This window comes from Rhinolophus hipposideros (assembly GCF_964194185.1).
Source record: "Rhinolophus hipposideros genome assembly, chromosome: 19".
Classification (NCBI taxonomy): Eukaryota; Metazoa; Chordata; class Mammalia; order Chiroptera; family Rhinolophidae; genus Rhinolophus; species Rhinolophus hipposideros.
The window spans coordinates 31,308,302-31,380,390 of NC_138065.1; the positions used below are offsets into that span (position 1 = coordinate 31,308,302).

At 42.5% G+C, this 72,089-nt stretch overlaps 3 protein-coding genes across 3 annotated transcripts; 2 read left to right on the top strand and 1 right to left on the bottom strand.

Moving 5' to 3' along the window:
- Positions 1 to 787: 787 nt before the first annotated feature.
- Positions 788 to 28,696, top strand: LOC308487009 (uncharacterized protein). Its single transcript, XM_081024617.1, has 6 exons — positions 788 to 850; positions 16,506 to 16,766; positions 25,815 to 25,863; positions 26,155 to 26,261; positions 26,711 to 26,763; positions 27,034 to 28,696. Exons 2-6 carry the CDS (start codon positions 16,520 to 16,522, stop codon positions 27,190 to 27,192), a joined length of 615 nt encoding a protein of 204 aa, XP_080880743.1. The 5' UTR covers positions 788 to 850; positions 16,506 to 16,519; the 3' UTR covers positions 27,193 to 28,696.
- Positions 28,697 to 50,267: 21,571 nt separating this feature from the next.
- Positions 50,268 to 55,382, top strand: RHEX (regulator of hemoglobinization and erythroid cell expansion; the record flags this gene model as incomplete). Its single annotated transcript, XM_081025416.1, has 4 exons — positions 50,268 to 50,364; positions 51,494 to 51,637; positions 54,569 to 54,639; positions 55,182 to 55,382. The coding sequence occupies 4 exons, from the start codon at positions 50,268 to 50,270 to the stop codon at positions 55,380 to 55,382; spliced, it is 513 nt and encodes a 170-aa protein (XP_080881542.1).
- Positions 55,383 to 62,769: 7,387 nt separating this feature from the next.
- Positions 62,770 to 65,232, bottom strand: AVPR1B (arginine vasopressin receptor 1B; the record flags this gene model as incomplete). Its single annotated transcript, XM_081026189.1, has 3 exons — positions 62,770 to 62,940; positions 63,463 to 63,746; positions 64,287 to 65,232. The coding sequence occupies 3 exons, from the start codon at positions 65,230 to 65,232 to the stop codon at positions 62,770 to 62,772; spliced, it is 1,401 nt and encodes a 466-aa protein (XP_080882315.1).
- Positions 65,233 to 72,089: the final 6,857 nt, after the last annotated feature.

Here is a 72,089-nt window from a genome sequence, read left to right on the forward strand (position 1 = left end):
CCCCACTACATTGTGAGCTCTGTGAGCAGAGCTGTGGTGGTTTGGCTCACTGCTGTGTCCCCAGCACCACTGTGCCTGGCTCAGAGTAGCCACTCAATACACACTGTTGAATGAACGAAAACAAACTAATTTAATCCCTGTACCCCTCACTCCATAAACAAAGAAGATGGCTCTAAAATTTACAAGAAAAAAAATAGTGCAGGTCTCCTATATCTCCCACTATTTCCCATACATAAGGTTGCATGAAAGTTGTCTGCTGAGGATGATTTTAAAAGCACCTCTGTTCTACCTGGTGACAACTTGCTTGAAATTCCAGTGTTGTTCAGTCCTTCCCTAGAGTAAGGCATTACCCTCTTAGCACCGTGCCTAGCACTTAGTCAGCACTCCATACGTTTTAGCCATTAGTTGATTATTATTTTGTCTTTAAAAATGCAACTATCCCTGGGAAAGATGACCCACTGGATCATTAACACCTTAGTACAAATTAGTTTGTCAGCAGGAATAGCTAAGGAAGGACCTTAGGCTGGGCACAGGGGTGTGTTGCAGAAAGGGAGAGTTTCCAAAAAATGCCAGGGAATCTAAAGCAAATCTCAGTTTGTGGTTTTGCTGAGGCCCACGCCTACACAGTATGAAGATTGCTCTGCAAGCAGCATCAACCATTGGCTTTTCACTTAGGGGTTGATGAGAGTCTCCTTCTGAGCCCAGCCAGGCAGTGGAGGAAATGAAGAGGCTCTCAAGGGAGGGGCAAGGGAAAGAGGACGGGGTAGGGCGGAGTGCAGCCTGCTGGGAGAGCAGCTGCTTCTACGACATGGATGGCTCCTCTCGCGGCTGCTGCTCGCCCAGGAGACAGGTAACCGGTTCTGGTAGGGCTGAGAGTTCACTTTCAGTTTCTTTCCTACTGGTCTGGAATCTGGGCTCACCCAGCATAAAGTGGGTACTGTGCAGCCTGAAAGGATGGGAGAACAAGGTACCCCCCCTTCCCTTAAACTGTTCCCTAGAGTGCTGTATATCCCAACCCCAAATTACAGGCACAATCTGACAACGGTTTATGTGGACAATGAGAAGGTATATTGTCCTTGTGGTTGGGGTATGTCTAAGGCTTATGGGAAAAGGAGTGAGCTGTAGGTTTAGTGCTTCATGATAAACCATTTGGGAACCTACAGGCAAATGTATATTGTTGGCTAAAATTTCCCCCATCTGTCCTAGATCCCAAGCTAGACAGTGAGCACCTTGAGGGCATGATCCATACTTTAGTCTAGACTCTTTGGTCTCCCCAAACCCAGCACAGTGGTTGGCACGTGGGGATTTGTCTATACCTGCATGGCCTAATACAAGGAACACCTGAAATGCGGCTAGTTTGAATTGAGATGTGCTAAGGTAAAAAATTCATAGTGATTTCAAAGACTTAGTAGGAAAAAAGAATGAAAAGTAGCTCATTGATAATTTTTATATCAGTACAAGTTGAAATAATCCAAATATGTTTTGGATATGTTGGGTTAAATAAAATGTATTAAGATTAATGTCACCTGTTTCTTCTTAAAATGTTGCTACTGGAACATTTTAAATGACACATGTGGCTTGCATTATACTTCTATTGGACACATGTGGTCTATTATATACACTGCCCTGGCCTCCATTCTCCTACTCTTTCTCACTTTCCTCAGCTCTCTGGTCAGACTAGAAATACCCTTCTCCCAGGGCATCTGAAGCCATCAGAATCTTTTAATGGCCAGAGTAGGATCTCTTGTGTAGTTTATATTTGTTGAATCACTGATTACACCTTTAGCAAAGTTGTTGCTCATGCCATGTAATGTACAATCACATCCTTTCTTCTAGGATAAAGGACTTCAGGTGGCAGCAAGCAGGAGGGGGACCAACTTGACCTAAGCATAAGGGCCACCGGCTTTGTAAATGTTATCTCCTTTAAATTGGGTATTATTTACTTTTTCAGATAAAGAAACTGAGGCTCAGAGAGCTCCGATAACTTGCCCAAGATCAGCCTCCTAGGAAGAGGCTCAGGGGCAGAACGTGAACCTTGGTGTGCCTGGCTAAGCAGCAAGTTTTCCCCACACCAGTGGCCCGTGGCTTCATGTTTACACCATTTGAAATGAAACTGCAGGGGTTCCTCCACTTATTTGTAGGTCCTATTACGTCTGCACACGGAAGGGGCTCCTTAAGGAGACCCCGGATGGTTTATTCCTTATCACAGTTTTCTAGATTGTGTAAGGAACGGGTCCAGGGCTGGGTGTCAGAACACCTGTGTGCTTCCTAGTACTGAGCGGCCCCTAACTAAGTGGTCCAGGACAAGAAGCTTTCTCCTCTGAAAAACACAGAGGACCTTTGCAACGTGTGCTCCTAAGTCTGCTGGCTGGGGAAATGGAATGAGGCTGCCCTTGTTGCTTAATCCCTAATCAGCTACACCTGGAATTAGAGGAATTTTTTTTCTAAATATGATTTTTCTTTTTTAATACTCTGAGAACCTGTTTCCTCACGTCCAAATTTCTGTTGAATGTGCTGAAAACTAAATTCCAGACAAGGGAGTCCATGTTATGTGGATGGGCAGGAAATCTCAAATTCATTTTCAAGGATTAGGAGGCTTTTGATGACCCCACAAGGGTGGGCGTTTTCCAGCCCGACTTCATAGGGTGTCTGTCTTGAGAATTTTTGGTATCTTTGCTCCAATGACTAGAAATCCTCATTATCTGTTTAGCAGATCGGAGGGGAATGCCAAGTTTTTTTTATAAACCTACTTATTAATCCTCCCTGAAAAGTTGTTTTATAAGAGCAGCATCCAAGCTGGGGTGCCCTGAGAAGAGCTCTCTTCAGGACACTGACGGCCTCTTCCCTTTTCAAAGCTGAATGTAAAGAGACATAAAGTGCAGCCTGGGGGCTCTTCCAGCTGCAGCTCGGATAATCTATGTGCAGTTAAGTTCCCTAAGCAACCATCCCCTCAGCTCAGGCCTTACTCAAACCTCTTCATTCAATGCCCACTGATTGCTGCTAAGAAGGCCAATGAAGATTAATTTTCCAAATGATTTGTCATTTCTTGTTCTCAATCTCTGCACGGTAAATTTAAGTGTCCTGCAGTATAGTTAGTTCTAAATGAATTTCAGGGTGAATAATGATTTTTATCTGCCCAATTTGGCAGAGCCTTAAATTAATTCACTGCTAGTCTTTGAGGGCTTGATATTAAAAACAATGCGTCAGGGAATACATCCTTTCTCTAAATCCCTTTGAACCTTGGTTCTGGGGTTCAAGCTGAGGTGGGGAAAATAGACAGAAAGAACTGTTAGTAAGGATTTGAAAACCTATTTCTTTCTTAAGGGTGCTTATTAGCATAGCAGTGAGTGCCGGTCTATTGTTCAATGCGTACCAACTAGTCAGGACCCTTGCCTAACAATGTATATCTGTAAATCAAAGAAGGGAAACATTTTATATGAACAAAAGTCCTATTAAGGTATTTCTGGAAAACAAATAAAAAACAAACAAGCTCTTAAAGATCTTTTGACTTGTTGACAGTCGAGATTGTCGAGGCATATATGTTACCTTCAAATCAATTTGTTTTCCTGTGAAAATCCATGAAAAAACCATGGGAGGGTAACCTAACATTCCTGGCAGCAGTTTTGATATGAAAAACAAGATAAAGATGTTTTTCTCTTTGCTAAAGCTTTATATACCCCAAAAGACCATGACCTTCAGAAATGGGGGCTATGTCTGAAAAAACAAAGGCAAAAATGACCTGAATCTGAACAAGGCTATAAGGACATGTCATTACCTCAGGGAACAGAGTGGCATTTCAGAAACTGCTGAGGCACATTTATATGTGCTTTTAACTGGGTCAAGAGCATTTCAAAGCAGGGAGCACACAGTTGGCACTCAATAAATGCAGAATAAACAGGATGTGGGAGGAGCCAGCTCTCTGCTGACCTGCTATTTTTGTTGGCCCTAAAGCATCTGAAAGGGCTTTGCCTACCATGAAGCTTAGAGGAAAATAGTGGGACACACACATGCCTACTCAATGGTCAACAGAACGATGGGAGAGAAAGCCAGATGTCCCGTCCTGAGGCCAAAGCGCCTCCCTGTTTGGATCTCAGGCTCCTGATGGAGCTGGGTTGGCAGTGCTGCCCTGGGCTGTGCCAGCAAGGGCAGGGAATGAAGACGAGGGAGGGAGTGGAGAAGGGAGGATGGAGAAAGGACAGCTCCTGTGAGGGGGGCTGCAGGGCCTACGCAGAAAGCCTCCGACAGCATGATTGGATGCTGGATGCCAACATCTGGGTGATCCAGCAAGTCCTTCCTATGAGTGGCTCAAAAAGAAGATATAAAAAGACCAAGGAATGCTGGCTGGAATGTCCTGTGTGTGGTGGAGGAGCCTGGAGGGTGGAGGGCGGGAGGATACGGGAACCTGGAGTCCTTCCTCCAGGCAGCAGATTCTTCCTGAGCCACCAAAGATGCTCTGCTTCCACGGGCTCCTTTTCTTTATAGCAGCCTCTTACTTTACAACATATATTTATTTAACATCTGCTCTGCACAGGGCTTTGAATTTCAAAACGAGCTAAATATAAAGTGACGCTAATGAGCCTCAGGTGCTGGATGCACTAAGTGAAGGTGACATTTACTGAAATGTGCTTTGGAATAGAATCCCGGGAAAGTGGAGACGCCTAACCCTTGCTCATCACATATCAAAATAGATTCACGGCGGAAAAACAGGTTCATTGCAAAGCTGCTTCACTGACCTACATTAAAAGAAGCAAATGGTACTGGAAAGAGATCAGAGTGGCAAGATAAATTACAAGCTTTGTTAGATGCAAGAAAGAGATGCCCTGTAAATAGAAGGGAAACTAGTGGTGGTAAAAAGTCTTACTGTCATGAGTTTTTTTTTTTTCTTTTCCAGGCCCTGGGTTCATAAGCAGCTTCAATTGTGCCCAGGCTGCCTTTTGACAATTCCACTGCCTCTGAACACTTCTTTTCAGAAACAATTCTCACTTTCCAAAGCTTCTGTTATGTCAGTACCAGAACTCTTTGAGTTCTCAACCCAGTCCCCTCCCTCTGGCTGCTCTCCTAATTCCAGTTCTCTTCTTTGAATATTGCTTTTCCCCTTTCATCATCAACCTTGTGAGGGCCTGCTGCCCCAGGGGAGGCCAGCTCTCTCTCCACACTGCTCTCTTCTGTCTTTTCTCTCTTCTCCTCTTTCAACACGATGTATGCTCACTGCAGAAAAATTAGGTAACACAGACAAGAAAGAAGAATATAAAAATTTACTTTGTATGAGGAATGTCACCACTCAGGGATAATTATTCTCACCACTCAGGGATAATTATTATTAATATTTTAGGTATTTACCTTTCCTTAATGTGGACATGGAAAGATGGCCATAATCTATTGCTAAGTGGGGGAAGAAAGAATACACAGCACACACATGTACACACAATGTATTTATTTTAATGGTGTATATTTGACATTCTTTTGTGCTACCTGCCTTTTATTGACTTGGCAATATGGTGTGAACATTTATCCCTGTCAATATATTGGTTTCCCAAGATCACTTTACTGGGTAAATTGCATTCCACATTATGGATATCCCACAATTGGCACAACAACCCACCATTACTCTGTATTAAGGATGTTTCTCAACTGCCTGTTTTAAAGGTCTTGTCAGGGACTTGTCTTACAACCGAATCTTTACACACACGTCCTTGGCTATTTCCTCAGGATAAATTCCTCCAAGTGGAGTTGCTGAGTCAAAGAAGGATGGACATTTTCAGGGCTTTTTGATACACATCACAAAATTGTCCTTCACAAAGGTTGTGACAGAGAATATCCATCCCCAGAACACTTGCCAGGGGCTGAATATCTTCATTCTTTCTTTGTTAAAAAATGGTTTCATTATTTATTTGTTTGTTTGCTTGTTTATTTAATATGTATATTTAGATTGAGGTAACATTGGTTAATCACACTATATAAATTTCATGTATATGACTTTATAATTCTATATTTGTGTACTCTATTGCATGCTCATGTCCAAAAGCCTAGTTTTATTTGTTACCATATATTTGACACTTTTTACTCTCTTCACCTTCCCCACACAACCCATTCCCTCTGGTAACCATCATTCTGTTGTCTGTATCTATGAGTTTTGTTTTGTTTGTTCGTTTGTTACTGTTTTGTTTTATATTCCACATATTGGTGAAATCATATGGTTTTTGTCCTTTTCCATCTGACTTATTTCACTTAGTGTAACACCCTCAAGATCCATTCATGTTGTCAAAAATGGCAATATTTTCATCTTTTTTATTACTGAGTAATATTCCATTGTTCATATATATACCTCATCTTCTTTATCCATTCATCCATTGATGGATACTTAGGTTGTTTCCATACCGTGGCTATTGTAAGTAATGCTGTAACAAACATAGAGGTACATACTCGTATATCTTCTTGAATTAGTGTATTCATATTCTTCAGATAAATATTTATATTCTCCAGTAGAGGAACTGCTTGATCATATGCTAGTTCTATTCTTAGTTTTTTGAGGAAACTCCATACTGTTTTCCATAATGGCTGTACCAACTTACAATTCCACGAATAGTGCATGAGGGTTCCCTTTTCTCCATTTCCTCACCAGTACTTGTTATTTGTTATCTTTTTTATAGCAGCCATTCTAACAGGTGTGAGGTGATATCTCAATGTGGTTTTGAGTTGTATTTCCCTAATAATTAGCAATTTTGAACATCTTTTCATGTAACAGTTGGTTATCTGTATGTCTTCCTTAGGAAAATGTCTATTCAGATCCTTTGCCCATTTTTTAATTGGGTTGTTTGTGTTTTCGTTGTTGAGTTGTATGAGTTCTTTATATATATTTTGGATATTAAGCCATTATCAGAAATATCATTTGCAAATTGTCTTCTCCCATTCGGTTGGTTGTCTTTTAGTTTCATTGATGGTTTCCTTTGCTGTGCAGAACTTTTTAGTTTGACGTATTCCCATTTATTAAAAAAAAATGGTTTTAAATTGTTTTAATTTAATTTCTATTAATTTCTATTAATTATTAGTGAGATGGAACTCATTTTATAGATGTATGCATCTGACCATTTGCATGTGTCTTTGTCCGAGCATTTCTTGAGCAACAGTTAGGTGCCAGAGATTGGGTTTATAGCAGTGTGCAGTGATTGAGGAGACATGGCTCCTCTCTGGAGGGACTGCAGTCCAGTAGGAAAGCCAGACAAGTTTACAGAAGATTACAGCAGTGTGTGACATGTGCTATGGTCAAATGTGCTGCGTGGGGGCATCACGCAGCCTAGTGACCTTGAAAAGTAGGGGTCGAAGAAGGAAGGTTTCCTGAAGGGCTTAGTTCCAGTGGAAGAGTAAGAGGCAGGGAAAGGTGTCCTGAGGCCTATACATAGACAAGAATGAGCACAGATTTGGGGAAACTTTAAGAAGTTTAATTTGGTGATAGCATTAAGTATAGAGGAACTGCTAAGAGATGAGCCTGGAAAAGTGGGCAGGGCCCAGGTAGTAAGCTTTTTATGCCTGTGTAAGGCCTTTGGACAATATCCTGAGCATGGCTGGGAGACACTGGCTGCTGTCAGGCAGATTCATGCACAATAATAATATATGTGAGGGAACATGCTTCTAGGAGAGAAGTAGATGCTTCGTTGGCTGCCCTCTACCCCAGTCCTTTTTCACAAATCACTAGAAGATGCAGTTATTACTGGTTTCTATGGCACTTTTGTAGGTCCTCAAGTAAAAGCTTTCAAGTTAGTAGATTATGTACTTCTCAATAATAACAAAGCAAAAACATAAATTGATTCTATATAAATTATATACATAAAATTATTGAATACAAAATAGTATAAAGTTAGTGTTTTTGTCGCAATCATTAGGAATGCAAAATCTCTGGGATATAGCAATTTGTCATAAGATAGTTTCAGTCGCAAAATAATTTTCATGAAAACAAAACTTTGTGTGATACTTTTAATGCTTGCTTCTTCCAATATCTCATTTTCTATAGAAATAAATGGTCACTAGATTTGATAGTCTTTCTGTTACTTTGTGAATATTAAGTGTTTTTTAAAATTAATTTTAAATGTGAGAAACTACATTTTCCACTGGTGGCTGATACTGTCAAGGTTGATATATTCTGAGAGCTGCAATGGTTTTAGTAAAATGTGTCCAATATATTATTGCTGCAAATATATTGAGGCACTTTGTGTGAGTCAACTGCATTTGAGAAAGCTGCTTAAAGATTTTAGATCCTCATACATTACATTTTCTACCATGTTCTTCAATTTCAGTTAGATATTTTTAATGATTGTAAAAGTTCATGTCTATCATAAATTTTCAAATTATACGCGTTATCTAGAATATTTAAAAAGCCACGAGATTCTTTGAGTATTATAAACCTTTTCTTAAAAGAGATATTGCTGTTTCCAATACAGAAAAAAATGTGATTCTGATATAGACCTTTGGATTATAAAAGGGCTAGTTATGGAATTCACAATTAAAATGAGTCTTCTCTTTCCTATTTCTAGTGCTTTCTATTTTGGAGAAGTTGGGATCAATGTCAAGAGACTGAAGTTTGCTTAGCATCAATAATACATATTTCATGAACTTTGTTTTATGAACTGTGTTAAAACTTTATTTTCCCCCCAAGTTTCTTAAATCCAGTAGTGTTTTCAAAGACATTATGTACATTAACTTTCGATGTTTGCTTATTTTGACATTTGTGTTGTCAAAAATGTGTCATATGTTGTCATAAATTTTATGCCAAATTGGTGCTGAGCAAATATATTTTAAAAAATATATTTTAAAAGGATAGCTTTGGCTTGTGTTCCAGAATCTCTGTCTTTACTATTATCGACGATTTCTAAAAGAATGTTTCATATTGCCTCTAATTGAGTTTTTCATGTCACAGTGGTTTCAAATCGACTTTTCCAAATATGAGTCTCCTCAAATTTATATTTATGAGTAATTCTGTTTTCAATACTCTCTAGCATTTTACTGAAGTCAAACAGTCCTTGGATGATATAACAGAATTTGGTGATTTCTAAAGAACTTTTTGCTATATTACTCACTACTAAGTTTAAAGATTGGGCAGCCTTAGAATCTTTTGGGGGATCTTATGGTGAAATCCACTAAGTTTACCCTAAAAATTTTTTATTATTGTCATATCCCTGCTCCCTCAAATTATTATTACCTAAATTCAGTGATTTTTGTTGGTTCTCTACTAAAAATCTGTATAGTTTTTCTCCAGCTGTGTCATTTACTTTTGAAAAAAATATTTTTAATGTTTTCACAGAGGCATATTTTGCATTTTGAAAATTTACATATGTAAATATAACTTCCATGCCTTACATCAGGAGATGTGCCTCGATTATTTACTGTGTAATATTTAGCATTTCTTACAATGTTCAAAATGATTTCAGTCAATAAATCTTCTATATTTTAATTACTTGATTTTTTTTTTGGCATCTACTAAATAATGTATAATGTTATTTGGTGTTTGTATCCTGGATATATGTTCTCCTATAATGGTATTATTAATCTATGATATCTGCAAATGAAGAAAATTCTTATAATGCTCATACATCTTGGATGATCCTCTGAATGCTAGATAATGTCTTGTTAAAAATAGAATTGTGTTTATTATGTGTTTGACAAGAGCATGCCAATATTTTCCTCATCATATAGAATCTGTTTGCAGCATTAATAATTAAATATATTTCAAATCCAATTTGAAATTTACATACATAGTATGACTATTGACGTTTATTTCAAATTCCTCATGTTTACAACAAAAAGGGTGCTAAATGCTCCCAATCTTTGTATTCTTTTTTATTTTCCAGTTGATTTTTCATTCCCAAAGAGCTGGCAAAATGTAGAATCCTTTGAAGTATAATAATGTAACCAGAATATAGTTATTTTCCCGACACAATTTGGAAAAATTTGTGTCTGTTATATATCCAAAAACATCGAACCTGTATTATCTTTTGTAAAGTAAACATTTCTTACTCGAGGTGGACAATTTTCACCAAGAGTGTGCCCTTGTTTCATATTTAAATTATATGGCTCTGTGTTTGGATTCTTTGCATTTTTTCCCCTAATTTTTCTTGAAATCCATCAGTCATGGTGGAACTAAATAGAACTGAAAGGTAAATTCACATTCCACTTACATTTCTGTGACACATTTACTGAAACCAATGGTTTTGAACTTTTATTTTTTATTTTTTGGCATTCCATCTTTTTCTCCCCATATTCAACAATACAAATAGTTTTATTTCATTTCTTCTGTAGTCATATTTTCATTTCCTGTTTTTGTTGATATGTTTTTTCTTTCCAATACCTTGGGAGAAATAATATATGAGCGCAGTATTTAATTTTAGAATTTGTAATTTTAAAAAATAATATGTAGCAAGCTGTGAAATTTAACTACAGTTAATTTTTGTCCTGAAGAAATTTCCAGTAACCAACCCATAAACAATAGCTATGCTTTAATCAGCAGTTCATTATATAGAAGTCTCTAATGTATGAACATAAAATAATTACTTTGTGTGTATGTAATGATAAACATTAATTGCTACAAAAGTGGAATATGTTGCAACGAAAATCTGGTAGATTAAAATTAGGAACTCTGAGCTACCATTCAGGCAGACAACAGGAATTATAATGCAAAATTTCAAATTTAGTCAATACACAAATATTCATAGAGGATTTCAAAAATGTAGCTAAAAATCAAAACAACACGTTGAAAAGCACCTCCTTGTTTGGAAGCACTAATTACTGTAGATGTTTTAAATCAGCAAGGTCCTTATCAAACTCATTCTGCTGCAATTTATGAAACAAGTAAATGTCAACACTGTTAGAAAAAGTCTTCTATCCTTCTATCCATTTATCATAATAAACAAATTTTGTTAGGTAAGATATTTTATTTTTGTCTGCCAGAAAATTATTGTAATGAGACTATAACTCACCTACCTTTGGAGTCAGTAGTTAAATAAAACTGTGGCTAAAATTCAAAAACATAATGAAGTATAAGATGCGGGTTATTTCCTTGAGCAATAAACAACCTGAACAACTGTCCTGGGCTACTTTAAACATTTGTGTGGCCGTTACAGTTAATAAAGTGCTCCCATGTACATAGAAACAACCTGTGTAGGAAATGGAGGAAAGGCTAAGGGATTGTGAGAACTGCATTTGGATGCTGGTGATGATATTTGCTATGACCTTGGCCAATTCACTCACCACTCCCTAAGAATTCTGTTACCTCATCTACAAATGGGATAAGTACACCTAATCCTTCCAGCTGCTACCTGGCGGCCACAGAAGAAGTCCCCAGTTCTGAGTAGTAAGTGAAATTATGAGATGTGCTTGAGGTTTTCTTTTCACAGTTGATAAAATGTGCTTTCTTAAAAAAACACACAACCAATGTATTATATTTTGCAAATCAAGTGAAGTATATGTACAGGGCTGGTACGGGGCAGTAGTTCTGATGAATTTGGATGAGTTCCTATTGAGTCACCTGTGGACGGTTGCTATTTCACATGTTTACTGGTGACCTTCTGTGGGAGCCCAAGGGGCTGACATTCTGATTTTCTTAGGAAACCAAATGTGAAGGCAATTATTTGAGGCTTGCAAAGAAGCCACTGTGCAAACGGAAAACATAAGGTGATCTTTAAAGCAACCCCCAACCAATAAATGGCTCTGTTATAAACCTCAAGAGGCACAAGCGTTTCTATTTTGAGAAATGAAATTTTGCAAAACAATCAGAAACACATTTAAAGTCCCAGAAATGGTGAGAATATTTACTTCAGAGGAAATTAGGAGGAAATTTGCTTGAACATCGTCCTCCCCTCTGTTCCTGATGGCCCTGCTTGATTACAGCAGCACATCTGTGGCCAGCCTGGAAAAAAAGGCTGTGTCCAACCTTTTATCCGTTCAGCAAGCGTTTACTGGCGGCCTGCTATGTCCCAGGCATTCGCCCCCGTGCTTGGAAGATGAGTCAGATCAGATCTGGTCTCAGTCCACACAGGGCTCTTGAAGTCTAGTTTGTTAACTGTCTTGCTTACACCCTGTTTTCCCAAGATTCTGTCCCGTCTTCCTTCCACCAATCAAGCTTTCCTTTATTTTTAGGTGCCCAGTGCTCCTTCTATTATCAATGATTTCAGATGTTCATTCAGGGAGAAGTGACTACATGTTTCAACTGCTGTACCTGGTATCTTAGTCTCAGCCATGCCCATAGGAATTCTTCCCATTGTGCAGGACCAGCACAAGTGCCACTTCCTACAGGCAGCCTTCCCTCATCATCCAAATTAGAAATGACTGGTCCTTCCTCACTAATCTGATAGCCCCTTGTTTATACCTCATTTTAGCACTTATCATACACCTGCTTTTTGTTACAGCTGTTGAGGCCAATGGATATCTTCCCTTATAGACTGGGGTGGGAGGGTGAGGGGATAGCACTCTCTGAGCCCAGGCCCATGTCCAGATCTTCTCTACCCCTGCAGCCTGCCTTACCCTGCTGGGTACATATCAGGCGCGCGAGTGTGCGCACACCTGCACACACACACACACACACACACACACACACACACACACTCAAACACACATTTTGGCTGGATTGGATTTTTTTTTTTTCAAGTTTAGCTGCCCAAAATTAGCTTGATCAAACTTCTCTGTTGGTGGCACTCTGCCATCCTGGGTCTGTGCATGACTCTTTTGCTCTATTTATTGAATATTTTTGTGTCTCCTTTCTTCTCTATGCCCATTCCCCTTCACCCAACCTCTTCACACTTGCCATAGACACACTCTCCTGTTTTATTAAAGTGCAACCTCCTAATCCATCTAAACAACCATAAGGTTATTTACACATTTGTGTGACCTTGAATGATACTTGGCATTGTTTTGGGTTGAATTTGCCTTTGGCTAAGGGAATGAAGGACCTCATTGAAATTTCAGGCACCAGCAGCCAGTGAGGAAGTGTTTTTGGCAGCGTGGGTGACTCCTGGAATCATAGTGGGAGGAGACAGTCTGGCACAGGCTTCTACTTCCTCTTTAGGCTCCCCTGGCCTCAGAGCTTTGCTGACCCCTCTGTCCTCTGAGCTCTGTCCCCTCTGGCAGAGCTGTCTAAACAGCTGCCACATTGCCAGCCAGGAGGCCCCAGAGAGACTCTCTCTGACAAGAGATTATCTGTCCTCCTTGACGTATATTGCTGTATGAGAACAGTTATTTGTGTCTCTCTTGCGTCTTTTGGCTTACACCCCGTGATGGATCACACTTTGGTGAAATGCCCCTTTTCTTCCTTCTAGTGAAGAAACACCATAAGTCCTTAGACCAGTGGTTCTCAAACTTTTTGGTCCCAGGACCCCTTTACACTCTTAAAAATTATTAAGGAGCCCAAAGAGCTGTTGCTTATGAGGTCTGACAATTAAGTTCGCAAACTTGTTGCAACAATGTTGCTAAACTTTTTTGATATCAGAGGGCTTATTCATTATGAATTTGTACCAACTGAACAAACTGTTAACCAAGTTTACTATTTGGAAGTGCTGAAAAGGCTACATGAAAAAGTTAGACGACCTGAACTTTTCGCCAACAATTCATGGCTCTTACATCACGACAATGCACCAGCTTACACGGCACTGTCTGTGAGGGAGTTTTTAACCAGTAAACAAATAACTGTATTGGAACACCCTCCCTACTCACCTGATCTGGCCCCCAGTGACTTCTTTCTTTATCCAAAGATAAAGGAAATAGTGAAAGGAAGACATTTGGATGACATTCAGGACATCAGGGTAATACGACGACAACGACAGCTCTGATGGCCATTCCAGAAAAAGAGTTCCAAAATTGTTCTGAAGGGTGGACTAGGTGCTGGCGTTGGTGCATAGCTTCCCAAGGGGAGTCCTTCGAAGGTGACCGTACTGATATTCAGCATGAGGTATGTAGCACTTCTTCTAGGATGAGTTCGTGAACTTAATTGTCACATCTCGTATATAGGTTATAGTTATTTGTGTTTGCCATATTAGAAATTAAAACTGAGAATATTTAGAAATAAAATAATACTAGAACCGTTGCACATTAACATGTTTTTATGAAAAATAAACATTTTCCGAAACATAAAAAATGTGGTGAGAAAAGAGGCATTTTACATTTTTGCCAATTGTTAATATTTGGCTTGATAGAAGAAAGCTAGATTCTCCGATCTGCTTTTGTATTCAGTTTGTTGCTATATCACATGTCATGTAATCTTTGAAAAACTGTACTGTGTACTTGAGCAAGACTGAGAGGGAAACAGGCAACCAGCCTCTCAGTACTATTATGAAAATTGTTTTGACGTCATCAACCCTCTGCAAGGATCTCTGACACCCCCAGGGGACCCCCAGACCACGCTTTGAGAGCTGCCTGCCATCCTAGACCTCCAGTTTCTTGATGGCAAGTCCATCCCCTGTTCATCCTTTTAACCTGGGTTTGAAGTGGGTATGGTTGGGACTTAGTAAGTCTTGTTTGAAATATTTGGAAATATCCGTGTCACTGAGGGTCATCACACCTATCACAGTCACCCAGGGAAACACTCCACTGATTCTAGTGCTGCTAGTGCTGATGACATTTGGATTCCGAAGGAGGACAACTTCTAGAGGTCCTGGCAGTTCTGTTGAATACTTTCAGTGGTCTCAGATCTTTGTCCTTTGAGGACCATTTTGATTTTTGGAAACAGCCGAAAGCCAGTTAGTGTGACATATAGTTAATAATAATGGGTAATCAATTGGGTAACATTACATTTTGTATTTTTAAAAAGTGACATCAACTTCTTAAAATTTGGATTGCAAAACTACTTTGATAACTATTCCTCTGATTCTACACACCTTCACATATGTGCAAAATGTACACATTTAATAATTGCACCATTGTTTGAAGAGCAAAAAATTGGAAACAATCTAAATGTCTATTACTAAGAAACAAATTAAATAAACCGTAGGTATCCATAGAATAGAACACTCGGCAGCTGAAAAAAAGAATGAGAAAGTTCTGTAAATATTAATAATAAATTAACTCCAAGATATATTAAGTGAAAAAGCAAGAGGCAGAGTAATCTGTATAGCATCTGTAGGAAAAAAAGCTATATTGTGTGTGTGTGTTTATAAGTCCGTGTGTACATGTATTTACTCATATATATATAAGGCATACAATAAATTGGAAATGCTTGCTGCCTCCAGGGAGGGGAACTTGCAGGCTGTGGTAAAGGGTGGAAAAGCAGTTTTTCAAAGACTATCCTTTTGTACCTTTTCAATTCTAAACCACATGGATGTTACCTAATAAAACAAAAACTTTTAGAAGCCCCAAACTGAAAAAAAATGATGTCCTGTCCTCCTTCCAAAATTGAAAATAAAAAGAATTCCTAATACTTAGAAAGGCTATCCTCTGAAAAAAAGTTCTTAGTATTCCTTGAGCAATATTATGATTATTAGGAGAAATGTACAATGTATAAGGTGACATGTACAAAGGAGACAGTAGAAGGGGCAATGTGATGCATTTGTATAAAGAATTAGACATTTTTGTAGTTGTGCCTTATTCCTCTTCTCATTCATGCCTCATTTCACAAATAAGGAAACTGAGTCCAGGCAGGCTAAGTGATTCATCCACGTCACCTGGGCTCTTGGTTCCAACTCATCTTGTTGGGGGGTTTCCCCACTGCTCCTGGATGTGCCTTTGGGGGAATGTGGTGGTGGGTGAGGAGACAGAGCATGACAGATCCTCTTTCATATGGTCTTAAACACGCTTCTCTCCTCAGCTCAAGCAGGCGCTGGAACCTGAGGCAGCAGAGAAGGCTTGCGGATCCCAACCTTCCCCACATTCTTCCCCAGGCCACACACATCCAGCAAGGCACCTCCTCCAGGCTCTTCCAGAACATTGATCTTGGTGTTTGGTTGGCACAGCTCCTCTTTTTCCAAACTTGGCATTACCTAGTTCAAGCCTCACCTACTTTATGACACAATTTGGTTGGTTCAGTGACATTGGCTATTTCAAATCAACTCGTTCAGAAGTTAAAGATTTGCCATCGGCTAAGTGATTCAAATCTGTGGTGGAGGCTCGCCATGATTCTGACAGAGGTTGAGTGGCCCCTGTCAGGGTGCTATAAAGGATTCATTCATTCATTCATTCATTCATTCATTCAGCACATACATATTGAACCTATTCATTGTGTGAGGTATTGTTCTAGGCACTGGGGACAGAGTGATGACCAAAACAGATAAAATGTCTGTTCTTGTGGAGCTTACATTCTTGTGACGAGAGTCTGACAATCATCAAGTAAATAAGTAAATGATCAAGGTAAATTCATATACTAATACTAATAGATCAGAGGGTGATGTTACAGAGAAGCTGGGGGCCTGACTTTGGACCATGTGCTTGGGGAAGCCTATCTGAAGATGCTTCCTTAAGAAGAGTGCTATCTCAATACCTTTTGAGGCCCTCCCCTCCAGTGGAGAGATTCTAACATTCTTCCCATCTAACAGGTTCCCGTTGAGGAATGAAAGAGATGGAGGAGAAGAGGGGTGCCAGCTCCCTGGGGTCCTGTGTCTGCCAGTTGATGCTAAATACCTCTGAGAGAGTCTGCTTCCAGCTAAAGGGGACCACGTGTCCCAGAAACCTCAGTACCTGGGACAAGAACTCCCTGAGTGGACCCCTTGTCGAAATGAATTGGACGAACTGTAGGTTCCAGGACTCCAGAGCCAGCAATGCCTTCCTGGACAACCGCACACCACTGCTTTGTTTAGGTAAGACCAATTGAAAATAGGCAAAGTAGCTATTACTTATTGTTAAATAACAGTCTGAGCATTTAGGTCTTGAACAACCCCAAGACGTAGGTATTCATGCTAGGTGCATCTCACGGATGAAGAAAACAAGGCTCAGAATGGTTAAATAACTGTCCAAAGATTACAAGTTAGGAGATGCCTCAGACCTACATCACCAGACTCTAAATCTCAGGCTCTTTCATGATATTCCCCTCCACCTTGTTCCCCTTATACCCAACCAACCCTTCCTTCCCAGGACATGTCCTAGTCTTTCTTACCCTGGATGGACACTCTCATGCTGTCTGTCCTTCTTTCTGTAAACAGGTGTGTCCTACCCTAGGCAGCCTCTGCCAGGTGGGCCACAAACTCTCCTCTCATTGCTCTGGACTCATGTGTGACATCTCACTCCAACCCACCCTGCTCCACCACATACCAAGCCCTGGGACTTGGCACCTCATCTTGGGTGTCAGTGCTGTAGGCATGGGGAAGATCTGGTTTCCAAGTTCCCTCCCTACTCCTTGCCCAGCATGTGGGTAGGAGTGTCAAAGAGAAACTTGGTAAGGTCAGCCATCTTACTCAGAAGAGGGACGGAAAAAAGGTAGAGAGGAAGTGAGCTGTTTAAGGTTTCTGACACAATTCCATCTGGCCTTAGTGCCCCAGGAGGCTGTAATTCTTGATGCTTTCACACCTGGATGCTGTTTATCATCAGTGGATATTAGATTGCCCTAGTGATCCTGTATGTTCCCTCCATCTAACCTTCACAGAAATCTCTGCACTTGGGTGTCTGAGTAGCCAGCTCCCCAATATTTGGAGGTGTTGCCTATGAGGGGTGAATCATGCAGTTCCACTTCATGGGGGAAGACATAGGAAGAGACCTGAGTACAGGAAAAGAGAGCTTGGGATTGGAATTGCAAACATGGACTCAAATCCTGGATCCAGCCCTTAGCTGGGGCACGTGGCTTACCTTGAGTTTCCTCACCTGTACAGCAGGAGAGTTTGGCTAAATATGTTTTCAGATTCCTTCTAACTCTGAAAATCCAGGGACAGACTGTGGCTGAAAAGGGGTCTTGGGGTCTCCATCCCTTGATACAGGAGAAATTTTTTCACAGTATGAATAACAGTACCCCCCCACCCCCACCACCACCATAGCATGGACAGGCTCTCACAACTGCCACCTCCACCGAGTTCTAGCCCAACTAGCTGATGTCTTGACCCTTTCCCACTATCTTACATGCCCTTCCCAGGGTACTGAACACCTGCATCATCTTGGTTGTCTTTTTTCTGGATATCCTGTCATACATGGTAACCTTTAACCCTTTGTAAGAATGGCAGAACTCAAGAATGAAATGATCACACAAAGACAGCAAAGTGCATAAACGTACAATTTTTTTTCTTTCTGTTTTCTTCTTTTTTTTTTATTAGTTTCAGGTGCACAAGACAAAGTAATATTTAGATGTTTATCATTTATATCCCTCACACTGTGTGCACCCCCCTCCCCCATCCACTATCCCTCTGACATCGCACAGAGCCATTACATTTCCACTGTCTCTATTCCTAATGCTGTACTCTGCTTCTTGTAAGTATATACATACATACATGTATATATATATATATATACGTGTATATATATACACATATATATACATATATATATATACACAAACTTGTAATTGACATTCATTATTGTTCATTATTGTTCAGCTTCAGCTTCAGGTGTACGGTGCAGTGATCAGGCATCTACATCATCCCTGAGGTGGTCTCCCTTATGAGACAAGTGTCCATCGGATACCCTACAAAATCTTTACAACATTATTGATTATACGTTCCCCAAATTAATTTTCAAAACCCCTGGCCATCTTGTGGTTACTGACTGTTTTCTAATCCCCTCACCTTCTCCTTTATCCCCACCCCCCCTTCCACCTAGCAATCCTCAGTTTTTCCTCTATATTTCCAAAACTGTTTCTGATTAGTTCATTCACTTATTCTTTTATTTAGATTCCACATATAAGTGAGATCATATGGTGTTTGTCTCTCTCTGTCTGACTTATTCCACTTAACATAATGTTCTCTAGGTCCATCCATGTTGTTGCAAATGGTAAGATTTCTTTCTTCTTTATGGCTGTGTAATACTTCATTGTACAAATGTACCACAGTTTCTTAATCCAGTCATCTACCGATGGGCATTTCGGTTGTTTCCATGTCTTGGCTATTGTGTATAGTGCTGCAATAAACATAGGAGTGCATAAAGATTTCTGAATGAGAGTTTTGGATTTCTCCGGATAGATACCTAGGAGTGGAATTGCTGGATCATAAGGTAGTTCCATTTACAGATTCCTGAGATACCTTCATACTGTTTTCCATAGTGGCTGCACCAATCTGCAATCCCACCAACAGTGCACAAGGGTTCCCTTTTCTCCACATCCGCACCAGTACTTGTTTTTTGTTGATTTATTGATGATAGCTATTCTGACTGGGGTGAGGTGGTATCTCATTGTGGTTTTTATTTGCATTTCTCTAATGATTAGTGAGTTTGAGCATTTCTTCATGTGTCTGTTTGCCATCTGTATGTCCTTTTTAGAAAAATGTCTCTTCATGTCCTCTGCCCATTTTTTAATTGGGTTGTTTGTTTTTTTGGAGTTGAGTTGAGTGAGTTTTTAAAAATAAATTTGTGATATTAACCCCTTATCGGATATATCATTGGCAAATATCGTTTCCCATTCAGTAGGATCCCTTTTTGTTTTATTGATGGTTTCCTTTGCTGTGAAAAAACTTTTTAGTTTGATGTAATCCCACATGTTTATTTTTTCTCTTACTTCCTTTACCCAAGGGGATATATCAGTAAAAATCTTATTCCGGGTAATGTCTGTGAAGTTTCTTCCTATATTTTCTTCTAGGAATTTTATGGTTTCAGATCTTACATTTAAGTCTTTAAGCCATTTTGAATTTATTTTTGTATATGGTGTAAGGAGATGGTCCAGCTTCATTTTTTTGCATGTGTCTGTCCAGGTTTCCCAACACCACTTATCGAACAGACAGTCTTTACCCCATCGTACAGTGTTGCTTCCATTGTCGTAGATTAAATGGCCATATAGGCATGGATTTCCTTCTGGACTCTCTATTCTGTTCCATTGACCTATGTGTCTGTTTTTATGCCAGTACCATGCTGTTTTCATTGATTGTAGCCTTGTACTATAATTTGATGTCAGGTATCATTATACCTCCCACTTTGTTCTTATTTCTCAAGATTGCTGAGGCTATCCGGGGTCTTTTATGGTCCCATATAAATTTTAGGATTATATGTTCTATTTCTGTGAAAAAGGTCATTGGTAGTTTGATAGGAATTGTGTTGAATATGTATATTGCCTTAGGAAGTATGGACATTTTAACTATATTAATTCTTCCTATCAATGAACAGGGTATGTGTTTCCATCTATTTGTGTCTTCTTTCATTTCTTTCTTCAGTGTCTTATAATTTTCTGAGTACAGATCTTTTACTTCTTTGGTTAAATTTATCCCCAGGTGTTTTATAGTCTTTGAAGCAATTGTAAATGGGATTGTTTTTTTAATTTCTCCTTCTGATGTTTTATTATTGGTATATACAAATGCAACTGATTTCTGAATATTAATTTTGTATCCTGCTACTTTACTAAATTCATCTATCAGTTCTAATAGTTTCTTGGTGGAGTCTTTAGGGTTCTCTCTATATAGTACCATATCATCTGCATATAATGACAATTTTACTTCCTCCTTACCGATTTGGATGCCTTTTATTTCTTTTTCTTGTCTGATTGCTGTGGCTAGAACTTCCAGCACTATGTTGAATAGAAGTGGAGAAAGTGGGCAACCTTGTCTTGTTCTTGATCTTAAGGGGAATGGTTTTAGCTTTTCCCCATTGAGTATGATGTTAGCTGTGGGTTTATCATATATGGCCTTTATTATGTTGAGATATGATCCCTGTATTCCCACTTTCTTAAGGGTTTTTATCATAAATGGCTGCTGGATTTTATCAAATGCTTTTTCTGCATCTATTGATATGATCATGTGATTTTTATTTTTCATTTTGTTAATGTGGTGTATCACATTAATTGATTTGTGGATGTTGAACCACCCTTTCATACCAGGGATGAATCCCACTTGATCATGGTGTATGACCTTTTTAATGTATTGCTGAATTCCGTTTGCTAATATTTTGTTGAGGATTTTTGCATCTATGTTCATTAGAGATATCGGCCTGTAGTTTTCTTTTTTGTGGTGTCTTTGTCTGATTTTGGGATCAGGGTGATAGTGGCTTCATAAAAAGTGTTTGGGAGTCTTCCCTTCTTCTGGATTTTTTGGAAGAGCTTGAGGAGAATAGATGATAATTCTTTTTTGAACATTTTGTAAAATTCACCTGTAAAGCCATCTGGTCCAAGGCTTTTGTTTGTTGGGAGATTGTTGATTACTGATTCAATTTCCCTGGTGGTAATCAGTCTATTCAGGTTTTCTGTTTGTTCTTGAGTTCACCTTGGAAGGTTGTATGCCTCTAGAAAATTGTCCATTTCTTTCAGATTTTCAAATTTGTTGGCATATAGTTGCTCATAGTAATTTCTTAAAATTTTTTATATTTCTGTGGTATCTGTTGTCACTTCTCTTTCATTTCTGATTTTATTAATTTGGGTCCTCTCTCTCTCTTTTTTTTAATGAGTCTGGCTAAAGGTTTGTTGATTTTGTTTATCTTCTCTAAGAACCAACTCTTGGATTCATTGATCTTTTGTATTGTTTTCCTGGTTTCTAGTTCATTTATTTTTACTCTGATCTTTGTTATTTCCTTCCTTGTACTCCCTTTGGGCTTATTTTGCTGTTCTTTTTCCAGATTCCTTTAAGTGTGAAGATAAACTGTTGATTAGTGATTTTTCTTGTTTCTTTAGGTAGGCCTGCAATGCTATGAATTTCCCTCTTAGGACTGCTTTCTCAGCATCCCATAGATTTTGGGTCATCGTGTTGTCATTTTCGTTTGTCTCGAGATATCTTTTGATTTCTTCCTTGATCTCCTGCTTGACCCATTCATTATTTAGTAATAAGTTATTCAGCCTCTATGAATTGGTGTGTCTTCCAGTTTTTTTCCCTGTAGTTCATTTCTAATTTCATAGCACTGTGGTCAGAGAAGACAATTGGTATTATTTCAATTTTCTTAAATTTATCAAGACTTGTTTTATGGTCTAATATATGGTCTAAAAAATATTCCATGTGTGCTTGAGAAGAATGTGTATTCTGCAGCTTTGGGATGAAATGCTCTGAAAATATCGATTAAATTCAAGTGGTCCAATGTGTCATTTAATGCCGTTGTTTCCATATTGATTTTCTGTCTGGAAGACCTGTCCCTTGTTGTCAGAGTTGTGTTGAAGTCCCCTACTATGATAGTGTTACTGTTGATACCTGTCTTTATGTCAGTCAATATCTGTTTTATATATTTAGGTGCTCCTATGTTGGGTGCATTGATGTTTACTAGGGTTATGTCCTCTTGTTGGATCGATCTCTTTATTATTATATATTGCCCATCTTTGTCTTTTAATATGTTCTTCATTTTAAAGTCTATTTTGTCAGATATAAGTATTGCAACTCCAGCTTTTTTCTCACTTCCATTTGCATGAAATATCTTACTCCAACCCTTCACTTTCAGCCTGTGTGTGTCTTTTGATCTGAGGTGAGTCTCTTGTATACAGCATATACAAGGGTCTTGCTTTCTTATCCACTCAGCCACCCTATGTCTCTTGATTGGGGCATTTAATCCATTTACATTTAAAGTGATTATTGATAGGTAGATAGTTATTGCCATTTTAAAATTTGTAGTTAGATTGTTTTCATCTTTCTTCTATTTACAGAAGTCCTTTTAGTATTTCTTGCAATGCTGGCTTGGTGGTAATAAATTCCTTTAGCTTATTCTTTTCCGGGAAGCTCTTTATCTCTCCATCAACTTTAAATGATAGCCTTCCTGGATAAAGCAATCTAGGTTGTAGGCCTTTGTTTTCCATCACTTTGAGTATCTCCTGCCACTCCCTCCTGGCCTTCAATGTTTCCGTAGAAAAGTCATTTGATAGTCTTATGGGAGTTCCCCTGTATGTAACCCTCTGTCTTTCTCTTGCTGCTTTTAGGATTCTCTCTTTGTCTTTAACCTTTGCCATTTTAACTATAATGTGTCTGGGTGTGGACCTGTTTGGGTTTATCCTGGTTGGAACTCTCTGCACTTCCTGGGCTTGTATGTTGGTTTCCTTCATCAGGTTAGGGAAGTTTTCGGACATTATTACTTCAAATATGTTTTCAATCCCTTGCTTCCTCACTTCACCTTCTGGTATTCCTATGATGCGCATGTTGTTGTGCTTGATGTTATCCCAGAGGTCTCTTAAACCATCTTCATTGTTTTTTATTCTTTTATCTTTCTGTTGTTCTGTTTGGGTGATCTCTGTTAACTTGTCTTCTAAGTCGCTGATCTGATCCTCTGCTTCATCTAACCTGCTGGTAATTCCTTCAAGTGAGTTCTTAATTTCGGTAATTGTGTTCTTTAGTTCTAACTGGTTGTTCGTTATGATTTCTACATCCTTCTTTATGTTGTCTCTAAGCTCCTTAAACATTCTTATCACCAGTGTTCTGAACTCTGCCTCTGATAGGTTGGTTACCTCTGTTTCATTTGGTTCCACTTCTGGAGGTTTCTTCTGTTCTTTTATTTGGGACATGTTTCTTTGTTTCCCCATTCTGGCTGACTCTCTGTGTTTGCTTTGCTGTATTAGGTAGATCCCCTAGAGTTCTTAGTTCTTGCTGGGTTATCTTATGTAGTATGTGTCCTTTACATTTGACTTGCACTACTTCCTTCTTCTCCTTTGCATGTGCTCCAAAGGTGACTCTTGTGTTGTGTACATTGTCCTGTTAAAGAAGATCTTTAATTGCTTTTCGCTTGTGAGTAGGTGGGGTTAACTCCTAGGCTGATTAGTTGTGAGACTTGGCTCTGCCCACCGCAGGGTGTTCTGCTGCATGAGGGTTGACAACTTAAATGTTGTTTGGCCTCTATGGACTCTTGTGCCTGTAGAGAATTCCCTCTGGGTGTGTCACTTGTAGGTCAAACCCGGTAGTACTCTGGTTTGGTCTGGAGTTGGCGTCTGGGTGTTTTGAATCTTGTGCCTTTTGAGCTGGGCCCTGGTGTAGGGCAATTTCAGAACAAAGCAAATCACCAAGCACAACAATAACAACAAAGGAAAAAATCAAATACATTCACATGTAAAAACAACCGACAACCCACACTCAACACAGGCAAAGATATAAAGACAAAACAAAACAAAAAACAGTGCCAGTCTTGGCTTAAGCCCACCAAGTAATCTCCAGGTTGTCCTCTGCTGTACCAAAGAGTCCCCTGCCTATTGTGCAGGCAGAGCCGGTCACCTGGTGCCCAGAGTGACGTTGGGACTGCAGATTTAGATGCATGGGGCTGAGGAGTCTGGGTGGTAGTTTCTACAAAGTCAGTGCAGTTTCTGCCCTTGCCTGCACATATGTGCACTGAGAGTAGCACCACCAGCCCTGTGTCCAGTTCTCCTGAGTCTTAGGGCACTTCTTCTGTGTGTGTGTGTGTGTGTGTGTGTGTGTGTGTGTGTGTGGCAGGCAGGAGATTTCTGAGCTGCTGAAAGCCCAGAGCTGCGTCTGCCGCTTACTGCTGACCCCTGGTGTCGCAGTTGTAATTGTCCTGCCCTACGCAGGCCAGAAGGGGGGGGGGGGAGGGAGGGGCTGGGGATGGAGGAGTCTCTTCTCTCCTAGTCCAGCAAAAATCACACTCTTCCCAGCCTTTTCCCTGGGTCAGAGCTGCCTGCCAGTCTTCCCAGAGCCTGAGCACTAAGGCTCCTCTGTAATCTGACACTACTCCTCAGTTCAGGGGCCAGTTTAAGTCTCTGGAAGGGCGGGGGTAGGATTGGGAGAGTGGGGGTAGGGGCCCAGGTATGGACCTAGGGCCCAGCTGGAGGTCTCAGCTGAGGAGGTTATTGCCTCAAATGCTGGATATGCTGCCCCCTCAGTGGGAGAGATCAGCTGTGGGACGCAGGGAAAGAGCCCACCTCCTGGCTTTTGTTTCCTCTATTCCATCCTGGGATCCCTTGCGTCTCTGCAGCTGCGGAAGCTGGCCACGTTTCCACCTCCGCAGGTGCGGGCCGCGTCCCCACAGCCTTGGATGCAGGTCGTGTCTCCACTCCGCTCCCTTTCCTCTTCCCCTGCTCGCCCAATTTGTCCACCTTCAAGTAATCCTTGCATGAGTCTCTTAGCTGTTCTGCGTGATGAGTAGAAAGTCCTTTGATGGGTTATAGATGTCCTGTTTGTGAGGAGAATGCAAAAATGCACCCCGCTGCTGCTATTCCTATGACGTCACCCAAACGTACAATTTTAAGTCAGAATGATGTGCGTTCCAGTTCAAACTCTGCTCTTACTAGGTCAATGACCTTGGGCTGGTTTCTTTCCTGTAAGATGGGAATAATAATTATTCCTATCTCATTGTCTATTTATAAAGATTAAATGAGATAATAAATGTGCCTGGCATATATTAAGTCTCCAATAAATAAATGGTAGCTAATATTACCATTTAGATCCTATAGAGCTCATTGGCATGTGTGTTGTCTTAGTTCAGGCCGCTATAACAAGTTACTATACACTAGGTGGCTTATAAACAACAGAAATTTATTGCTCATAGTTCTGAATGCTGGGAAGTTCAAGATCAAGGCTCTAGAGTATTCAGTGTCTGGTGAGGGCCCACTTCCTGGTTCATAGACAGCTGTCTTCTCACTGTGTCCTCACAGGTGGAAGGGGCAAGGGGGCTCTCTGGGCTCTCTTTCATAAGGGCACTAACCCCACTCCTGAGAGCTCCACACCATGACTTAATATCTCCCAAAGGCCCACCTCCTAAAACCAAATTGGGGATCAGGTTTTAACATATGAATTTTGGCAGGACACATTTAGTCTATAGCATATGTGTAAGAATTACTCTCAAATCTCCTTTTTTTTCCTCTCTGACCCTTTCTTCAGAGAACATCACCACCCTGAAGCCAGAGACTACACCTGAAGAACTCAACAGGTGGGTGAGACAAGGGCTGGACCTATGGAGGAGTACTGAGGATCTTGGGGAAGGGGCCTGCTTGGCCTGAATATGGGGATTGGTGTGAGTGAGACCATAGCCATGGAGACTGGGGCAGAGGAGTGAAGCTCAAAATGGAGGCAAGAGATGGTTGGCTATTGGGGACATGGAAGCCCAGAGGTGGGAGAGCTCCTGAAGAAGTGGGGAGGTCCATGCGCAATTTTATGGATGGTTACCAGTGCTAGTCAGAGCAGCTGGAGTGTCTTCATTTCTCTTGTTTGCTTTCCTCAGCTTAGGTACAGCAGCAACAGCTATTTCTGGCTCCATTGGTGTCGTGGCCCTCATCTTGCTCCTAGTGGGTCTCTTATCCATGACCCTGAAGAAATGGAGGCATGAAAGTGAGTTGAACAAGTTGGTCCTGGAACTGGGAAAGGGAAGAAACTGGGGATAGAGATAAAGAGGCTTTATGGGGGAAAGAGTGGGTAAGTTTCAGTGTCTGTTCTCTGGAGTTGTCAGGGACTCCGCATATAATAACAAGATTTATTTATGATACAAATTCTTTATGCTGAAAGCCATATATAAGCAATTTGCATATATACTGTGGTTTATATGCATCAACTAAAAGAACTATTGATGCCAAATAATCTTATCTAAATAATAACCAACATTCTAAAGTGTACCAATACTCCCACTGCCTTTTCCTGGGCACTTAGCTCAGTCTCAGAGGCCCAATGGATTGAATGTGTGGGTTTGAATTTCAAAGTTCAACCCTAAGTCCAGCAATCAACTAAGTAAGGATGATTACTGCCCCAACTCAGGCTGACTCTGAGTTTATTAATTTTTCTAGGACTATTTAAGAAACAACTGAGGCATCAGAACAACTTTCTCCACAAATCCTTGGTAAGGAAAGAGTCAAGTACTACCCAGAGGGGCTCCCAGTCATCTCCGCCGTGATTTCGTGCTCTTTCCTAGATAGACACTATATGGGGTGTTGGGGATGAGGCAGAGAACAGCCCTAAAAGTAATGTTTTTGAAAAGGGATCCAGGACCTGGGCAGCAAGAAGCCAATGTTCTACTTGCTGTCCTGTAGGGAGAGCAGTAGCGGGTTTTGTCTCTGGGAAGTCGCTGGTACCCAGCCATCTGACTCTAACTGGGTTCCTGTCTCTGAAGGAGCTTTCCTGCCATGAAGATGCCATGTATTCCAATGTGATCAACCTGGCCCCCTGGAAAGAGGATGACTTCGCTGTCTATGCCAACGTGCCCCCTTTTGATCGTCCCAGGAGGACATCACCAGACCAAGTAGAATATGCCTCTATTGTATTCTACTGATGGCAAGCTGACGAGATGCTTCAGCATGGAGAGAGTCAGATCTATGCCTTGGTTGGATCCTAACACGGCTTTTGCTTTAGATGTGTGTGTGTGTGTGTGTGTGTGTGTGCACGCCCATGTATTTTAAAAAATGCATAAAACATACTCTGATGGAGGTAAATGACTGTGTATTTCATCTAATTTATTGGAAGCAAAGTACAGTTCTAATGGAAAGGAGTGACATATGAGAGGCAGAGGAATACTCTTCCCAACCATCCACAGGCCCAGATTCCTGAGACAGACTAGCCAATAAATGAGCCCTTTCTAGCTCCTGCCCCTCTAGATGCTAGAGCTGAGGAAGAGGGTTCATGCTATTCAGGGTCCAGCTTCTGGATTTTGTCTCTCCTGTTCTGCCCTGTCGGGAATTAACACCTGGTAGGATTAATTATGAGTCATGCTAGTGTCTTTGGAGACGTGATGGCTGACTATCTTGGATGTCTAGACAGTACACCAAAGGTTTGGTTAGGAGGTGTAGAGGGCCTGCTTCTTACTGAGGGAGTGAGACATGAGCTCCCTCAAAGAATGGAGGGCCACCAGGGAAAGGAGCTGAAGAAAGAATGCCTAGTGGAAGTGGATACATGTCACCACTGACCAGGGACAGCTCCCATGGAAACTTCGAAAAATGTCTGAACTTTGCAATTAAGTCACTCCTTCCCTTCATTTGAAAACATTTATTAAACACCACCACGATCTAGAATCAGATAGATTCAATATAGCAGTGAACTCAACAGACAAATCTTTGTCCTCATGGAGCTTACTATCTAGGAGAGAAAGACAGGCAATGAACAAATAAGCAAATATACAGACTGCCAGATTGTGGCATGTGCTGTAGAGAAAAATAAAGCAAGTCCTGGGATGTAGGGAATACCAGGGGGGAGTGGATCACTATCGGATGATCAGGGAAGGTCTCACTGACATTTTATCTAAAGAAAGTGAGAGTGACACCTGAGGATAAATGGGGAAGAGCATTCAGGAAGAAGGAACAGCAAGTGCAAAGGCCCTGAGGTGGATTGAGCCTTACATGGTCCAAGAACAGCAAGGAGGTGAGTCTGTCTGAAGTGGAGTGGATGGCATGGGGAGATGAGATTTGTGCAGTTAATTAGCTCCAGAGTTTGGGAAGCCGTGATCCAAGGCAGGGTTTCCCACAGCATAGTACATGAGACATTAGTGCTGAACCCCCTGGTCCTCTGGGGATTCTGCCTCTGGTTGTACCACTATCCACACTCCTGTTGCTTTCATCTGTTAACCTCTAGATTTACTCCTCATTTACAGGAGCCTGATTCCTGGTCTCCATTCCACCCGAATCCTATCGTCACCCAAAGTGATTTCAGTGTCAACATAGACAGTGCTCCCTCCCTCTGACCTCGAAGTTCCCCAAAGTGTGTTCTAGTTATGGGAGATGTTAATAAGTCTTAGGATGGAGAGAGTAAATGAGATCTATGACATATAAGTTTGGGAAATAATGAATAAACAAAGAGTAATGGAGAAAAAGAAACTTTGACTTAGAAACAAAGCTGACAGAAGTCACTTCTGTCTGCTTAGAAGAAGTCACTTCTTATCTGCTAAGAATGGTGCCTGGTTTACATCAATAAAAAGACACATACCCTGGGACTTCATCCACTCACAAGGACAGAAGAGGGAAGGAAACGGTAGGAAGGAAATGACAATTTCCAAGCCTCTGCCACCTTTTCTGTGTTGATAGAGGGCAAGTCCTGGAGTACACGGCCCTTTGTTTTAACAGAGATGTGTGGTGATCATGTGCCCTGGTTTGCTGGGGACTTTCCTGGTGAATGCCTGTTGTGCCAGTGAAATTATTATTAGGTCCCCTTTCACTCTCACAAGTGTCATAGTTTGGATGGTAAATTATGTGGTTACCTGTTCACAAGGCTTTGAAAGTACCAAAGTAGGTCCAAGAGACCAAGTAAGGAAGGGAAAGCAAAATTGTTTTGTACAATAAAGTGAAGAGAATGCAGTTGGGATAGGGGAGGAGGAGACTGAAAGAATTGTGAGTTAGGGAGATAAAGAGAACATTTTGAGGGGAAAGGGGGCTGAAATCACATAAAAGACTTCCACTGCTACACACCTCGGTAAAGTTTGCTGAACACACCAATGCCAATGCGGGTATTTTGGGGAAGGGGAAATCATGAAAAGGGGACCGAAATCCACATCTTGGTCAGCATAGAGCACAAATAGGGGGAAGTGGTAAGAGGTGCAATATGAATGAGTTGGACAATTCAAGGGGAGGCTGAACTCAGAGCCGCAAGTGATCGAAAGTGAACAAAAGCCGTCTGGAAATTCTCAGATACTTCAGGAAGGGCACCAGAGTTTCCAAATAACCTACAATTGGGAGATTGAGCCAATTGCATTTAAATCTCAATGGAGAGGTTGCGCTCAGCATAAATCTGGATTGTAAATGTAAACAGGTTTTTTTATTGCAAGACTTCTCTGAGACTTCAATATGTACTTTGTGTATAGCCATGTACGAGTATTTATTATTCTTTAAACTCCCTTTTATTTCCCCATGGAGCATCTCACATGAAAGGAAGTATTCCTCATACCACCCTATGGGAAGAGCTTATTTAAAGAGGCACCTGCCCTAACAGCACTGTTACAGGGGGACCCCAATGACCAGGCTAACTTTGCTTCATCCCAGGGAGGGTGCAGAGTAGCCATTAGACTTTCTTGTGGACAAATGCCCAGCCTAAAGCCAGGACACCCCCTCTTCCAGCCTTGATTTTTGCCCAACTGCCCGGAATTATGAGGGAGGCAGCAAGAGACATCTCTCTGGGGCAGTAGCTCTCAGTGGGGGGCAATTTTACTCTGCCTCCCATTTGAAAATATCTGGAGACACCTTTGAGGCGTGTGTGTGTTCTACTGGCATCTAGTGGGTAGAGGCCCGGGATGCTGTTAAACATCCTACAATGCACCAGACAGCCCCCCACAAAATAGAATTACCCTGCATAAAATGTCAACAGTGCTGCAGTTGAGAACCCTGCTCTGGGGTCTTCCTGGAGCTCAGGCGTGAGCCTCCCCTGGAGCTGGCTCCTAGAGCTATCTAGAAGATGTTGCCCAGGCTCCCTATGCCCCACGCTTGGGACCTACAGTGATTCCAACAATAGTAAAATGAGCACTAAATAATGATTAGGAAATCTCGGTCACTAGAAGGATGGATGACCAACCACCCTGATTTGCCCACAACTGTCCCAGTTTTAGCCTTAAGAGTTCTAGGTTCCAGGAAAGCCCTCTGGTCTGGGCTATTAGCTTCTAGGACTCTCCTGTACTGAATTACCCTTTGTGGTTTTGGAGCAAGCAGTTGCCCTTCTCAGTTAGGATGGGAGAATTCTGGACTTTTTCAGCTAAAGCCCAGAGGAAGGTGAGTTGTATGCTCCAAGGAGGCCCAGGTCTTGAGCACTAAGAAAAATTCGTCCAGGTCTTCCTCACAAGAAGTTGTCCGCACCCTCAGCCAGGTGGGGTTGTCTGTCTTCCTCTCCTTGCCAGCCACTGCACCCATGCTTCCTGCTTGTATCACTCTCAGAGGAACTGCTCAGTGCATTTTGCTGAAGGAGTGAATGGGTGTGCTCTTCTAGAAGATTCTTGGGAAATTCTGCTAAGTGGGCTGAGGAGCGTCTCAATATTTGGTCGTCTTGGCAGTTGTTACTTCTCCCAGGGAAACCGTAATTCTGCAAGTCTCTAAACATCCCCAAAGAAAATGTATGTTTTAACAAAAGCAGGGATTTGGAACATGAAACACTTTGCAAAGTCCTGAGAGAAATCTCTGTGTGACTGGAAATGAAGCTCACTTGCTCTCTTAATGTCTCTTTTGGAGGATAGAAAAAAACAGCTTCTTAACGCCCAGCAGGAAGGAGTATTTTCTTACTGATATTATTTAGAATTACTGGCTCATGGTGATAATAAAAAGCAAGCTGCTTTAATTTATTATTATTATTATTATTATTATTATTATTATTATTATTATTTTAAATCCTTTACAGACAATGCACCCCTTTCATGCCTGCTTCCAGGATGGACAGCTTCCACTGCCACTTGTCCCACCCTCTTGGCTCACCACTCTCTTGTAAGCTGTCAGTCTTGGTGCTTGACTTACAATGTAAATCCTTTGTCAAGTTAACGAATTTCCCTAAATTGGGGTTTTCTCATCTGTAAAATGAAAATAATAATAACTACCTCACAGATAGGTATTAGCTAATGATGTTATATGGAAATATTCTGCAAATTATAAGATGCTATAGAAAATGAAAGAATCATCAACTGATTATATTACAGTTGATTATGTTATAAAGAGTTACTTCTTATTGATTGCTTGAATGGACTAGATCAGAAAGACTATTCTGCCATCATTAGAAGGGAATGGCCATTATCAGTTAACACATTTTTTTTTAGAACCTGTTTCATTTGGCAATAGCTCCTCAGAAACAGGAATTCAACAAATATATCAGTCTCTGGCCCCTAATTTTCACTTCCTGGGGAGTCAATGATCCAGGTGGGGAATTGAAACACACAAAACAGTGGAAGAAGATTTGTGTGCAAACTAGCCTAGCCCAGGTGGAGGAAAGGACACACACACTGTGCAGAGGGCTAAACTTACAAAGTGATGTGTGTAGAGGGATGGTCCTTGTTCTCAAAGGATTTTTGTTTTCATAGGAAGATGTATTTTAGGCTTTGTAAAAATTGTTTACTCCCTTAACATACTCCGAAAATATTTTTCTGGACATAGATGTTAAAAAGTTGATTTACTAAATTAACTGAGGTGCTCTGAATGCTTCCAGCTGGGGCAATCTTGACTACACAAGGAAACAACAATGATGATGATAATGATATACACGGAACCATCTTTATAATGTGTAAAGTCTTGCATAGTCTCTACAGACATACTGTGAGTGCCTCACATATATTAATTCATATAATCTTCACAACAGCACTTGAGAAAATGATTATTATTGTCATCTCCAGGAAGTCAGATCACAGAGAAGTTAGGTAACAGCAAGATGGCAGAGCCAGTCCAGGCTTAGAGTCCAAGTCCTACCACTCTACTGGCCCCCTGTGTTCTCACACTCAATGCATCAGAAACAGAAAGCATCCTGCTGCTCCTCCATTACTCCCCATCTCACCCCGGTCACCCACTTTCCCAAACTAAAAATGATTTAGTCACCTTGGAATTCTCTTCCTTCCACCTTCACTCCAGGTAGTTCAATCACAAAATCCCCACTTCTACCTCCTACAGATTTAAAAAATCTGTTTAATTGCCTCTGTCTTTTTCTTCTCCAATCTACTCTCCACACTAGTCCCAGAAAGTTCTTCAGAAAACCAACTCTGTTCTGGCCTCTCTTTGATCCATCAATGCATCATCAATGGGCTCTTGTTTGTCCACTGGCTAAATTCAAACTTCTTAACAAGGCCCTCTGTGATCTCTCCCATGTCCACCTCTGCAGCCTCATCACTCCCCACCACACCCTTCTCCTCTCCTTTTATCTTGGCTGGCTCTCAGTGGTTCAGATGCACCAGGCTCTTTCTACATTCAGCCTTCTGAGGACTTCTCTGACCAAAGGCTGTGATGAGCCCCTCTGCTGTATGTTTCCTGTCTACCTTTAACTTTCTCTAATATAGCATTTATCATACCTTTGTGTAATTTATCTAAAATTCATGATCCCAATTGTACAAGGATAGGGACCATGTCTATCTCTTCACCTCCGTATCCCAAGTACTTAGCGCGGTGCATCATAGACTACCAAGAAATAACAGTGAAATGACTGAATGAATAGCAGAACCATTTGGAAGGAATAACACAGTGGCCATAGTGGCAAAGCCCTCAATATTTTATATAATTCTTTTTAAATGTCAACTTTATTGAGATAGAAGTCACATACCATACAAGTCACTCAATCAAAGTGTACAATCCAATGGTTTTTAGTTTATTCACAAAATTGTGCAACAATCACCACAATCGATTTTAGAACATTTCCATCACCACAGAAGAAACCCTGCGCCCATTAGCAGTCACTCTCCATTTCCCCTGTTATTTTTTAAAGATAATAAACCTAACATTTGTAGAGCGTTTTTTATTTTTATTTTTATTTTTCCCCCTCTTTCTTCCACCTCCCCCCCTTAGTCTTTTTCCCCCCTTTCTTCACCTCCCCCCCACCCCGTTCAAGCCATTGTGGTGAAATGGAGTGAGACCTTTAATCAATAAAAAATTTAATCTGTTTCTCAGTCTAGTTCTGTAGGACACAGCTCCCTGGCCCATGCTGGTATTATGAGCCTTGCGCTCCTCCTGGCTGAGGCAGCTGGTCGCTAGTGGACGGTTGGCCATTCACGGCAGCTCTCGTGGACTGCCGGCCACTCATAATGGCTGCTGGCCACTCACGCTGGCCACCGGCCAGCCCATGGCAGTTCACTGCAGCCCAGCTCCAGGGAGAGCCATTGCTCACAATCTTAGCTGTAGAGAGCGCAGCTTACTGGCCCATGTGGGAATCCAATCAGTGACCTCTGCATTAAGAGCATGGTGCTCCAATCACCTGAGCCACCAGAGGCCCTGTAGAGCGTTTTATAGTTAACAGAGTACTTCCTGTGGGCTCATTGATTCTTTAACAAGTCTGTGAGGGGGGGCATTTTGATGCGCTTGTCACTGAGTGTAAACTTCAGTTTATGGAGTGAGACCTTTAATCAATAAAAAGTTTAATCTGAAAGGAAGTGGGGCGGGGTGGCCGGGGGCAAGAATCTCCTGTCTACAGATGCTGACTCTAGAAAGGCACAGGGCTGAGTGAGTCATATGTGTTCTCAAATGAACTTAGGGTTACACTGTACCTTAAGTCGTGGCATGATGAGTGTCTACAAAACTCATAATTAATATAGAAAGTCAATTAGAGGATACATAAGATAGAAAAATATTGCATAAAGCAAATAGCTTTTGAAATAATAACAAAAGATCTGAATTTGAATCTTGATTCTGCTCCTTACTATAACTGTGAATTTGGGCAAGTTTATCTTCCCAGTTTTCAGTTTCTTCGTCTTAAAACAGTATCCACAGTATTTTTTGTGCAAGTTTGTTATGAGGATTAAATGAGTTAGTGTATATGAAGCAACTAGTACAGTTGTTGGTACTCAATAAATAGTAAAACATTTTAGTACTAATAGTAAACAGATTTGAACAAATTAAAACACCCATGGAAATAGTGGTATATAATTACTGGAAAATGCTAATTTATTGCTATCCACATTGTGGTGAAATGGACAAGCTCAAATACCGCTAATGGAATCCATGTTCTAAAGGCAGAAGGTCAATATAATGCAAAAGCTATAAAAACACTTTCCTTTGACTTTGATGTCTAGTCCTGGAATTTAACCCTAAGGAAATAGTCTAAAATAAGTGGGGGGAAAAGACAGTGTGTACAAAATCATTTATTTTGTTGTCTTCAATAGTAAAGCACTGGAAACAACTGAATGATGATTCAGGGATGGTTTGGAATTTAGGGTTATATCAGCAAGGTGGATATTAGGCAATTAAAGTACCATGAGACCCGTTTGGGCACAGAGTGACCCACATGTGCCCTGAGGTGGGAGGGATCCTGGAAAAAGAGAGAAAACCTAGCAAAGTGTCTGAGATACAGATAAAAGGGTAGGTGGCTGCCAGATAGTGGGAGCCTCATAGATTTGGTCAGGATCTTGGATTTCATCCTAAGTGCAATGGGAAGTCACTGGAGAGTTTTAAGCACAGAGTGACATAACTAGAATTGTGGGTTTTAAAAGCTCATTCACTATAATGTGGAAAATAATTTGGAAATCTATTTTAAAAAAATGCCAAGTATGCAGGGAAAACATTATGCAAAAATGTATTAGGGTGATTGGATAGTGAGTAGGGTTTTTTCCCCTTTTCAGAAATTCCCGAATCTTGCCGTCATGCTGTTTTCACCCCTTAAAAATGGAGAGAAAGAATTGATTATCCTGAAGAGAGCAGCTGTGTTCTCTGGGTGACATCGTGCAAGGGGGAAAAAGCTCGGAAGGGATGTGGTCTTAGAAATGTGTGGGGGTGGGATGTGAAAGTGTGTTATCCACCTCCATCAGCCACTCCACCAGATGATAAACTATCAAAAATAACTTCCTGTTGATGTTACAGATATTATAACTTCATTTATCACTGTTTTGATCTCTTCTTGAATCTTGTCTTTGGGGCTAGAGTCTGTCAGTTCAAAGCAGACAGCGGAGGGCTACATCACACAGCCTTGGCAGATGAGCCCTCGGAAGTGGAACGCCAGTGTAAATTGATTCCTGGAAGCCCGTGACAGGAGCAGGCTAAGTGCCTTTGTGAGCAAATCATCATATCTTCGGCAAATGCATGTAGTTAGGCAGTGTGTGAGATGCAGGCATCCCCACACATATGTAACAGAGCACTTTAATTCATCCACTCATTTGTCCATGCCACAAACATTTGTTTTGCACCTTCTAGGTTCAGGCAGAATTCTGGCACCTGGGGATACAGAAAAGAAGACACAGACCCTGGATAACTTACTTTGCTGTTTAGAGCAGAGTCACGGGTGATCTAATCAACAACTCCTTACAATTCCATATGATGAAACTGGAGTCCAGAGAGGTCACTGAGGTCCAAATCAGGTTGACTTTCTATTGTTCCAACACTGTCTTAATGAGAGTACACATGTAGGACCCAAAATACGTCATGTTCAAAGATACTTAACAACTACATGATATTGTGAGCATTGGAGTGGTATTGTGGAAGGTTCTGGTCCAAGAGTGGTCCACACAGAAAAGCAGAATGTGTGAATGTTACACGACTCTAGCTGTTGCCACATTTACACTGGGCTCGTGTAAAAGGGTAGCTGAAGTAGTGAGTCAAGAATCTTGTCTTGATTCCCAAAGATTAACTGTAGCTGGAGTTAATTATGTTGAGACCATGGCAGAGTCAGGAGCAGAGAGAAATGTATATTGATACTGGCAAGGCGTACCTGGAGGGTGAGGAGAGCCCAATTGGAAAGTCACTCTGTACAGCTTCCCAAAATAGAGCATGCCCTCGTAAATCCTGAGTGATAATGGGGCTTCATGTTCTTAACATAAGCTATGCAAAGGAAGGAAAACTGTCTCTACAGACATACTTCCACAGTGAGCTGATGCTACATTGAGGGTCTGAAAACACTGAGAGGAACTCAGTCGAAGGGTGGCTTTCTAACTTTCATTTAGAGAATAAAAGTGTGTGTGACTACCATTGGTTGTTTATCACAGAAAGGACCTCTGTTAAGTGCTTTGCCTATTTATTTATATTATTTAACATTAAATAAACTTGAGACCTTTAAAAAAATAGGTATTTATTATTAAGCTGATTTTATAGATGGAAAAAACTGAGGTTCAGAGAGGTTAAGTAATTTTTCCCAAGTCACCCAGCTACCAGGTAGCAGAATCAGGATTCGAATCCAAACATAGCTGACTCTGAAGCCATTATTCTACTTTGGGTAACTTTTTCTGAGCAAGGAGGAGACATCACAAAGGCCTATAAAGTTCTGCTTTCTTTGTTTTATATCAAGATAATTTTATCCTTCTCCGATTCTGGTTCACGCCCAAATCTCGGGGGTTCAACTTAAGACCCCAGAAAGCCTGCAAATGACCTTCCTGGCACTGTCTATCATGCAAACTGCAAACGTGATCTCAGCTTGGCCTCATTCAATGTTTAATGACAAAGAGGTTGTCTTTGAAAAATTATCCTCATCAGTTGCCATACGTCCTGGCCACATCACACAGAGATTCAGAGATGGGCCAAGTTGGAAGGGATCTTTGCTAATATCTAGAAACCTACTTCATTTTATAGAGGAAAAACGGGAGTGCTCTGATGGGAAAGTGATTTGTCTGAGCTCACGCAGCAAGTTTGTGCCAGAGCTGGGACTTGAACCCAGGCCTCTTGACTCCTCCTCTAGTGCTCTTTCCACTCCACCTCGTGGTATGCATATTTGTGGTATTTAAATGTGAGCTCATATGGAGAGAAAGAGACTACTAATCTCGTCCATCTAGGTAAATTGCCTGCATGGAGGAGCAGGTAGGGCCCTGATGAAAGAGGAGGTGTTGTCTGTGACTTCACCCTGCTCTACTCAACTGAGCTAGATTATCATCTTCTGAGCACAGCCCCCACCCTGTTGGAAATGATGAAACATTTGTTACTGACCTCCAGTGACTGAGAAGCTTCTGGGTGGGGCTAGAGGGGTGCAGGTGGGGGAGATGTTTCTATCAGGATGTTGCTGAAACACAGGCTGGGATCAGACCTTGCTTTGCTCATGCTCCCAGGGGTAAGTATTATCCGGATAGGCAGGATTTTAAATGTGTTTGAGGAACGTGTGTCTGTTTGTGAATATGTACGTATAGATGTTTCAGAGGGGATTCTCTATTTGTGTGCTGGAGTTGTAGGGTATGGAATTCAATTGTGCTAATCTTGGAGTGAGCCTAAGATTTGGCAGTTTGCACTTTATGACACTAATCTCTTGCTTCTGAGACTGGAATCTGTCTGTAGTAACAGCAGCAGCAGCCATAAGGGCTCTGGCTACCAGGTGCATGGACTTTGGATCCAGACAGAACAGGGTCCAAAGAACTCTGCTAAATCATTGCAAGCCTCAGTTTCCTCATCTGTAAAATGGGCATAAAACCACCCAGCTGACAGTGAGGATTACACACAGTGCACGTGTAGTGCCTGTACAGTGTTTCATCAGTAGTATCAGGTTGGTACAAAAATAATTGCAGTTTAAAAGGTTAAAAATAGTTGCAAAAACCGCAATTACTTTTGCACCAACCTAATAGCTGTTAATTAATGACTCTTTTTAACTGGGAACCAGACCCCTGAGAATGTCTCCTCTGCAGGTGTTTTTTTCTTAAGATTTGTTCTGAGCTACAAAGGACTGGTATGTGTGGAGGGAAGGGGACCAGCCTGGCAGTTTAAAAATGTTATGAATGGGAGTCAGGAAAGGAATGTCGTCAAAGAGGAAAGCCATGTGCACATCTGGGCAAGTAAAGCCAGCAACAACAGCAAACCATAATGGTTGGTCCTGTAGGAGCTTCCTGTGTGCCAGGGACTTTTCTAAGAACTTTACATAGATTAATTCATCTAGTCCTCAATAACCCTGGAAATGTAGGTGTCATTAGCAGAGTCTCTTTACGGTGGAGGAGATTGAGGCACAAAGCTCTTTAGTGACTTGACTGAAGTCAAACAGTGAGAGGAAACTCTTCTGGAGAACTTGAGCACAGAACAGGCCTGCCTGCATCCTGTCTGCAGCCTGGAGATCTGAAGGTGGTGCTCAGAAGTGTAGATGAGACACTGAAGGAAGATGTCACCCTACCTCTTGGTCTGGGTATTGACCGTGTTGTGTGAGTTTTGGTAACTCTACTTACACCAATGCCTTGAGTAGGACTGGCTGCGTAATTGGTGGAGACTAGAGGAGGAAACTGAGACTCGAAACTGAGACATTAAGTGGCTCCCCCAAGGTTAAACAGTATTTATTATATGCAAATTGATTTCGCTGCAGTATGTACAGAATGCTAGGAAACGCTTTCTCCCACACATTGTCTCTACCTATTGTGCCAGGAATTGTGGAGTGTAAAATATGGACAAGACCTGCTGGCAGCTACCAAAGTGCTCACAAACTAAGCATGATCTGTAGAAAGTGCGTAGTTTCTCCAAAATTTAGTTGGGCAATCTATGAAGCAGAGAACAATTTGGCCCTTCCAATTCACCTGGGGTTTTGTGGGAACTGGCAAAATGAATCCATGAGTACTGCTCGAGCTGCTGGCAATTCTTTCTATACTTACTAATTTTGTCTTGGAACTAAGTTACATTCAAGTTGCATTCATTTCAAGTAATTGCTTGTAAAACTGCTTTCCCCAAAATTACCAAGGTACATTCATATCTACTATTCTTGCAAAATCGCTTTTCCCAAAATTACTAATTAGAAATTTTGGATAACTTGTTTTCCTCCTAAAAAATTGGCAGTGCATGCACCTAGAAATATGTATTACCAGAGATGAGGCCTATCTGGTTGAAACTCAAAGTTGCTATTTCTGGCTAATTTGAGTGTCATCCTTTATGTTCATTTTAAGTAATGGAGTTCTAGAATAAGAAAATGTCAGAAATTAGATCTATTTAGTCCATCCCCCTCAGTTTACGAGTGTAGACAGGGCAACAGGCTCAGAAAGAGGAAGTGACATGCCCAAGGTAGCTGAATTTTACAAGGTTGTCGAGCTGGAATGTTGATGTAGGGTCTCATTTCATATTCTTCCAGATGTGTCCCAACCAGCTGGGGTGAGGCCCCTGCCATGGTGACCAACACTGAAGGGAATCCAGAGACGATTTTTCTGTACCCAGGACAGAGGTGACACCATAACCTTCTGTCATCCCCTTCCCCATGGTGTCACGGCTGAATGTTTTGGTCTTTTCTGTCCCCTGGTGGGTAGTCACAGTGACACTCATAGGGGCAGGGACTCTTTGGGACTGGGGACTTCCAGAACCGTATGGTTTTGTATATTGGAAATGAAAATCATGAGTGAACCCAGTTGTTTTTTCATATGGCTCTATGGAAATGGGTGTGTTTATATAATTAAGCCAATTTGGGGTTGAATTATCTGTTATGGTCTGAGGGTCACCCCCTGCTGAGCACCTATACAGTTGATCCTTGAACAATATGGGGTTTGGGGCGGTGACCCCCTGAGCAGTCAAAAAGCCGAGTATAACTTTTAACTCCCCCCAAATTTAACTACTGATAGCCTCCTGTTGACCAAAACCTTACCAATAACATAAACGGTCGACTAACACATATTTGATATGTTATATATATTACATACTGTATTCTTACAATAAAGTAAGTTAGAGAAAAGAAAATGTTATTAAGAAAATCATCAGGAAGAGAAAATACATTTACCGTCTTTATTGAGAGAAATCAGTGTTAAGTGGAACTGCACAGTTCAAACCTGTGTTGTTCAAGGGTCAACTGTATATGCCACGCACTTGACTAAGCTTCTTAAATACTGCGTGCGGTGTGGTGGAGGCTCTGACCCCAATAGCCTGGGATTGGATTCCGTCTCCTTCACGGGGCATTAGAGCTTGGTTTTCTCATATGTCAAATGGGGACAATAGTATCTAAGATTAAGATTTATATTTATTCCAAAAATTAAGTAAGATAATTTATGCAAACTGTTTTGCATGATGCTGGCACATAGTAAGCACACAACATGTGAGTGAGGAAGGCCAGAGCTGAAATTCCAAACCCAATCTATCTGGCTACTAAGTCCCAGCTCCTCACCATTTTCCTACACATACCTGTGAGGTTGCCTGACATGTATTCAGCTTTCTCCCACATTATTGTATTTGTATCATACAATGTAATATCTGTATTGAACCTTGTGGAAGACAATCAATTCCACTAAAGGAATTGAAAGGGACACTAAAGCTGTCCCTTATGGCTAGGGTTGGCAGATACCTTTAGCTACGTTGCTTTTCCCCTCTCTCCATCCATCTGTTGCCTATTCTTCAAATATTTACTTCTCAGTGACTCCTTTCTGAATATTCTATTGCGTGGGGATCTCTTTTTCCTCTGAAGTAGTTTGTATTATTAATACCACTTCTGACAATTCATGCTTCATTTGTGGCGTCTCTCCCACTTTTTGATTTTTCACATATTAGTGCCTCGATTTTCCAAGTACAACATGAACTCTTGAAAGTTCAGATGTTCTTCCCATCTTCATGTCCATCAGAGTGTTTCACATATGAGGTCTGAAAATTAAGTTCGTGAACTTGTGGCAACGATGTTGCTAACATTTTTTGATATCAGAGAGATAATTCATTATGAATTTGTACCAACTAGAAGCATAGTTAACCAAGTTTACTATCTGGAAGTGCTGAAAAGCCTGCGTGAAAAAGTTAGACGACCTGAACTTTTTTCCAGCAATTCATGGCTCTTGCATCACGACAATGCACCAGCTCACACGGCACTGTCTGTGAGGGAGGTTTTAGCCAGTAAACAAATAACTGTATTGGAACACCCTCCCTACTCACCTGATCTGGCCCCCAGTGACTTCTTTCTTTACCCAAAGATAAAGGAAATATTGAAGGAGGACATTGTGATGACATTCAGGACATCAAGGGTAATACGACGACAGCTCTGGTGGCCATTCTAGAGAAAGAGTTCCAAAATTGCTTTGAAAGGTGGACTAGTTACTGGCATCGGTGCATAGCTTCCCAAGGGGAGTACTTGGAAGGTGACCGTAGTGATATTCAGCAATGAGGTATGTAGCACTTTTTCTAGGATGAGTTCGCGAACTTAATTGTCAGACCTCGAATATCTGATTGATTGAAATGGAGACATTTAACTGATTATCCCAATGTTCTATTAACATGATGAGATAACATTTAGATGTAAATATTTTTTATACAAATAAATTTGGTATCATGCTAATTTAAGCCACTCAGAATTCCTGGGCTTGTTTCAATACTCTTAAAATATATTTTTGTTTAGAAAAAAAATACATGTTAATTGCACAAAACTTTGGCAATAACAGATAGTATGAAGAACTCAATAAAATATCATCCACAATCCCAATACCCAGTTTTGTTAACATTTGGGTATATTTTCTTCCATTTCCTCCTTTTGAACAAAGTACATTTCAATAAAATCCCTGATTTGTATAGATTTATATTTATGAAAATAAATCGATGCATTTGTTATGCAAAATTGTCAATGAACTATTTGGGATTTGGTGAACTGAATCAGGTGAATTAGGGGGGGGCATTATTACTAAATTAATATGATAGACAAAAATGTTCAATGACCCAGAGTTTTCTGTCTTTACAAATTTTCATTCTTTTTATGAAAATTACTTTTTACAGAGTTGTGATCATATGGTATGTAGCTAAGTATAACTGTATTGTACTTCTTCCTCAGATTAATTATTCCTAAATACAATTTTAAGTGTCTGTATAACATTCTATTCTATACTTTTATAAGTAAAAGTAACTTATTTAATTTTTGTTTTTCAATTAGATTGTTTCTCGTTTTTCACTTTTATAATAAACAGTGGGTGCAGCTACCTTGCAGTGCTAGCTTTGGTTCTTTTCCAGATTGTTTGTGACTTGTCTATTCCACACCTTTTAACCATTAATCATTTGGGGGTGCTAGGGTTTTTCTTCACAATTTTTGTAAAAGAAAGATGCAAAATATTTTAAAATTATGTGTTGCACATACTTGTTCTAGTTTTATTCTGTTTGCCTTTAAATTTCATTTTAACATATTAAGTTTTAATATTTTAGAGCCAAATATATCTATATTCTTATACAGATATAGTCTTACATAATAGAATGTATATTTCTAATATAATTTTTATATAATATTCTTATATTGCTTAATGATTTCTTCCATTGCATATAGGCTGAGAAAGTTTTCCCACATTTGGGGATTTAATAAATATTATTGAATATGTAAATAGCCAATCCTATTTCTTTCTTATGTCTTCTATGTCTCAATTTAAAAATATTTACTTCCTTAATCCCTTGAAATTTATTTTGTTATATCTGGATCTAAGTTATTTTCTCTTTCCTTATAGGTAGCTAATCCATTATCTTATGTGCAACATTTAAAAAATAACCCTTAGCTTTCCTCCCTCTGCTTTGTGAACCATTTTTATGATATATTTATTGTACATACTAGCATATTTTTTTCAAATCTATGCTACCCTTCAACAATGGTAGTCAGGAAACCAGCTTGTCACAATTTCTTTTTGAACATGTTTTAGCTCTTCTTGATTGTTATTATTTTTTTTTACAGATAAATTTTAGAACAATTTTAAGCTATCAAAAATTCTCACTGTAATTTTGGTTGGAATTAAATTGAACCAACAAATCAATTGTTTTGGGTTTTTTTTTTAGTATTCTAGCTTTCAAAAATGAAACATCATGTATCTTTCTATTAGTTTGTCTTTCAGATTTCTCAGTAAATTCCTACTATTTTCTTCAAAATAACTTTCTTATAATTAAAATTATTCTTAGATGTATTCATTGTGATGGTTGCAAAGGCTCCTCCCAATTCCATTTTCTAACTGGCTATTGCTAGAATAATAGAAGGAATAGCTGGTAATTTTAGAATATTTATCATGCCTGCAGGATTTTCCTGAACAGTCTCATTAATTTCACTAGCTTTTTCATTTGATTCTTTTGGGATTTCTAGGTATAAAATCACATCTTTTGCAAATAAGAATGAATTTGACTTCTCCTTGCCCCAAACTATACGTTCATCTCTTTCATGTATCAGTTATTAGCTCAGACTTCTTCACCAGCCTTCCTGGGCACAAAGCCTCATTAACTCTTCTCATTATCTTGAGGAAATTATTTAACTTCTCTGTGTCTTAGTTTTGTCCTGTATAAAATGCAAATGATAATAGTTCCTATTTTCTATGGTGGGTGTGAGAATTAGATGAGTTAATATTTATAAAAGTGTGTGCCACATAGAACGTGCTCAATAAATATTCAATATTCTTCTTATTATTATAGGTTGAAGGTTGGAGGAACTTCCAACTTCCAGGAATTAGAATTTCCAGGACTAACTTTTAAAAATAGTTACAGCAGACATCCTTGTGCTCAAATAACTGCTAAAAGAGTTTACCTTTTGGTGAGATGTTGATTATTGGTATAGAAAGGATATTCTTTATTAGACTGAGAAACAAGCTTAATATTTTTATTTTATTAACTTAAAAATAAGAAATGAGTTCAATTTTATCAAATGTTTTTTGGCATTTACTGAGATCATTATTTTTAAATTTTGATTTATTGATGCTGTATCATATTATATAAAAGACGGTTCCTTGTAATGATTGAGAGTTAGGCTTTTGAGTCAGATGAAACTTGACTCTTCCAGCAAGGTAAGTCGCTCAACCTCTCCAAGCCTTGGTGTCCTTGTCGAGGAAATGGTGGTAAGGTCTGTTCTTGTAGAGCAAGAGGATAAAAGCATACTGTAAATACTCAACATGTGGTCCCATTATTGTAATAATTGATTTCCTGGACGTCCTTGGAGTAAATTTTTTTTATTAGTTTCAGGTGTACAAACGATGCACTAGTTAGACATTTCGCGCCTCACAAAGTGATAACCCCCTCCCTCCCATAGTAACTTTCTGATATTATCATATATTTACCTCTGTATTCATAAGTGAGATGAGCCTGCAGAATTTTCTATCTTTATCTGTGCCCTGGATCTGCTTACATAGCATAACAAATATGTATTCCTTAAAAGTTTCAAATAACTTATTTATAAAATTATTTGGACACAGAATTTTAGTAAATAATTCTGATAATGCTTTTAATGTCTAAATAATAGTACCTGTCATTTATGGATGCTTATTACTATGTGACAAAAGCTACAATAACTTGTCGTGCGGGGCGGCCTGCGGGGCCTCTGGTCCCGCTCCCCACATAAGAACGCAGGACATGGTGAGGCCAAAAAGGAACACCCACGGAGCCATAGGTAGGGCAGTCATACCACTATAGTCTCGCTGGAGGCTGGGAGAGTCACACGCAGTAGTAGCCACAGGATCCACAGTCCGCCCTTCACTTCTCTGCCTGACAACCAACCAACCAATCAATGCAGCCCTGCAGTTACATCAGTAGCCAATTGGCTAACTGGTTACAGTTGATGGCCAACCAATCACAGTTGATGGTCATTCACTAACCAAGCCAGCACCTCCCCACACTAGGCCGGGAGCCTGGACACTGCTGTCTGGGACTCTGTCGCCACATAACTACTTCATACACCTCATCTTGTTTCATCCTCAGAAGTAGATGTCACTGATATTTGTCGTATCTAATCCTTAGAATTAGTTATTATTGTTCCCATTTTACAGATAAGAAAACTGAGGCTTTGAGAAGGTAAATAGCTAGACCAAGCTCATGCATAAAATGAGCTGGGATGTGAGCCCAAGTTATCTCACTGCAAGTTCTCTGTCTTTAGCAGCGAGTTTCCAAACTTCTTCCCTAACTTCTTTCTTGTTATTTTGTTTTGATTTTGGTCTGTTTAAGTTTTCAGTGCCTTATGGAATCATATTTGCTAATTTATAATTTTCTAGGAAATCATTAATTTCACTTAAAAAAAACCCCTTAGTAGTCTCACGATTTTTGATCTCCTATTTCTGTGGTTATATTCATTGTTAGTGTGGTTTATTTATGTTTCCTCCTTTTCTTTCTTTTTTTTTTTAAAAAATTTTTTATTAGGGAATATTGGGGAACAGTGTGTTTCTCCAGGGCCCATCAGCTCCAAGTTGTTGTCCTTCAATCTAGTTGTGGAGGGCGCAGCTCAGCTCCGCATCTAGTCACCGTTTTCAATCTATAGTTGCAGGGGGCACAGCCCACCCTCCCACACCAGAATTGAACCAGACACCTTGTTGAGAGCTTGCGCTCTAACCTACTGAACCATCTGCCTGCCTCTGTTTCCTCCTTTTCTTGATTATTCAAAACTGCATATTAAAGTAGGAGAGAGAAGTCTAGTAATGTGGAGGAGGTTGGGTGATGTTATAAAATGGAAACAAAGATTTTTTTCTTTTAAAATATTCCATTTTTATTCACCTTTGCTTTCCTTTCTCCTTCCTCTACCCTAGTCTTTACAGAACAGAATGCTTAGGGCTAGAAAGAGTCTTATAAGAGAACTTTTCCCAGCCCCTTAATTCAGCAGGGCCTAGAAAGAATTTCTACCCATCCATGGTCACACAGTTAGCAAGTGACAGAGCCAGTAGGAGGAGCCAGGCTCTCGTCTTTCTGTTTCATTCTCTTTGCACTATACCATACAGTCGTGTTATTGCTCAAGTTATTAATTTTAAAAACAATACATAAATGAAGATTGCAAAGGAATCCTTTTTTTTTTTTTTAGGAATCTTTTTTAAAGATTTAAAAAAGTTTAAAGCTACTTAACTCTAAAAGATTCCTAAAGTTAGCTTAACAATATTGATTGCAATTACTTCAATCCGTATGATCATATAGCTCTTCTATTGTGCTCTTGTTTTAAATCACTCTTTCTAGAATGAATCCATCTAAAGAAAGTATGGCATCAGGCAGGAAAAGGTGTGTCTTTGTTTTCCCCCCTCTAAAGTTGTGTGAGGTCCTTTATCAGCTAAAGGGGAAACAATAAAATGTAATCCAGCCCTAACTGGGGGGCGGGGTGTCTCAGGATTTCCACCCAGGTCTGAAGTGAACAGAAGAAATGCTCTTAGCACTCTGCTGAAGGGTGCTTTTGAGGCTCCTGGCAGGGCACTACGGTAGTGTGGGCTGCACGTCAAAACGTAGCAATGGGCAGGACAGTCCCCATCCTGATGATGGAACAGGAATTCAAAGTCTCACCTGGTCCAGGCGCATTTTCACAACATACTTACCTTAAGTTACTGATTTCCCTATTGTTGGTATGTGTGAGTGTGCAAATGAGCAGATGTTTCTGCTGTCTGATCAGCAATCTGCAATTAGACCCCAAAGAACAACATGCTCATGGTGGTTAGGGGCCATTAGCCACTGAAATAATGACATCTGTCATAATTTTCATACCTCATCCTGTCCTAGATGCTATCTCCAGCCTACACTCAAAACGAATAGCCAAGTTACCTAAAATAGACCAACCCAATTTTAATAGTTCTACTCTAGTCGCCATCTTGGTGAAGTGTTTTAAGGTTGAATAAGACCTAATAATTACTGAGTGATTCCCATATGCCTGCCATTGTATAAAGTTCTTTACAAACAGTATAACTCACTGAGCCCATATCTGAGGCAGATATTATCGTTCTCTCCATATTAGAGGTCCAGAAACTGAGGCACTGAGAAGTTCAATAATTCACATCTAAAAGTGAACAGAACTCGGATCCATATTTAGGCCTGTTTGACTTTTATTCTGTATATTGACACAGAGACTGCGTGTCATTGGCTGGTAAAATGTTCATAATATATTAAAACAATGAAAGGAAGTGTAGGCAATCTAGTTTTGTATAAGGAGCCAAAATAAGACATGGGTTCTAAAATAATGGAACATTTATTTAATGATTCTCAACTGGGGCAACAGCGCCTGCCTCAGGGAGTTATGTTTGATCATTTTGGTTGTTACATTGGTCGTTTCCCAGGGTGCTAAATGTCCAGCAGTGTGCGAAACAGTTCTAGACAACAAAGAACTGTCTCCAAATGTCAGAGACTTAAAAGACACTGATAAAGTGGAATACTAGGAATTTAATATGATGCTCTAAAAGTCAAGGGTGGCAAACTCAGTCGGCTTCAGGGATCGGCTAGGGACTGCAGAGTACATGTCCCTTCTGACCGCATCCAAATCCCTGAATCGTCAAAGCACATCATCAAACAAAATATCTAGACACCAAATGGGCCCCGGGGGGCCCCAGATTGGGGCTTTCAATGGAGGTTTTGCTAATCTCAAAACATGTTCATGATACATTAAGTGAAGAGGAAAAGCTGTTAATGTTTTAAAAAGATTATATGTGTGTACATATATTTACACACAGGTACCAAGTATATTTATGAAAATGTATGGATAGTTTTGTGAAATAAAATTGGGGGTGATTTTATAAAATGCTTTGCATTTTTTTAATTCTTCTACTACAAATATCTATTCATTGTTTATTTTAAATAAATAAAGGGGGAGGGGAGTCTTAAAAAATTTAAAGTTTGAGTATTGTGTCAGAACACAGCCCTTTGATGGGAGACGGAGAATAATTTCTGTGATTAAGGACAAATGAGACATTCAACACGAAGTAATCAATGCTAAAGCACTAGAACGCCTTAAAAATGGAAACTTGTTGATTTCACAGACACACATGGATAAAAGCTTCTAGCTTTTTTCCATGACTTTTATGTCTTTTGTGACACTAAATCTCTCCCGGTCAAGACCAATCTTCCTTTTGCAGCTGCCCCAGAAATCAGTCAGTCTGGTACTGAAATTTGCTTGAAAAGTCAGTATCTGTACCAAAACATATCTATGCCCTTCTTTCAATTAACTCACCAAATCCTTTAAGATCATTATTTTTCCTGGAAAATCTCCTTCTTGCTTCATCTCGATCATTTTTGTGTTTTCTTTCCAGCGTCTTGACTCTGCGGTTTTCATTTCGTGCACAGCCACTTTGAGCTTCCTTTCTGGAGTTTGCTGATCGTTATTCATTTGTCTATGGACTTCGGGGAGGTAACTTCCGAGAGTGCTTTGTCTCCTGCCGCCTGCCATCTGGGTCAGTGTCCTCTCTGCGGCCCCTCAGTGGGCTCCTACAGGAAGCACTGGAGAAGCCCTGGTGCTTCTTCTGTTCTCACCTTCTGATGCTTATCGCCTGCACTGGTGGGTGCTGGGACAATCAGTTGGAGGACTCTGACACAGACAGGAAGGAGAATTCTCCCATCTAGAACATTCCCACGTTTCATCCCCCAACCTGCCCATCTCACAGGCTGAATCTAAACAAAATAAACATGTCTGGATCCTGAATCCATTTTTTTAAATCAAAATAGGCAGAACTCTTTGGGAGTGATAATGTTAGGTGTACTTTGCTCATTTAACTTGAAAAGCAAAGGGCAGGTAGTTAAATTCCTTTGAGAGAAGTGTCCGAAATTTATTATGTAGAAAAGAGGGGGCTTCAGTAATTGTGATGAATAAATCGGGCCGGTTTGCTCCTAACTTTTGACCTCCCACAGAAAAGTCATTCTGAGGACTGGCTTGATGGTCTGTGAAGGGTGTGGGGAGATGGAATTTTCTCTCCGGAGACTTCCAGCTGGCCAACACCCACAGCCCTGGAGAGGTGGTGGTGGCAAGCCCTGCACCCCTCGCCCCATCACTGCCTGTTCTCTCTCAGGACTCTTGGTCCAAATGTTGGTCTTAGAATGCCCCAGTGTGAGAACTACTAATGAAAACAAAATTTTCAGGGCTTTTCACACTGCACTTAGCACTTGGAAACCCTGCCTGGGAAAATAAGCCTTCACAGCAGTAAAAGCTTTTTTCAGGTTCACAGTCGGCAGCAGGACTGTGGGCGGTGGGTGGCGCGGCCCCATCTCAGTGCTCCATAAATATCATTTCAAAGGCTTTGACTTATCCTGCCTTTGTCTTACAATACATTCACATTCAGCCACGTTGATGAAATTCATCAGCTAATTTTTAATTAAACATGTTTGTAAGGGTGTAACAACAGCCACAGTCTTGGTCCCAAAGCCCAGTGACGCCATGTAGGGTGTGTGTGTGCACTTAAGGTTTAGACTTCTTCAAAGACTCTCTGCCAGGGTATTTGCTCTACTCGGACCCCTTTGTGCTTCCAGCAGCAGTTAAGACTCTGGGAAAAGAGAGGAATGGCTGAGCATGTCGGCATGGACTTGGAGCTCAAAGCCAGGCCTGGCCACGTGCTAGCTGTGCAACCGCAGACATGTCCCTCAGCTCTCTGAGCCTCACAGTGCTTGTTACAAAAGGACGGGCATGATATCCAGGTCAGAGGAGTGAATTGGGTAGGACGGCGTGTGTGCCAGGGACTCATTGCTGGCTGCTACAGCCTATTTTGTAGATGCAAAAGCTAACATCTGGGGAGAGGAGAGCAAATGACCCCCAAGCAGCCAAGCTTGTCCACGGGGAATTCAAGTGTCGAGGACAGGCGTCCTGACCAGCTGCCTTGCCTCCTGCAGACCTCTAGGACAGTCCTGCTGGTGGTGCCATTTGGAGATGAGGTGTCCAGGGCGATTCCTCTGAAGTCTTTTCCTGCAGAACAGGGAATAGCCTGAGCCCCACTCATGACCCGTGGCTGCCCTGTAAGAAGCTCATCATGCTGACAGAGTGAGTATGTTTCCAATCAGGCTAATTAGTATAGCTGGCTTCCAAGCACGCGCACCACCCTCTCTGGCTCCCCATGTCTCACTATCCAGAGAGGCAAAGGGACCTGCCCTGAGACACACAGCAATACCAGATTGGCTCCTCTGGTTGGGAGCAGGGATAGCTTTGCAGCTGTATTGGCACCTCCGCAACCTCTAACTTTGACCCCTCTCCTTTCCCAACAGAGACATGAAGCTCTGGCAAGGCTTAGTGATCGCAGTTGTGTCCCTCATCTTACAGGCCTGCCTCCTCACAGTCATGAACTATCTGCTCGGCAGGCACATGGGTAACTGGCTCAGTGTCCTCTCCCCTAGTAACCCTCAGGGACCATTCCCAAGCCTGCAGCAGGACCAGCCCCCTTTGGAAACCCCGAATATCACTTGAAAACCTTAAGGATCCGATGGCCAAATGGCCCCTCACCCTGCCAACCTCCAGCTGGGTAATCCCCACACTGACTCAACCTATTTCTGGTTGGGAATGATGGCTCAGAGTCCTTCCACTACCTGGAACTTCTGCCTAGAGACAAGCTTCTGTAATGCTCGTGAGGGTGGGCTCCCTTAGTCTGGGTCTAATTAATCTTCTTCATCACCATCAAAGGACTGAATGTGAAGAAATGGCTTTGAATTACAACAGAAGGGAGTATGGTTAGACTAGAGATCATCTTAAGTTCTTGAACTGCTCGAATAGAAAGTGGAGAAGCTGTCCTAGAAAGGCATTACAATTAGGGAAAATAAAATAACATTGCTTTGGCTAAGACAGGGGATTGGGAAGGATGATGTCATGAAAGTTTTTCCAGTAAAGAATGTCTAGGCTTCTCTAATCATTCATTCATTCATTCATTCATTCATTCATTCATTCATTCAATACAATAGGGAACAAGACAAAAACCCCTACCCTTAATATAACTTACATTCCGTGGGGGCACAGACAACAAACAAGGTAAGTAAAACACACGTGGGTTAGATCATGATAAGTGCTAGGGAGAAAAAAAAGCACGGCAATGTGATATGAATTAGATGGTGGCCAGCATTCCTGAGATGCTGACGTTTGAGTATAAGCCTGAAAGAAGTGAGGAAGTGAGCTGCACCTGCAAAGGCCCTGAGGCAGGAGAGTGTTTGGCACATTATAGCAGGAGCAAAGAGGCTGGGGTGCCTGGAGCTGAGGGTTGGGCAGGAGAAAAGGAGGTGAGGCCACGGAGGATCTTTAAGGCTGGGGCTTTGGCTTTTACTCCAAATGAGTGAGATGAGAGGCATTGCAGGGTTTTGAGTGGAGGAGTGCTGAGATTTGAAGAGATCCCTCTGAATGTTTTATCCTAATGAGAATTGTGTTCAGAAATATGATGTGTCTGACCCAGTTGGCTTTCATTTTTTTTTTTTTTTGGCTTTTATTTTTGACCCTTGTCCTGCCCCCCCTAGCCAAAGAGAATGAGCGATTACTAAAAAGAGCCAGGCTCCAGGTCCCCAGGCCCAGCCCTACCCACCACCACTCACCTGCTGCCCAGGAGATGAAAGAGACTCGGGCAGAGAGAAGCACCCCTGTGTCTGAACCTCGTTACAGGGGTGAGTAATGGAGCAGGAGGGAGAACTGGTCATAAAGCATATTATGCTCTGTCTGGACACCCAGGGAGCCTCTGTGCAGCAGCCCAAATCTGTCCCTGCCAGCCTGAGCCACTAGCCTGAGGACTCCTCTGTTTCATCTAATCTACTGTTGATTCCCTGTAATACATTCTTCGTTTCCATCATTGTATCCTTTATTTCTGACTCGGTCTTTTCTCTGGTTTCCATCTCCATTTTTATGCTTCCTATCTCTCTGTTGAAGTTCTTCCTGAGATCATTGAGCATACTTAATAACCAGCGTTTGGAACTCTGCATCTGGTTGATTGCTTATCTCTGTTTTGCTTAGTTCTCTTTCTGGAGCTTTGTTCTGTTCTTTTATTTGGGACATGTTTCTTTGTCTCCCCATTTTGGCTGCCTTCCTGTGTTTGTTTCTATGTATTAGGTAGGGCTGCTATGTCTTCCAGTCTTAGTAGAGTGATCTTATATAGTAGGTGTGCTGTAGGCTTTGGTGGTGCAATCTTTCTGGTCACCTGAGCCACATGCTCCAGGTATGTCCCTTGTGTGGGTTGTGTGTGTCCTCCTCTTGTATTGAGCCTTGGTTGATAATTGCACATCAATGAGAGGGACTGACCCTTGGGCTCACTGGTTGAGGACTGGCCTTGACGACAAAGGAAGAGTTGTGCAGGGGCTGATCCTACAGAGTAGAATCTGCCTCAGCAGGACTCTGGTGCCTGCCCAATCCACACCTTGGGTGTGTTGTGCTTGAGGGTGTCTGGGTGATGCTCCAGCTCGTTTTGAAGCTGGCCACTGGGGGTGCCAGCCCGAAGACCACCTTGGAGGGAATCCATTGTAGGTCTACTTCAGCCACAGCCCATGCCCCACTGGGGGCCACCCAGCAGGAGCCAGAAAGAAACCCACAGATATCTGCTGCCCGTGCTGTGCTTAGAAGTGCCTTGAGAAGCCAAGCCATAAACCAAGGCTGGCTGTAACTAGTGTCAGCTTAGGGTTGCTCAGCCAGAGGTACAGGACACACTCAAGCCAGATGCTGCTTGCCTAGGTTCCGCGAATCTTTGAGAGACCTTAGGAAAGTGCAGCTTGAGACAAGGCAAGTGGTCTGCATGAAAAAGCCACTGAAAGCAGAGTGGGTGTGCCTGAAAGTTGGGCGGGGCCAGGTCTTGAATTGCCAGGATGTGGCGAATGAACTGTGGAGAGTCAGAAATAGCAGCAGCTTGTGTTCGCAGGCCGGGAAGGGAGAAGGCTCAACAAAGAAACAGTGGCCTCTGCCAGCTCCCCTGTTCAGGTGAAAGCCCCCTCTCCAACCCCTGTCCCAAGCCAGACAATTCAATTCCCCACCATATGTCCTTGCCACCTTTCCAGCTGCTACCCCAACACTGGAGCTCAGAGCAACTGATTCTGTTGGTGGGTAAGTCCGTGCACGGTCCCTTTAAGCGGATTGCCTGTGAGTGCAGCCGCACTCAGTCTCACTCAGTCACAATTTCTGCTGGTTTTCACTACCAAAAATTATGGGGACTTCTCTCCCTGGCACTGGAACCCTGGGCTTGGGTGGGGCTGGGATCTCTCACTCCTTTAGGGGGTCAGGTGGACCCCCACAGCCAAAATAGCCCTCCTGATCGTTAACAGTCACATGCTGGTGTGGGACCAGCCCGTTCTGCATCTCTGACCTTCCTATCAGTCTAGAGGTGGCTTCTTCTACAAGTCCTTAGTTGAAAGGCTTCAGCTCAGCTTGATATTAGGCAATTCTCAATAATGGTTGTTTTGTAGATTAGTTGTAATTTTGATGTGTTTATGAGAGAAGGTAAACACAGCGCTTACCTGCTGCGCCATCTTGGTTGTCTCCTAGAGCCCAGACTTTGACTGTCCCTGCCTTCTCCAGCCATGGCTGCTGCTATGCGTCATGCCATCTGGCCAGTGTCCTTGGCTGGTTCCAGAGCTGACTCAGCCATACTCCCAGAGGCCCCTTCTCTACAGTCTTAGATCCTTGTGGGTATCTGGGCATTTTAATAAGTATGAGTCTTGGTGATAGTTCAAATGATTGTCCACCTCTGACAAGTGGACCAACAGGCTCACCACCCTCTTGTTTTCTATCTCAGGACTGGGGAGATACACCAGGCCACGATTCACACAATGGAAACTGTTGCTTCTGCAGCAAGACAACTACCCCTGGAAATGCACTCACAAGATACCATACTTTTTCCATTGATTTATCACTTGATTGACTTGGGTTTGTTCCATCCTTTTAATTTTACCTTTTGAGTTGGAGAGATCTGGTTGTCAGGCTTCCCTAACACTGAGAAAAGGCCTCAGGACATGTGGGAAACACAAGATGCCACTCACATGAATTTAGTGCTTCAGTGGAATGAGAGAGGCACTAGCTTTATCATGACCCCTGACCCAAAAGCTTCACCAGAGACTGGCCAAAATCAGAGACTCTTTGGTTGTCAGGGAGCTCAGAGATCATTGTCCAACCCTCTTGTCTTATAGGGGACAAAACCAAGGCACAAAAGGATGTAACCTGCCTAGAGTTAGTGACAGGTTTAGACTACAACCTGTAACTGTGACTTCTGAGGCCAGAGCGGTTTTCATTGGGCCACATTGTCTCAGTATGTCCCTCTTTTTTCCTCCCAAGCACAAGCAAGCCTAGTGTGTTTGTTATTAGTTTTAGATGGAACTGGACAAAACAGCAGTGCCTAGACTCTTGGCCATGTTTCTGGCTATTTTTGGAGGCGCTCTCTTCCACTACCTTCTCTCTGTTCTATTCCTGTTTTCCCTTTTGGGGCTCTGTATCTCTCTTCCCCCCTCCTCTTTGTGTGGCGTCGCCTTTGTCTTTGCCTCATCCTCCCTTCCTTTGGCTCTATCCTCTCCTAACACCCTGCAGCTTTCTTTAGAAGAAGAACAGCTTCTATTTCTCCCTAGATGACGACGATACATCCTCAGATAGCTCTGACACCTCGGACAGTTCCAGCAGATCCCCTCACACCTGCCAGGTAATGGACACTCCTAGTCATCCCAGCCCTCCATATGCAGCCTGGGGTCCCTGTGGTAAAACCTCAGGAATTCAGGCCACCCTGGCTACAGAGATGGGAGCAAGGAAAGAGGGGCTTCTTGACTCATTACAGCATCCTGAGGTGAGGGTGATCACACTTTCACTGACAGTCTCGTATCAGCATGTATCATCCAGATAAAGGGGGTCTGAGTGAGCTGTAAAAATGGAAGTGATAATGGGAAGCTTCCTTCTCTCCATATCCCAGTCACTAGGCCACTGCTCTGAGTCATGACCTCATCTGCATTGATTCTCTACATCTTTCTTCCTTAAACCCATTCATTCTCTAAAGATAGGAGGAACAAGGTCACTGGCAAGCCTCCTCACTGCCTGGCCCTGCTCTCAGACATGGCCATTTGGGATCTAGGTTCCTTCCCATCCAGCCTAGGGCCAGCCTCTTTGAGTGAGAGTTCAGTTCCGGGGTCCTACCTCCTCCAAACATGGTAGGAATGTTGACCTACATTTCTCTGTTCTTTTGCCCTGAAGGCCACCAAGGATGTGAATTACACACAAGTGATCTTTTCAGCCACTGGAGGACGAAAAAATGAATCTGCCTCAGACTATGAGGACGTAAAGGAAGCCACAGATTATGTCAATATTAATCCAAAAAGCCACAAGCACAGTTTGTGGACTTTTGTGAACCCTGCTGTCTCTGAGCCAGTGGAATACACTCAGGTGGCCATGTGAATTCTAGGGTTTGTGTTTTTTTTTAAACGGGATAAAGTTCTCTACGAATTCTTGTACTTATTTAACAAGGCATAGGAGGAAAACACAGGCTTGTATCTCAGCAAGAAAGATTCAGATGAGATGTTATGAAGAACTTCCAGGTTAAATATGAAAACACAGGAACATATCAGTAGAGAAAGTGGTGAAGTCTCCATAGAAAATTTTTAAAAGATTTAAATCAGCTGTAGTAGAATTTTGTTTGTCAGTCTTATGATTAAATAACTCTTTGAGCTCTTTAATTATTGGCAGTAAACAACTTCCTAGAAAGTTTAAAGGCCAGCCTGGTGGCTCAGGTGGTTGGAGCGCCGAGCGAGGTCGCTGGTTCAATTCCCACATGGGCCAGTGAGTTGCGCCCTCTACAGCTAAGATTATGAACAACAGTTCTCCTGGAGCTGGGCTGCCATGAGCTGCCATGAGCAGCTGTGAGCGGCCAAATGACGACTGGCGACCAACTGCCTCAGCCGGGGCAAGGCTCATAATACCAGAATGGGCCAGGGAGCTGTGTCCTACACAACTAGACTGAGAAACAACGGCTTGAACGGGGTGGGGCGGGGGAAGCGGAAGAAAAGGGGGGAAAATGTTTTAAATACAATGGCAACCACCAGTTCCTCTTTTCCTCTTGCCTAACCCTGCATGTGTCCCTTTTTCACTGTCCTGTCTTGCTGAGTAATCGTGCTTTGCCCTCAGAACTATAAATAGTGCACTTAGAAAGCCCACCATCATTCAACCTTTGAATTCAATGTTTCTTATGAACGAAAGATGACAAATAGTCCTGGTAAATACCAACTAACATCACAATCTGTTATTACAAAAAAAATCTTTCCAAATCTGATTCAATAAAATTCAATATCCATTCCTGGTTTGTTGTTTCTCTTTTAACCAATTAAGAATAAAAGGACACTTTCTTAATGTGATTAAGAATAGCTTATCTCAAATCAGCAGATTGCATGGTATTTAACTATAAGGTCCTAGATGCAGTCCTATTAAATCATCAACAAAGTTAAGAATGTCCACAAGCCTGCTTTTTCTCCTTCATTATCTAACATTGCTCTAGAAAGTCTAAGCAGTACAATAAAACAGTTAACAAAAGTAAGGGCTATAACTATTGGAAACGGTAAAATTTGTCATTGTTTCCAGATATCCTAGCCCTAGAAAACCTCAGAGAGTTAACTTAAAATGTTTAAAAATTAAGCAGTGAACAGTAAGCCAAGACTAGAGAAATATACAATATACTTTCTCCAACAGCTAATTAAAACACAAAATGAAAACAAAAATTGCTCACAAAACCTAAACATCCCCCAAAATGGAAACCCTACGAGTACTCCCAGCCAAATTCCAACCATATGAGTGGCATTCAGGTCTTAGAGACAATTTATGAAATTGCTCTGTCTACTGGTTGTAAATCACCTTTCGAGTCCTGGTTCTGGGAGCAGCAGTCAGTTTTCATAATCCCAGGCCCTTCTTCCCCTAGAAGATCTGAATAAATGGTTCTGGTTTGGTTTCTGGGGATGTAAATTTTTGCTGGCCTACGTGTCGCTCCACCTCTTACCCACCATTGTCGTTTCTCTCCTGCTATGATTTGAATGTTTGTACCCCCTCCCCAAATTCATATGTTGAAATCCTAACTCCAAGGTGATGATATTAAGAAGTGGGACCTTTGGGAGGTGATTAGCTCATGATGGTGGTGTCTTTGTGAATGAGATTAGGGATCTTATAAAAAAGACCCCACAGAGCTCCCTAACCCCTTCATCTTGTGAGGATACAATAAGTCTGCAACCCATAAAAGGGCCCTCACCCACCATGGTGGCACCCTAATTTTGGACTTTCAGCCTCCCAAACTGTGAGAAAGAAATTTCTGTTGTTTATAAGCCACTCAGTCTGTGGTATTTTGTTATGGCAGCTGTAATGGACTAAGACATCTCCTTAGAAAGCTTTTCTTAATGGGCAAAAAGAGACTCTGTTGATTAGAAAGACAGAATGAAGAATAAACACCAACAGGGACACTATCTTTGCATCCAGAAGTGAAACTCTACTTCTTATGCATTGCTTTTGAAAAGGAAAAAAAAATCAAGTGTACTGAAAGAATTTAGAGATGTTACAGTGCACCCAAGAGAAACTACCCAAGGTCACTGTGGAGACATCACCAGGAGAGGTGACTGCGTGGTAGCCCAGACAGAGTGCCTGCTCTCTGCAGAATTCTGGCTGGGCCCTGGGGGTTGGGAGGAGCGTATATGAAAAGAAGGCTTGAGCATCTGGGTGGGTGGGGTTGAGGCATGCATGACCTAGTTGTGAGGACAGGCTAGAACATGTGCAGAACAACATGTGACAAAGGGGAATTAACACCGGGGAATCAAAGCAGAGCTTATTAATGTTTAGGCAAACTGGGCACAAGGATGTCAGGATGAAGTGGACCTAATCAGGGGAAACATCCAGAGAGAGGTGTGTGTGACCTCCGTTTAGGAAGAATGGCGGAAAATCGATGGATGGGAGAAGAGACAGAAGGAAAGGGAGCGGGCCTGGCTGGATACAGGCCTCACAACTGCATGGAGAAATGACGGTGTCTCAGAGGCAGTGGTGACACTCTGCAGCAGGGAGTTGGTGTCAGACAGAACAGAGACCTGAAGGCCACGGACCATCTGATTAAGGTCTATAATGAACTCTGCTGTGATTGGCTTCAAAGGGATGACATTTGATAGCAAATAGATGTATCATGGAGGTTAACATTAGCAGCCGACCCGACCGCTTATAAGGAGGAGGCATTCTTGGAGAATGCTGTTTAAGAACTGAGTTAAGTGTGACTCCAAGTAACTTACAGAGATTTGATTGACTGTCGATGGCGCAGATGACTTCTCAGATGGCCTGATAAGAGGAGGGCTGTTTTCCTGTCCTAAGGTGTTTGGGTCAATAAGCCAACGATTGGGGCCAGCTAACGATTTGAATTGATCCTCAAAGTCATTGCCAACCATGTTGCTAGAAATAAAATGGCCTTTAGTTTGTGATAACTCTGTGGGTTTAGAGGGTTAGCTGCCTAAATCTGTATGAATGGTGTCCTGTGTGAGTAATCACCCTTTCAGGTGTGTAGTTTCTAGCACAGTGAAGTCACTTTCTCCCATGTTGTATGTCATCAGAACCTGCAGGGGACAATTGTGCTGCCCCACTCTGGGTTCTTCTGTGGGTGAGAACTGGATGAAAACCTCTCCCAAACTACCTTATAACAAGATACAGAGAAACTGATTTGCTACTGGCAACCAGTAGATAGTTGATTAAATGGCAATAGTAAACTGGGAATATGCAGTAGACCAGAATAAATGTGACCTGTCTGCAACGAATTCTTATTCTAAAGAAGCAAGCTCCTAATGCCTACCACAGAACTTCAGCAGAATTCCACGAGGGATACTGTCTTATTGGTTCACAGGACCCACTAGGGTGAGGAGGTATTTTATGACTATCAGTGGGTTTTTTTATTCCTGGGATCAGGACAGATTTCTGGATCCAGAGGGGCTCTCAAGAGGCCTTCTAACCCAACCCTCCAGACTCTAAACTGAATACATTATAATAACTCCATCTCATCTAGGTTGTCTTTTGTTTGTTTGTTTTGTTTGTTTGTTTGTTTGTGGTTTCCACTAGCTCCCTCAAGCACTAACCCTTTCAAACAGGAATTTCACTGGCAGTAGAAACTTCTTGTTCTTTGCACTTCTTTGCCAAGTACATCCACTGTGAGCTTAGCAAGCAAAAAAAGCACATGTCCAGGTATTTCAGGAGAACTGGGTCAAATGAGAGCCCAAGACTCTAGAACTTTAGGGAAAGTTAGTACATGCTTAGAGCTGGGAAGCTGGGTGATTTTCCCAGTGTCATGCAGGGTCTCTGGTCCCACTCCTCACGCAAGAACGCAGGATATGGTGAGGCCAAAAAGGAACACCAGCAGAGCCATAGACAGGAGAGTCATACCACTATATTCTTGCTGGCGGCTGGGTTGGAGACACAGGAAGCAGGATTCACATGATCCACAATCTGCCATCCACTTCTCTGCCAACCAACCCCCTAGCGTAGCCACGGCAGTTATATTAGTGGCTAATGGCTAACTGATTACAGCTGATGGCCACCTAATAACCAAGCCAGCACCTTTCCACGTGAGGCTGAGAGATTGGAAACTGCTCTCTGGGACTCTGTCCCCACACCCAGCCTGCCCCTGTGGGGTTTTATTGCTTCAGACCTACTTTCAGCCGCACACTGCCACTGTGTGGCTCCAGGGAAAATTGCAAGACACACTTGTTTCCTTTTCTGGCTTAAACTGGTGGGAAGCAACGTTCTGGAAAGGTTATTCCCCACACCTCAACCTTCCCCCGGCCCCTGCCCCTGCCCCTTCCCTGCTCAAGGAGATCAAAATTTTATTTTAGCTTGCCTATTCCATTATCATTGTCCTTAGGAAACAAAGATTCCCAGAAATTTCCTGGTTATTAAGGAATTTTATTGGTTAATTTCAACCACACCTCTGGGTTCCTGACCCAGGAGTGAGCTGCCACAGCCCAGGCTGAATCTATAATAGCCCCTTGATAAATATAAGACTTATTTACACACAAAACACAGAGAGAGTCATCTGGAAAATTACTGGCCTATATCAAACAATGTAAAAAGCAATTCTGAGAAATCCCCACAGTCAACCAGTTAACCTCCTCCTGCCATCCTCTGCTCTGCCTGCCCCCCTCACCCCATGCTCCCACATGGGTTCTAAGTGACCGAAGTCCTGTATTTCGCAGAGAGTTATCTTCCTGGGGTTAGCGGTCAGAAATGAGATTGACCCAGGGAGCACAGAACCTTCTTGCTTCCCACAAGAGTCCCTCTCTCCGAACCCTACCCAAGGCCCTTGTGCTGTCCCAGAATGTCTGTGAGAGCTTCCTACACATCGTGCAAAAGCTGTCATTCATAGATCCAGACAAGATCCTGCTATTTCCTTCAGGAGTGTCCGGCTGCTCCCCTCTGGCCTTATCATAGGACAGCAGCAGCTTTCTGAAAGATCAAATGCAGCCTTTCCGTGGAAGGAACAGTGAGGGCTCCCAAGCTGTTCACAAGTAAATCCCCTTTGTGCAATACAAAACTGAAAATGCAATAGTGTTATTGTTTGCTGTAGAAGGTGAAGAGGAGACTTGGAAGGTGTCTTGATTCCAGGTCTCCTCTCTTCCCTCTGAACTGTAGAGTTTCCTGTGCCCAGTGCCAGATGCAGCCAGAGCCGGGCCCTCATCCTCTTTTTTTTTTTCTTTAAGATTTCATTGGGGAAGGGGAACAGGACTTTATTGGGGAACAGTGTGTACTTCCAGGCCCTTTTCCAAGTCAAGTTGTTGTCCTTTCAATCTTAGTTGTGGAGGGTGCCGTTCAGCTTCAAGTTGTTGTCCTTTCAGTCTTAGTTGTGGAGGGCGCAGCTCAGCTCCAGGTCCAGTTGCCGTTGCTAGTTGCAGAGAGCACAGCCCACCATCCCTTGCGGAAGTCGAACTGGCAACCTTGTGGTTGAGAGGATGCACTCCAACCAACTGAGTCATCCAGGAGCTCAGGGGCAGCTCAGCTCAAGGTGCTGTGTTCAATTTTAGTTGCAGGGGGCGCTGCCCACAATCCCTTGCGGGACTCAAGGAATTGAACTGGCAACTGTGTGGTTGAGAGCCCACTGGCCCATGTGGGAATGGAACCGGCAGCCTTTGGAGTTAGGAGCACGCAGCTCCAACTGCCTGAGCCACCTGGCCGGCCCTCATCCTCTTCTTTAACAGTAGAGTATTTCATTGTCTACAGTCTTCCAAATCCCTCCCACGCTGTGGCATAGTTATTTCTACTTAACAAATGAGGAAACTGTTCCTTAGAGAGATTGGATAACTTGCCCAAGTTCGTACAGGTAGAAAATAGGTGACATCAGGACTCAAACCCATACCTTTGGGGTACAAGGCTGGTGTCCCTTTTACTTCCCATTCATCACAATGAGCAGATTTACTTAGTAACTGTTATGGGCACTAGGGTCAGGAACTGTGGTCTGAAGGGGGAAGGTGGCTTATGTAAGCAGAGGAATGAACAACTTCAACAGCTCAGGCTGGCATGGGAGGCTCCTGAGCCCAGCACCACTGGGGCAGATGGACAGGGAAGAAGTGGCTGGATGTCAGGTACAGACATGGGCAATGGAGCACAGTGAAAAGACTGTGGGTTGTCTTCCTTGAAACTTGTTCCCACTAGGAGCCTGTGTCCCGCCTTCTAGTTCTCTAGCACTGAAGGGTTGGGATGCTTTGCTCACTCACAACACTCAGCTTCATTGTTTTCTTTTAGGAAACCTAAGGTGGCTTCTGAGAGCTGAGTGGTCTTACATACGTGTATCCCCAAAGTCATAGTAATTTCTCAAAGCCTCCCTAAGAGAGGAGGGCAAATTGAACCTGTTTCCTAGAGCTGTTTTCAGGAACTCTTAATTAGATTGGCCATCTCTTACATTAATATAGAGTTTATGGGTTTACAAACCACCTATATATCCGCAGTCCTACTTGACCCTCACAACTGAGAGAGCAAGCATGTCACCCATGTTGGTCATCGGTGGTGGCATGGTGGTGGAACTAGGACCCAGTTCTCCTGACGTTTCAGCTGATGCTCTTTCCACCATCAAGGCCATCTCTAAGATTAGAATCAGAATTAGGGCGGGAAAGCTACCCCATGATATAAATCCCACTGGAGATAATTCAGGACAGAGCCCAGACTACCTGCCCTGCTGTCTCTCTCGCCGTCAACATCAGAGAATTGAGGGCAAAAATGGACAGTATGGCCATGGCAGGACCCACAGTCACCAGAATTGAGTCAAAGAGTATAAATGTCATTTTCATGAAAATCCAAATGATTCTTCTAGAGACTGTTGGTCAGAGTTCCTTTTGTATTTCTCTATCATAATGCCATTTCCAGTCTTGCAAAGTCATGAAAGTTTAGAGCTGGGAAAGACCTTAGAGATCATCTCTGTTCTACAGGGGAGGAGACTGAGGCCCAGAGAGAGAGGTGACTGGCCCAAGGTAATAGTTACCTGAAGGCAGAGCCGAGCTTCCAGTCCAGGGCTGCTGACCTGATCACAGAATGCACATGATTTATGTGGAAGCTCTCAAGAGCCTGGAGGAAATCTGGAGCCATGAGCTCATCATACTTTCTAGAAGGTTGTCTCCTCCATGCAGCCCCAGAGGAAGGAGCACTCTGGACCCCCTGGGGGGAGGAGGGAGAGCAACCACTTCCTACGCTTCTGACACTTCCTCCACTCCTAATTTCATCCCTTCCTTCCCTGCCCTCTTTCTTCTCACACTCACCCCCAGTGGGACCACTAAGAATATACAACACTTTGCCCCTGTCACCGCCCTATAAAAGGGGGTGGCATGGGAGAAGAGGAAATAGAATTTACAGAGTTTCTGCTAGTTACCTGGCGCTGTACTAAATCCTGCATCTCCCTCCAGTAGACAGGTGGGCAGAGCAGGTAAAGCCCCCAGACCCATTTACTTTTCTTCATTAAACAATCCTTCCTCTACAAAAAATAATAATAATAATAATTTTTTTAAAAATCTAGAATCCAAATAGGGTCTTTCTTACAGTTTTTCACTTTCCCCCTCTCCTGGTTATGCTGGGTGTGCTGGTGAGGTTAGGGAGGGGACACGTGGCCAAGGCAGGAGACCAGCCTCTGAGTTCCAGCCACCCACAAATCCGTCCTAGGCCTGCTCCAGACCTGGGCACCACATCTACCATGTGGGTGTGTTCCTGGACCCCCTGTGAATGTGGCAGGGTCAGGGAGCTGACGGTTTGATTGTCCCCAACTCCAAGCATGAGCTTGAGAATGAAGGAAGGCAGGTTTCACACCACGGGTAGCCATTCTGGCTTCCTCATGCTGCCTCAAACTAGGATCCCCTGACCCCAGGCCTGACCCTCCCTGCGTTTACACCCAGTGCGGAGATGAGCAGAGACCCTCCTATAGCCCCATGGGCAGCAATAGACTGACTCCAGGGAGTGTTCCCTAAAAGATGCCTGTCTCAGCGACGCCTTTCCCTTCCAGCTGCTCTGAGACCTTCAGTGATTCTTCCAGCCCAGGCTTCCCGCTGAGGCTGAGGCTGAGGGTGGGTGGGCCGCTACATCGGGTCAGCAGCGTGTGGTGGCGGCTGGAGAAGCTGCCATTGGAGAGCTGCCTGCGCATCCCTGGCCCAGGACCCCCGCAGCAGGCCAGGTGGCGCAGGGGGCGTGGCCACAAGTGGCTGTTGAAGCCCATGTAGATCCAGGGGTTGCAGCAGCTGCTGAGGTTGCCCAAAAGCATGGAGATGGTGAAAGCCACATTGGTTGAATCTGCCAAGAGAGCAGCACAAGAAGTCTTAGAATGACAGCTGGAAGGGATTTGGCAGATAGTCCAGGCTGTCTCTGAACAGAGGAGGAAACTGAGTCCTAGACAGGAGAAGGGACTCACAGAAGAAGAGGAAAGAGTGCTAAGAGACACAGTTCATGGACCACAAATTGCCATCCTGGACAGGATCACTTGAAAATCTCCTTCAACTCTGTCATTCGGATTCATTTAATAAACTGGCTGTTGGTTGGCCAAATCTGCCAATGGACATATTTCTTTAGTGCCACATAATATTTTAAAATGTTTAAATTAGTTACTCAAATTTTAAAGTATGGAAATGTCACATAAAAGCTACTGACATGGCATCAGTCAACTGGATAGGAGTTGGATCTGCCCCTTTTCTCATGGGACAGGCACCATCTTTCTTAATTGCTTCACTCATTTCTTACCTGCCTGGCCCTGGGAGGTACTATAATCTGTCCTAATCCTCCTATTCTCCCTCCTGAGCTCTTTTCCATTTACCCCACCCTGTACCCCAACCACACACTTGCCTTCATTAGGGGCATTATCGTCCCACACCGACCACATCTGGACGCTGAAGAAGGGTGCCCAACAGGCGATGTAGGCCAGCACAATGACAAAGGTCATCTTCACGGTGCGGATCTTGGCCCTGGAGATGGTGCTGATACTGCTGACCCGCGATGGCAGGCCCCTCATGGCTGCGCCTGGGGCAGAAGGCGAGGGCCTGTCCCAAGTCTTCCAGCCTCCTCCTTCTACTCTCCAGGTCTGTGTCTTAACTTTTAGGTTCTTACAAATCTCATGACAGATGAGGCTGTAGCAGGCTGTGAGCATGGCCACAGGCAAGACAAAGATGGCCAGGGTGGTCCAGGTGATGTAGGCTCGTGGTCCCCAGGGGAAGCGAAAGTCTGCCCAGCAGTCCAGCACCCCTGAGCCCTGCATCACCTCTCGCAAAGAAAATATGAAGACTTGAGGCAGGCTGAGGATGGCGGCCAGCAGCCAGGGAGCAGCGATGAGTGGGTAGGTAGACTGGCTGGGCTGCTGGAGGCTGCGCAGGGGGTGACACACGGCCAGGTAGCGGTCCAGCGTCATGGCCAGCAGCATGTAGGTGGAGGCAAACATGCTGAGCACCTGCAGGTACTTGACGGCCCGGCAGAGGACGTCGGGGCCCTGGAAGCGGTAAGTGATGTCCCACAGCAGCTGGGGCAGCACCTGGAACAGCGCCACACCCAGGTCCGTCAGGGCCAGGTGCAGCACAAACAGGTGCATGCGGGCTCGCTTGCGGCCCTGCTGGCCCAACATCAGCAGCACAGTCAAGTTGCCCCCTGTCGCCAGCAGCAGGACAGTGGCCAGGACCGCGATCTCCACCTTGGCCAGCTCCTCATCCCGGCCCAGCCAGGGTGTGGTGGCATTGGGGACAGAGAGGGTGCCCTCCGGGATGGGGTCGGCAGCCCAAGGAGGCCCAGAATCCATGGTAGAAGTTTGCTGGAAGGGAAGGGAAAAGGGAGAGGGATGGATGGAGAGTGTGTGTTCAAGGAGAGGTTTGAGGGATGAATTGGAGTGGGGAGGGAGAGGTGTGAGATGGAAAGAAAGGAGAAAGGCGGGGATGACAGGGAGAAGGCTGCAAATAGGTAGAAATACCGTGTTTCGCGGAAAATAAGACCTAGCCAGGCAATCAGCTCTAATGTGTCTTTTGGAGCAAAAATTAATGTAAGACCCGGTATTATATATTATATTATATTATATTATATTATATTATATTATATTATATTATATTATATTATATTATATTATATTATATTATATTATATTATATTATATTATATTATATTATACCTGGTCTTATATTACAGTAAAATAAGATCAGGTCTTACATTAATTTTTGCTCCAAAAGACACATTAGATCTAATGGTCAGGAAGGTCTTATTTTCGGGGAAACGCGGTAGTTAAGTGTATAGGGATAGAGACGAGGAGGGAGAATGAAATAAGGAAGAAGAGGGTGGTCCCAGGGACAGGAGGGGGAACCTAGGAGCAAAGGAGGGGCCGGGGGACAAGGGGTGAGGAGGGGAAGCCTGGAAGAGGAGGTGCAGGGTGAGGCTTCTCGAAGGTAAAGAAAGCTAGGGGAGCTGCCCCATTCCCAAATCCACCCCCAATTCACTTGCTCCAAACTTTTCTGGCAGCGGAAAGCGGAGGTCCCTAAGGCTGTTTGGAGGCGCGGTCCGGGCGCCCCGCGTCTCCCGGCGGGTGAGCAGCGACCAGCGGCCGCGGGTCCGCAGCGGCTGGGGCCCAGCAGGTTTTAAGGGCTGGCGGCCGAGCCCCGCGGCCCGGAGCGTGGGTTGGCTCCTGCAGAGGAGGGCGGAGTGAGGCTCAGGCCCCCAGCCGGGGAAGGGGGAGGCAGGGTCATCAAGGGAGGGTAAGGGGGGAGGGGCGGGGGACCTGAGACGCAGCGAGAGCAGTGCACCACGCAGGCGACGCTCCTCGGCCGGCGGGACCCAAGGGCTCGCTGACAGACAGGCAAACTCGTCTGCGCTGTACCCTGGGGCCGTCGGATTGTCTCTCGGGATAGGTGCGCCCCCGGGGGTGCGGTGGCAGTCACCCGTCCCCTCAGGATGCTGCGGACCGCAGTGCTGTTGGGCGCGCCGCCTGCCCCTGGCTTTCCTAGGCCCAAAGTCTGCAGGGGTGGCAGGTGGGTGAAGCAGTGCCCCGGACGGAGCCCCAGCCCTGGAGAGGACGTCTAACCGCAGGCTCTGGTGGGAGACCTGGAGCTGCGCAGGGAAGAAGAAAAATCGGGGGTGTGTGTGGAGAGCAGGGCGGTGGTGACAGGAGAGAGGTGGGGAGGAAGGAGCCAGACCCCGGGCTCTGGTGCGCTTGAGGGGCGGGGCTGCCAGGAGAGATTCGCGACCTGTGTGGGCCAGGGAGGGCTTCACCCGAGCCTCTCGGACTCTCACGTGCAAGACCCTAAACGCAGTTCACCGCCCTGTGTGGGAGAAAACTGAGGCGGAGAGTTCTGTGGCTCGTTCTAGAAGATCACGGTGCTATAACCAGCAGCCCAGCCAGACCCAGGCCCAGGCCCAGGCCCAGGCGCAGCACAGTTTGCATTTCCGAGACGAATCTAACCTGGATCATTGTGAGAGGCACTGGAGCTGAAGGTACAAGCGCAAATACATCACCGCCCAGAGGGGGCCTTCAGCTCAGTAGAGAATGTGGTGTGTGGTACCGGTTGTGGAATTCACTTTATTTTTATTTTTAGTTCATATACAAGGGAGATTATTGGGACTCTCTCCAGAGCAGATTAGATGTTCATTCATTAGGAGTGACAAACAGCATGAAGGTCCACCACCCTCAGAGAGGGCAGGGTTCATCATTGCACAGAGGTCCTCTTGTCTTGCCTTTTAATCAAACCAGACACTCCTTTATAGTGTCACCCACCTTCGCGCTCATCCAATTAGCATCACTTCTTGAAGAGTCCACTTCCTAAACACCTACAAATGTATCTCCATTTCATCCCCCTGCCAGTCCAAACACCATTTCTCACTAAAAATAATGTAGCATCATCTTCGGGGCTTTGCACCCCAGCTTCAACTTCTCAAGGATTTAGCTCTTTATAAATGATTATTTTAAGTCTCTCTATTGGTTCATTCCCATATGCAGGCAAACAAACTCTAGTGTTGTCCATTAAAAAAAAAATTATAGCCTTCCTCAGACACTGTACTCCTCCAGCTATTGCAATCTCTTCCTCTTCACAGCAACACTTCTCAAAAGGGCTGTCCATGCTTGTCTTCATTTTCTTGCTCCCAATCATTCATTTCTTGATGTATTCATTTAAAATTATATATTTTAAACATGCTTTCAAAATATCACATATTATGGAAATGTACCATACTATATATACGATTCTGAAAATTATTTTATAAAATTTATTGGAAAAACATCGGTTAGTAACATTATAGAAATTTCAGCTGTACAATTTTATAATACAACATCTGTATACTCAATTGTGTGCTCACCACCTGAAGTCTAGTCTCCTTCCATCACCATATACTTGACCCTCTTTACCCTCTTCGTCCTCCCTCCACCTTCCTTTCTCTCTGGTAACCACCATTTTGTTGTCTGTACCTATGAATTTGTTTCGTTTGTTTGTCTTGATTGTTCATTTGTTGCTTTGTGTTTTATATCCCACATACAAGTGAAATCATATGGTTCTTGTTCTTTTCTGTCTGACTTATTTTATTTGGCATAATACTCTCAAAATCTATCCATGTTGTTACAAATGACAATATTTCATCTTTTTTATGGCTGAGTTATATTCCATTGTATGTGTATATATATATATATATATATATATATATATATATATATATATATATATATATATATATATAACATCTTCTTTATTCAATCATCCATCGAAGGACTCTTAAGTTGCTTCCATGTCTTGACTATTTTAATAGTGCTGCAATAAACATAGGGGTACATATATCTTTATGAATAAGTGTTTTCAAATTTTTTCGGGTACATACCCAGAAGAGGGGTTGCTGGGTCATATGGTAATGCTTTTCTTAATTTTTTTTTTGAGGAAACGCCATACTGTTTTCCATAGTGGCTGTACCAATTTACATCCCCACCAACAGTGCACAAGGGTTCCTTTTTCTTCACAACCTCGCCAACACCTGTTATTTCTTTTCTTTTTGATAATAGCCATTCTAACAGGTGTGAGGTGATATCTCATTGTGATTTTGATTTGCATTTCCCTGATGATTAGTGACGTTGAGCATCTTTTCATGTAGCTGTTGGCCATCTGTACGTTTTCTTTGGAAAATATCTACTCAGATCTTCTGCCTATTTTTTAATCAGATTGTTTTTTGCCATTAAGTTATATGAGTTCTAGTATATTTTGGATATTATCCCTTTATCAAATATATGCTTTGCAATTTTTTCCAGTTCAGTAGTTTGCCTCTTTTTTGTTGATCAGCTTTTTAGTTTGATGTAGTCCCCTTTGTTTGTTTTTGCTTTTGGTGTCAGATTTCAAAAAACAAAACAAAATATTGTCAAGACATTTGTCAAGGAGTTTACTACCTATGTTTTCTTCTAGGAGTTTTGTGGTTTCGGGTCTTACATTCAAGTCGATAATCCATTTTGAGTTCATTTTTGTTTATAGTATAAAATAGTGGTCCAGTTTCATTTTTTTTTATATATATAAGGCTGTTTGATTTTCCCAACACCATTTATTGAAGAGACTGTCCTTTCTCCATTGTATATTCTTGGCTCCTCTGTTATAAATTAATTGAGCATATTTGCATAGGTTTATTTCTGGGTATATTGCTACTTTTCAGTTTGTTTGGTTTTAAGCCCTTATCTATTGGCCTTTCCTTTTGGTAGGTGAGCATATAGTGCCTTTTCAACACAGACCCACCACTCACATGCACACTTTCTGTACTCTCCATCTTCCCAATATAGTTATGGGAATAGTGACTTGTGGGTTCCCCATTTGAGACTGAATTTATATGAACTAAAAGTTGAATCTTAAGGGAATAATAAGGATTTTGTAAAATCTCCCACCACAAATATTTAAAAAGACATAATTCATCCTCAAATTATTTAATCCTTTACAAAAGGATTTGCTTCCATGCATTTGAATGTTGGTTTCTATATTACTAACTAGTAGACTCAGATGCAGAGAAGGTGAAATTTTTAGATGCCACTTCAATTAAAAAAGAAATAATTCTACAGAATTGTACACCTGAAATCTATGTAATTTTACTAACAAATGTCACCCCAATAAATTTAAAAAAAAGAAATAATTCTATTTTCATATAGTCAACTTGAACATAATGTGTTCAGAATAGACCTATCATGAAAAATAAAATGTGTTCCCTCTTCTCTTAATAATCTTCTATTCGGCCAAAAGGGTGAACTCAAAATATTTCCTGCATTATTACTGGTGAGTGAAAAGTGGGAATGTGTGTCCCTCTCATGCCACACCATGAGCTGGGCAGAAGAAAGTGGATAAGGACATTTTCCTCCTGCAGCTTCTAGGTACCTGGTCTGCAGAGGCCTCTTCTTGGCTGGGACTTAGACCCTCTCAGCATGCTGAGTTACTTGCCAGAGCTAGCATTTCACAAAATGCCTGGTCCCTTCTCAACAACCCCATCATCCCCAGTCACTGGCCTTTCTGCCTGCCTGGGCAATTCTTGATTCACGGTCCCATAAATGTCTAGATAAGAGGAAGCGGTCTGGGAAAGATGGGCCATTACAGGGACTAATGCATCTTTTACAGCCGGGAGCAGGCCTTGGTGTCGCCACCATCTTTTATTAAGTTGCTTTAATGCTGAGATTGACGATGGGTAAAAAAATAGGTGTAGAGGATGGGAGGGTCAGCCTAATCGGTGTTGATTTCAGGGCTTTCCAGAAAGTCTCCAAGTTGTTCTTCTTGCCATAAAATATCTTGTACAGTCATAGAATATTGGAGTTGAAAGGGACTTACATTTTGTTTCAGACCAAGAGGCTGAGGAGTGATGGGAAGGACCTCAGAGACCATCAAGTCCCATTTTCTCATTTTCCAAAAGAAGTCCAACCTGAAAGCCAAAGACACAAGTGATGTTCTCAACATCTCAAGGATATTGGAGGTGAGAGTTTGACAAGGACCCAAATCTACCCGTGTGCTCTTTTTATACTTTCTGTACATAGGTCCCTCAGTGCAGTGGTTCTCCATCTCGGCTACACATGAGAATCTCCTGAACAAATTGTAAAATGCCCAGGCCTCACCCACAGAGACTCTGATTCACTGTTTTAAAGCAAAAGTTTCAGCACTGCAGCTAATAAAGCCAACTCAGTGCTTGGCACATAGTAGAAGCTCAATAAACTGTTGAATGTTAATTCAGAATTTAAGGGACACAAGTAAATGAATTATCTCTGCCAGGTAATGTTGCCTTACTTTTTCCAACTTTATTATAGAAATGTTTAAACATTCACAAAAGTGAAGAGAATGGTATAATAATTTGTATAGTCTATAATTTGCTTTTTGACAGAAGTTTTGGGGAGAGTAGATCAGAGAAGCAACTCTAATGCTGCTGCGAGTTTCTACAGTTCCCCCAGGACAGGGTCAAGTGACCTGTGTGCAGTGTCTCTGGGAACCTCTCAGACCACACTCCACTGAACACGTGGGAGATGTAGGTGAGGGGATCCAGTGTCCAGGCATCCTGTTGGCGGGAAACAGCAGGCAGCTCGGGAGTGGTGGTCCTTTATACAGCGTGGGTGCTCCCCCTAGCTGGCCCCAGGGAAGCTCTCAGCTCCAAGGAGAGCCAGTTAGTACCAGATAGTATTACTGGCTCTGGGGCTGAGTCTCCCAGGGGTATTCAGCTCTCTGGCATGGCTTCTTAGAACAGGAGGCGATCCTGTTATTCTCAAATAACACTGGCCCTGACTTCCTTTGCGGGATAGTTGAAACTTACTCCATTAATTATCATCAGTTCATGAGAAAGTTTTAGTTTTTCTTTTAAGCTCATTGCAGCTATCAGAACTCCAGTAAGTTTCCTTGCAGTTTAATGAAATGCCAGCAGTGACTCACAGAGGATAAGTGCATAGCGTAACCTTCTAGTTTCCAGGCCAGCTGACTTAATGGGCTTGACTGAGGCTAGGAGTCCTGGAAAGAGGGGCCCTGGGAGGGAGGCGGAAGCGGGGAGGGAGGCTGAGCCCAAGGAGTCCATCTTCTGTCTCCAGTGCTCCTCCCTCCCCCAGAGAAGTAGGGTCTCAAGACTCATTGTAAGCAGGCCCACGTACACACCCCACGCCCCCTCCTTCAGCCACAGGGGAGGAGGAGGTATGCTTTCCATGCCCTCCCACACCTGCTTTTGGAGGGCGGTCTATACCTCCTTTGCCTTTTACTTCCTGCCCCACCCTCCCTCTATGTTCCCACTATCCTCATGCTGTGTCCGGCAAGTTTTACTACCCAGGTTGGGTGGGAGGATGGATAGGTGGCAGCCCATGTTAGAGACATTCTTCTTCATTTATCTTCTCATCAACACTTACCTATTCTGTGCCCTACTGGTGGTGGGCAGGGAGAGGAGCTCATTAATCGTTGCTGCTGATGTGTACAGGGAGGCAGCATGAAATGACCGAGGTGTCTAGTAGTCATCCCTGACAATAATAACACCCCAACTCTCACTATGCTCTTGGCACATGGTGGGCGCTCAGTAGTGTTTGTTGGAAGAATGGATGGAAGAACTGGGAAAAAAATCATTGAACCTCAAGTTGGGAAACCTAGTTCTCCTCCTGATACTGTTAATAACTCAGTGTGCCCTTGATGAAGTCACCACATCACTTTGGCCTCA

Excerpts from the sequence above, each read along its gene's own strand:
- LOC308487009 (XM_081024617.1), top strand. The coding sequence starts at position 16,520 with ATGAAAGAGATGGAGGAGAAGAGGGGTGCCAGCTCCCTGGGGTCCTGT. Across the intron at positions 16,767-25,814 it reads CACACCACTGCTTTGTTTAG|AGAACATCACCACCCTGAAG; the intron begins GTAAGACCAATT and ends CCCTTTCTTCAG. Across the intron at positions 26,262-26,710 it reads GAAGAAATGGAGGCATGAAA|GACTATTTAAGAAACAACTG; the intron begins GTGAGTTGAACA and ends TAATTTTTCTAG.